At 31.9% G+C, this 72,089-nt stretch overlaps 2 protein-coding genes and 2 long non-coding RNA genes across 32 annotated transcripts in view; 1 reads left to right on the forward strand and 3 right to left on the reverse strand.

The window, feature by feature from the left end:
• Nucleotides 1-29,965: 29,965 nt before the first annotated feature.
• On the reverse strand, nucleotides 29,966-32,667 carry LOC108222545 (uncharacterized). Of its 8 annotated transcripts, XR_010291938.1 has the most exons (6): nucleotides 32,337-32,660; nucleotides 31,644-32,225; nucleotides 31,286-31,571; nucleotides 30,967-31,025; nucleotides 30,448-30,536; nucleotides 29,966-30,365 (listed from the first exon to the last, which is right to left on the reverse strand). It is a non-coding gene; the product is annotated as an uncharacterized LOC108222545 (long non-coding RNA). The 8 variants fall into 8 exon arrangements; XR_010291941.1 differs by having other exon boundaries at nucleotides 29,966-30,093; nucleotides 30,293-30,365; nucleotides 30,448-31,571; nucleotides 32,337-32,667; XR_010291940.1 differs by having other exon boundaries at nucleotides 30,448-31,571; nucleotides 31,644-31,721; nucleotides 31,849-32,225; nucleotides 32,337-32,666.
• A 410-nt stretch (nucleotides 32,668-33,077) lies between these two features.
• LOC108219718 (uncharacterized) lies at nucleotides 33,078-42,197 on the forward strand. 20 transcript variants are annotated; one of them, XM_064094289.1, is made up of 17 exons: nucleotides 33,079-33,406; nucleotides 33,544-33,748; nucleotides 33,978-34,050; nucleotides 34,138-34,217; nucleotides 34,458-34,509; nucleotides 34,608-34,697; nucleotides 34,808-34,858; nucleotides 34,925-35,007; nucleotides 35,783-35,899; nucleotides 36,447-36,563; nucleotides 36,669-37,407; nucleotides 37,484-37,680; nucleotides 38,133-38,219; nucleotides 39,266-39,417; nucleotides 39,711-40,779; nucleotides 41,680-41,753; nucleotides 41,872-42,197. In XM_064094289.1, exons 8-11 carry the CDS (start codon nucleotides 34,929-34,931, stop codon nucleotides 36,755-36,757), a joined length of 402 nt encoding a protein of 133 aa, XP_063950359.1. In that variant the 5' UTR covers nucleotides 33,079-33,406; nucleotides 33,544-33,748; nucleotides 33,978-34,050; nucleotides 34,138-34,217; nucleotides 34,458-34,509; nucleotides 34,608-34,697; nucleotides 34,808-34,858; nucleotides 34,925-34,928; the 3' UTR covers nucleotides 36,758-37,407; nucleotides 37,484-37,680; nucleotides 38,133-38,219; nucleotides 39,266-39,417; nucleotides 39,711-40,779; nucleotides 41,680-41,753; nucleotides 41,872-42,197. The 20 variants fall into 20 exon arrangements, with proteins under 20 accessions (XP_063950356.1, XP_063950361.1, XP_063950359.1 ...); XM_064094292.1 differs by lacking the exon at nucleotides 38,133-38,219 and adding an exon at nucleotides 41,257-41,351 and having other exon boundaries at nucleotides 41,677-41,753; XM_064094294.1 differs by lacking the exon at nucleotides 38,133-38,219 and having other exon boundaries at nucleotides 39,711-39,805; nucleotides 40,489-40,779.
• A 17,892-nt stretch (nucleotides 42,198-60,089) lies between these two features.
• Nucleotides 60,090-61,600, reverse strand: LOC108222009 (uncharacterized). Of its 3 annotated transcripts, none has more exons than XR_010291829.1 (4): nucleotides 61,164-61,600; nucleotides 60,626-60,688; nucleotides 60,471-60,509; nucleotides 60,090-60,371 (listed from the first exon to the last, which is right to left on the reverse strand). It is a non-coding gene; the product is annotated as an uncharacterized LOC108222009 (long non-coding RNA). The 3 variants fall into 3 exon arrangements; XR_001806903.2 differs by lacking the exon at nucleotides 60,471-60,509 and having other exon boundaries at nucleotides 61,164-61,265; nucleotides 61,343-61,591; XR_010291828.1 differs by lacking the exon at nucleotides 60,471-60,509 and having other exon boundaries at nucleotides 61,164-61,590.
• Nucleotides 61,601-69,217: 7,617 nt separating this feature from the next.
• The window catches only part of LOC108219975 (uncharacterized), a 4,515-nt gene continuing 1,643 nt past the window's right edge, over nucleotides 69,218-72,089 (reverse strand). The window contains exons 4-9 of the mRNA XM_017393585.2: nucleotides 70,903-71,011; nucleotides 70,725-70,793; nucleotides 70,076-70,133; nucleotides 69,673-69,908; nucleotides 69,529-69,580; nucleotides 69,218-69,421 (exon numbers count right to left, since the gene is read on the reverse strand). Coding sequence (XP_017249074.1) covers nucleotides 69,354-69,421; nucleotides 69,529-69,580; nucleotides 69,673-69,908; nucleotides 70,076-70,133; nucleotides 70,725-70,793; nucleotides 70,903-71,011 — 592 coding nt within the window. The 3' untranslated portion in view covers nucleotides 69,218-69,353. The remainder of the gene's footprint in view (nucleotides 69,422-69,528; nucleotides 69,581-69,672; nucleotides 69,909-70,075; nucleotides 70,134-70,724; nucleotides 70,794-70,902; nucleotides 71,012-72,089) is intronic.

The raw sequence follows: 72,089 nt of genomic DNA on the forward strand, positions 1-72,089 counted from the left end.
TCTATACTCGTCCGTGCTTCGCACGGGTTAAAGGCTAGTATCTATTATACGAGAACAGGTTGTTCTGGAGCAAATTAATTCTTTGGCTCGATGAATCCGAGCATACTTCCCAAACCTGCTAATTAACCCTCACACGTATTTTACCCATATACAAAGCCGCAACACCTCTGCAACTTCACATACAGACACTCTAGCTTCTCCCCGATCCCCGTTCAGTGTCTATGTTCTCATCCACTCCTCCATCACTCTCATTCGATCAACCCCACCAAACAGTTACTATACCACGCAGATCCCGCACTCTTTTCTCATTTTCTTCATCTAGGACTTCTGTCGAACACATTGACTACGATGCTCAAATTGATGAAATATGGGATTTTCCCCTTTCTGGTGACAAAGATATGTTCAGTTTTAATTCGAGATTTGTTTTGGCTGAGATGAACAAGCCGGGTTCGGGTTCGGGGTCTTTTTCGGTTGAAGTTAAGGAATTGGAGGAACTTCCTGAATAGTGGAGGAGATCGAAGCTGGCTTGGTTGTGTAAAAGGCTTCCCGCGCATAAGCAATGTGTGCTTGTTCGGGGGTGGGCTAGGCAAGAAGATGCTTCTTATCTTGCTGTTTATTGTTTACGAATACGGGAGAATGAGACTGCCTTTAGGTAATCTTTATGTCTCGTCAATTTAGTATTAACTGTGCTTTTAATGTTTATTTACTGAAATGAATAAATTTTTTAAAGCCCTAAAATCAGTGGTACCATAATCCTATTACATGCTTACATGAAAGAAATTTGGTTGTTCAATTTACGTGGTAAGATTATAAAATTTGATTGAGTTGTAACACACAATAGAGTTATTCTGGAATAGAAGGTTGCGAGGTGTGCTAGCCTCGTGAAATTATTGATTTTTTAATTTTAATTATATCCTAATCACACCTACAACTAAGTGCATATCGAAGTACTCTAGTAGAAGATTAATTTTTCTTTATTTTAATATTATACATGTGATCAATTTGCCTAATTGCCACTAACTTTGAATAAAAACATTGATGTGTTGAGCTAAATTAATGTCATAATTGGGCTTTTGAGACTACAATGTTGAAATGCATTAGAGTAAAATTTGCAATGCCCCATTATTTACTCGAGGCCACACTAGATTTGAGATCCAGATCATTAGTACTTATCAAAATATGGTCTTTGATTATTGTGTTTAATCTTACTTTCATAGCTGGGAGTTCCCCTTATCCTATAAAGTGGAACGAAAGGTTTTATTTTGCTTGGTACTCAGTTTGCAGGAGGAGTTTTCCTGGGAATTACTTTGCTGCAGTTTCTTTGTGATTTGAATGAGTTTTTTGACAAGTTGAGGTCATATGATTACCCTTTTACGTTCATGCTGGCTGTTTCTGGGTATTTGTTGGCAATGTTGGCAGATTTTGTGTGTGTTTATGTGTATAGAAAGCGAAAACATAGAGATACGGGTAACGCATCGATGCTCTTCATTTTGATTTAGGTTTGCGAAATATAGGTGTGCAGTTGTTTTATGTGCTCTTGTGGTGTTTTAAAATGCATTGTGTTTGCTCAATTAGGTCATATTGTTTGAAATTGGAGTAGCTTCATTGAAAGTTTTTCGAGTTAGTACCTTCATTGCAATGTTGGCAAAATCCTCGTGTCCTCAGTGCTCTTAGTACAATCTCATGTTTGGGCTGGACTCTTTAATCCCTAATGAAACGTGGTCGAAATAGGTATAATTTGGTCCTCTTTTACGCGTAAGATTATTGATATTACGGCCTGATTATCATTAAAAGGAATAATATAGCAGTTGCTTGGGGTTAACAGTGGGTTTGCCAGTCCTAAGATTATGCACATTAGGACCTGATGCTTACCAGGCAACCGATTTCTTGTATTGTTCCTTATTTGTAGTTGCACAACAAAGAAAATTTAGAACGAACACGCATTCATTATGTTAACTAAAATTAGTTCTCTTTCTCCGATTATTCTTTTCGTTTTTTAAATGTAGTCTCACCATTATACTAACATGATTTCCTGCACATACATGACAGGTATATAAATGGATGAGGCAACAGTACTGTTTCAATTTCATTTTGCTCTTGCCACTAAGCTAGCAGATTACATGGGCAAATACCGCAAACACTTGAAATGTCAGGATATATTTGATGACATTATTCAACAAGGACCGGTGCCTGTTGAATCTACATATTACATTCTGAAAGGTGCTTATCTTAGCTCATCTTCTCAAGGTTGCCTGGAGCGAGCATGCACCACCTGCAATGGCATGATTCAGCTGGGATGATTCAAGCCCCGACTTAGTTTGCACAATTCTCTATTCAGAGCTCTTGTTAGCAATCCAGGAGACTCTGCGAAACATAACTTAAATTGAATTTGCTTATCACTATTTCTTGACATTTGGGCCTGAGATACACGAGGATATATATTGTGGTTTAGTTTGGATACTAAGCCATCAGGATGTAGTAGAAAAAGAAAGAATTGCATCACTCAGAGCGGAGATGAAAGGAGCAAGTTTCGGAGAAAGCAAAGGTGCATATTATTTTTTGTCCATGCAATCATAGTTTACTTTGATTATTTGTGGCTTTCGTTATGTGTATATTGTTAGTTAGCGAGGATGAATTATGGACATATCTTTGGTAATATACTTTGATGCATAACTAATGTATCCCCTTTCATTAAGACTTTCGCAGATACATTTTTTTCCCATGTCCGACAAGTTAGCTATCAATTTAGATTTGAAACTATCTGCATTTGACTCTAAAATTTTGGTCTTCTTTTGTTTTGACGGTGATCATATAATTGTCTAGGGTGTGTTACTGGATTTTATTTTAGCTAGAGTTAGACTTCATTAGTTTTGCTGGAAAAGTTTTTTCATCCTTATATGATTTCAGAGCTTGAATTTGTTGTTTAATTTGATTTATTCTCTTTTTTTGGAGTTATTGTGTTCATTTTGGTAGACTTTTTAAGGCTTTGTGGATGAAGTTTTATGTTTGTGGATATAATATGTCATAGTTTTTTAGTTTTTGTATTCATATTTATTGTTTTATGTGTTTTAAGACAATTAGAATAAAAAACAGAGTGAAACACCTCACCTTCATTGAAAAACTCAATAAGGAATCAGGGATGAATCCGTCTATAATAGAGATTTAACATCATCGTAAAAGTACAATCTTCCCCATCATTTAAAAAGGTTAAATTACTTCTTAATCCCTCTATAAGCTGAGTTCTTAACATTTATTATATATTATATATATAATGCTGCAACACGGAGTTTGGTGAGCTAAAAAAAATCAGTGTGAAAGTACAATCTTGCCCATCATTTAAAAAGTTAAATTACATATCGTTATATCTCAACTCCATCTCGACCATCTCACTTGACTGCATTTGTTGTTAATCCTCTCTGCAATTTGGGCTAAATCATTGTTAGGCCATCAAGCTTTTGGTTGTTCTATTCTTTTTTATTCACACACACACACACACACATTCATCTAGGTTTTTGTATCTTAGTAATATACAGTCAAGTCTAGATTATATACCGAATATAATATTTTGTCTAACCGTTTAAAATCTCTTCTCAATTTTTGCGTAATTTCGGGGGTATGGATTCATAAGGTTGTTACTCGTGTTGATGCAGTTCAATCTGTGATTTGCCACACTAAGCTTTCAATTGTATTTGCGGGTTGGGAGAAAAAGATTCCAGACGCTTGCATTTTTAACCCAGGTTTTTGTCAAATTTAGTTGGACCTTGTCTTGTGGTGATAGTTTGGGATACTACCAGTTATCGTGTTATTAATAGATGTGTAATTATTACTGTTATCATGCACAGATTACTTGGAACCAATCATGACGAGCACTTTGGTTCAATCACCTACTTTGCATGTTCGGTTGCCATTCAAAAAAATATTTTAAATCTAAAATCTGAAAAAACCAGAAGATGATGTCTACTTTAACAACTGTTCCACTAAGAGTGACAAATTTTTTCAGGATCTCGAGATGCCCTTCCATTGCCGCTTCAACTTGTATATGACAAACTAAAGCCTGTCGAATTGTCCCAAAAGCTATTTTTGAGAGGTTTACAAAGAAGGCAGTTAAAGCCATTCTGCTTTCACAAGAAGATGCAAGGCGCCTTGGCCATAAATTTTTTTGGAACAGAACAAATATTGTTGGGTCTTATTGATGAAGACACTGGTATTATTGCTAAAGTACTCAAGTTGATGGGATAAATTTAAAAGATGCACGTGCAGAGGTAGAGAAGATCATTTCTAGGAGTAGTGTCAGCCAGGTATACTATTCACTTCTGGAAACTTCTCCTTTATGTTTTCCACTGTATGTTATATTGGTGAAGGCAAATGCGGAAAGAATATAGACATGAGTTCATTATTTTCATGAGCAAATATAATATATGCACTTGCACGCACATGAATAAATTAGTAGTGACATTGATGTTGTTTCAGATCATAATTATATAAGATCTAAGCATTTGTTGTTGGGTTTGCTACCTTCAAGAGTTAATTTTTTTTTCTTTCTGTGGAGTCTGTATATTCATAACAACTTTTACCTCCAAATAAAGCCAACATAATTTCTTGTTTGAGAATATATTGTATTCTTTTTATTCATGTCCTACACACTCTCAACGACTTTGTTCTGGCTTATTATTATATATGCAGTTCATTTTTCTGCAGGAAGTTAAATGTATAAATTTCAGTAGATAAGTTTGAAGATGAAGAACTATCATTTGTTTTTCATGTACCTTCTAATTGTGGCAAGGTCTTCATACTTGATGTTTAGCTTTGAGTTAGTTGAGGTGCTTATTTGAAAATATTTTCAGACAAAGGAAGATAAGAATATGCAGTATAATATGGAGCAAGCGAGGAAGATAAGAGAAGGGAGAGAAATTATGACAATGGATATAAACAGACTACTGCTTGCTTTCAGAGGAAAACCCCTTTGCTTTTGTAAATGGCGGAGCAGCCGATGCTAAAGAGTATGTTGAGAAAAATCGAGATGATTGTGATGGTGAAAAGAAAGCCATCTTTCATGTCATGAATGATGGTGACATCCACCGTGTAGAGGCGTATTTAGTAGAAGACCCCTTCAAGCTAGGTTCTAATTATCTTATTGAAGAACTTAGCTGTCTTATCTTCAAGCGTAGTGTTGTTGCACAAATACTCTCATGGTATATTATTTCCTACTTTAAATAAGGGATATTGGTTTATTTGAACTCTGAAATATTTTTTACTTCTCATGTCATGGAATTTATATTATATATATATAGTGCAGTTCAGTCACTCCCAAGCTGCAGCTTTCAAGGCATTAGATTTTTTAGAAAATGAGGAGTGAGACTAGGAGCATGACATTGGGATGCCTATTGATGGATCCTTAATTATTATGCATATTTGATTCCTCGTAATAAAGAAAATGTTAATTTTAGAGTTTTAGGAAAGTTTATAGAAAGGCATGTTTCTATTGATCATATTTGTGTATGACGAAAATAACATGAGTTTCATTCTAGGCCGTGCTTTGCACGGGCACTAGTTATCTATTATACGAGAACAAGCAGTTTTCCTGATAACAGATAGAGAAACCAGACATCTCTTCATCTTCATCTTCACAGACAGACACTTGCAGCTTCTCCCCGGTCCCCGTTCATGTCAACGAATTAGCATAATATAGAAATGATTATATCACCACGAAAACCCTCACCTTTAGCGGTCTCTTAGCATATTAGTGATATATGCATAACAGCCCTGTATGCACCTATCATTCTACTACTTACCCCATGTGTCCTGCCGTTTCTGTTTTCCGACCCACCACCACTAGGGCTGTAATTCGAGTCGGGCGGCTCGCGAGCTCGCCCGGCTCGAACTCGTTTAAGTGGGCTCGGCTCGGCTCGCCTCGTTGAACGAGCCGAGTTCGAGTAAAGGTTTCGGCTCGTTTAATTAAACGAGCCGACTCGACTCGACTCGTGAAATTAAACGAGCCGAGTTCGGGTAGAGGTTTGGGCTCGATTAAGTGTAAAATTATACGAGCTGGCTCGCTCGGCTCGTTAAAACCGGCTCGTTTAGCTAAACGAGCCGGCTCGACTCGACTCGTGAAATTAACCGAGTCGAGTTCGGGCAAAGATTTAGGCTCGATTAGTTAATCGAGCCGGCTCGGCTCGGCTCGATTAAAGTTGGTTCGAATTAGGCTCGGCTCGAAACTCGCCCGGCTCGGCTCGAATTACAGCCCTAACCACCACCATCTCGTCCTCTCCTCCATCACTCTCCTTCAATCAGCCCCACCAAACATTTTCTCAAGATCCCTTACCGAACCACGCAGATTCTGCACTTTTTCCTCATTTTCTTCATCCAGGACTTCTGTCGAACACATAGACTGTAATGCTGAAGTTGAAGGAATGGGATTTTCCCAACTCTGGTGCCGCCACAGCTAATGTGAACGCCTGGTCTGGAGCTGCTATGTTCACGCTGTTGCTCGGAGCGTTTATCGCTGATTCGTATTTAGCATTATCGATGATCATCGTTGCTTCGTTTCTTTATGTTCTGGTATGATATGCATTCGCTATTTTGTTTACTTAGTATTATTACCACGAATCATGATTTTGTTGTAATTGAATATGAAGTAGCGGAAAATTTGTATAATGATATAGAATGAAGTGATTTATTGGTAACACAAGTGATCATGCTATGGTAATAGGTAATAAGTAATGTAAGTTCCTAACTTTGTATACATTTTAAGCATTCTGCTGGTGTTCAATTAAACGGTTTACAGTTTGGAAGGTTCAGAATTGCATTAGATATGTATATGTTCATGAATATAGGCATTCATTTGGGTCTTAGATTGTTCTAAAGAATGTAAGATAGCAAAGGGTTTAGATCTGAGCCGCTTGATCATTGCTAAATTGGGTGTTTAAGTAAGTCAATTTAACTAACCGTTCACTTTAACCAACTCTACATAAATACAACTGTTCTTCCAGCCAACTGCAATTAGAGCCTGATCATGCTCTAAATTAGCTATCTAGCTGTAGCTGCATATGGCTGTTGTACATTTGGCACAATATTTCAAAATAATGGCCCATGACTACAAATCCGATGGTAATTAAATATTGTGTCACAAGAAATGTACACTGCCAACTTAATCCTAGCCAAATGCATGCTTTCTATATACTTTTTTCACCCAACAAAAATTTGAGTTTGCCATCTACTACCAAGATCATAGCATGGCACATGCCATATATCGGTGTGATTACAAGTGTAAAATGTTAGAAACAAATACTATCAAGTATCTAAAAGTCAAGAAATGTGTTGAGGTGTGTCATTCACTTACTTGAGCTTTTTATATTTTTCAAAAAAAATATTCAAATACAAGTAATTTGGATTCTAAAGAATTCGTCCATCGTATATGTTTTGGAATCAGTTGCATAATTCTTGGATTTTTATCATGTATGTACTCTACTGGCAACACAGTACTCAATATAATGTATTTATATATTGGCCGAAGGATTTGTTGTCACTTTTTGTATCCTTAAATGATTTAGTTTTTGCTTCTCGTGTAGTTTCATCTAAATCACCTCAAAGTTGGGGCAGATACATCATTCAAAGGGCACCTTATCAGGTAAATAATAATTACATGAGTAAGAAATCTCAATGTGTGGAACTCAACTTAAGCTTACTTGCTCGAAGCAAGCATCCAAGGTCTTTATGCTGACTATTCAGAATCAGAAATTAATCCCATATATGCTTAAAAGGAGGATGAAGTTGCGCGTGCGACAAGGGATATCAGTTCTGAAGATGTTTGAAATTTGGTTCTGAAGAGGTGGAGGTTTAGAAGAATCTCAAATGTTCAATATATTGTTCTTGCGCCATCAATGGAGAGTTACGAGGCTTATTTGGCTGATGGTTCTGATGGCAGGTACTCCTTTAGTACTTAGTATGTTTTCAGGTCCTTAGATTTTACGAGAAATCATTGTGTCAGAGATGCCAAGTGAAAAAGAAATTATGCATGAGACAGATTTTTATTGGTCCCATATATATGATGTGTTCTATTTATCAAATTTTAATTTATCTTAGGGTCTTTTTTTAAACTTCTGAAGGTAACTGCTCGTAATGCGGACTAACTATCAAAGAAAGTACTATATATAAAATATATATGCAATTCTGCATAGTACATAATGCCATCTTTGTCTGCTGTTATATTATCTGAAAAACTTTCTATAAATGGGTAAATATTCAAGCAGAAGTTGGTGCGTTTTCCCCAATATACAAACCTGAGTGTCACCACCCCAGATACTCATATTTTGTGATTGAAATATATGTAATAGTGTTATTAATTCTTTTTGTTTACAAGCCTTAGCTAGCTGCATGTCGTTCCTTTGTTTTTGCCTTGTCGTGACTGAGTAAGTAATTTTTTGTGCCAAGTCTTTTTATGTTAAATACTCCTGTTGGAGAGCACGATTGGATAGCCAAGTGGTGGGTTTATCCTCTATTGTTCTGCGAAACCTGGGTTCGGGTTTGACTCTGGCTCATTCCAAGAAGTATTGGAACAGATACTTATTTGTAAGGCATATTAGCCTATATTGTCAAAAAAAATTAAAAAAAATACTCCTGTTTGAACATATATCAAATCTTAGCATAGGAGATACTCTAATCTTGAATTATAAGCAAGGGACGTAGAAAAGCAATGTCAAAACAATCCTTCCTTCTTTCCCCTTGTTACAAAATATTTTCTTCAGCACAAGAAGTACGAAAAAACATTAAACAACAATCAAAAATATATTTTAAACACTGATTACAACTGAAGACCCTTGATTCATTTACAGACCTTTCTGTGGTACAAGGGTTCTGGGAAACACTTTAATGGGGACTTTTCAATGGCTGTAGTTCAAGCCAATAATTTACTGGAGGATCAGAGTCAGCTTGAATCAGGCTGTCTGAGCTTGAATGAGTCAGGCCCGTATTGTACTTCTGTAGGAGTTTATGATGGACATGTGGCCGTGAGACATTGCGTTTATCAGTGTACAACTCTTTCAGCTTCTAAAGAGTAGGTATCTTTTCTTCTAATAGAGTTTTAGGTCATTGTATTGGATTTGTTAGTTTCTTACAAGAAATAAGATATACTAAATGGACACAAACCGTGGGTTTTGTTGAATACTGGTATTTATTAATCGTTTGAACCGTCATGATGACACAGTTGTAGCTGACTTGTTCCGTACATGTTTTTGTTTTAGGCGAAACCCTATTAAATTTGACGTGTTCCTTAAAAGAATCGAGGATGGTTCCATTCATGTATGGGGAACCAAATAAAATGAACTTGTAAACAATTGAGGAATCATTGATGTGTATGCTTTTAGTCTCTCTTACTTTTCCGAGGGTTTGAGGTTAAGTATCTGTTTGTGTTTGGCAGAATTTGCATCTGAGCATCAATCCATGTTAGAGGGCGTAAGAAAAGCATTCTATGCAACAGAAGATAGTTTTACATCTATTGTTCGCGAGCAATGGCCAATACAACCACAACTTGCCGCAGTCGGGTCTTGTTGCTTGGTTGGAGTGATATGCAATGGAAATCTCTATATTGCAAATCTTGGTGATTCATGTGCTGTGTTAGGCAGACTTGTCAAGGCAACAGGGGAAGTTCTTGCTATTCAGCTTTCAGCAGAACATAATACGTGCATCGAGTCTGTAAGACAAGAGTTACATTCTGTTCACCCAGATGATTAGCAGATAGTTGTAATCATATGTAATTTCTGTCTACGGGTCCCGGATCTATCTTTCCAAAGTCGACAACTCAAAAAATGTAAGACTCTGAACTTGTAAATTTATACCTTTCACTAGCCATTTGGTCTGCCACAATGAGGTCTAACACCTTGAAGACCTTAGTTGTGTTGACCAGAACTAGCTCCATGGCTATCCGTCTCAGCCACTATCAGCCTTCTAGAACTATTTTTGCCTTTACAAATGAGTGAGTTGTACAATTACATTCTTAATTTGAGTATGATGCTTACCTTCCTTGATTGCAGGTGCTGATTGAAGGTACATGGAGGTTCCAGTTAGTATTTAAAGTTGAAAGAAACAGCCACCTACCCTGTAAATTTATCTTGGACACATTTAACCATTTTCTTTCTTTTTGACTGGTTCCAGAAGTTATGGACAAACTGGTGAAGGAGTGAATAGATTTTTAATATGCAAACATGCCATGTGGTGTAACCAAGAAATTTAAAAATTATTTAAGATCCTGAATGTGTAAATATTTTCTGTAGCATAATTGAAGCAATTGGAATGAGGTGATTTTGTTTGCCTGCTCTAGGAGATTCATGTTAATTATATTTTTCGACTTGCGAGAGGTCCATTTAATATACATTCAAGACATTATTAATTGTATTACATTCATGCTGTAAGGATGATTGTTTTACTTCACTCTTCCAACTTTAGGACACTCTTTTTACTTTTGCGAAAATGTTCCTTCTAAGTTTTCATCATCCTTTAGGCAAATCGTTTGAAATTTACCATTTGTAGTCAGTGTGAAATATATTTTTTTGATTTCACGTTTAGCATGAAATTGGTGAACGAAAGAAAAGTGCGTGAAAATTCCTTTCTCCCATGCTGATTTTAACTACTAATGTTTACAGATTTTCCAGTTGAGGCTGCAAACTTGTTGGTTGTGGTTCTGCAGTACCAAGCTTAAAGGTGTCCAGCGATGACCTTGCAAAACTTGTAGAAACTAATGATAAATGGATCTCTACTCGCACTGGTATACGAAATCGACAGGTTATTTCAGGTTAGAATTTTTTTCAGTTCCATGATTGCTTTAATAGATCTGGAGATGAACAATTCAAAGTCCATTATGTGTATTGTGATTTAAGAGTGATCTCCACTGCCTTTCCCCAAAAATGTTTAGGAATCATGTAGCAGTAAAGTGCTAATCAGTAATCAGTATCCAGTACTTGACTCTTTTGTGAAACAAATTTAGTGGTTGCTGCACATTAGCATAGTAGACTATGTTTTGAACAATGTTGCATATCTTGGTGCGCTTCAGAACTAGAATTGATCTACAACAACGTTATCTATTAGCAACCGGGGGCATGGGTCTGGCCTGTTTATATATGATAGGCAGATGGCTAAGGTACTTAATGTTTCTTTAGGTTCTTAGTTCTCTTTCTACGGTCTGGGATTTAGTTTTTCTGGCACAAATTATCTTTGACGACTCTTTTGTACCGACTTAACTTTTCATTTTTTTGGTGACAGGTTAAGGATGCTATCATTCAGTACACTAAGTGCCAGAGAGACTCGCCTATTGCATATATCACTTGAATCAGCTTTCTTCCTTTATTTGTTGAACCTGGTGATTCGTAACTTGATATGTACTGTAATAGATATGATTATTGTGCTTATTATGTTAACAGTTCAGACTTCTGATAACACTCCCCAAATTTTATTTGGTCACATGTTACCAAATTTCCAGCATGAAGAGGCAAGTCACCTGCTTCCAGGTGGTGCCATTTTTCCGACATGCAGTGTCAAATTTACTTTGCGGTGAAGCCCTTGCAATATCAAATCATGTTTAAAGATAGTATATGTATTTTCTTTTTATAATTTATCGATACTAAAAAATTAAATATTCATACACATGATGCTACGAATACAAAACTTATGCCGTATTATGGAGAGCAGACCCGGTATCTTCTAAGCCAATAAGTTGTAGTTTAGTCCCCGACTTCAGCGTTGGTACAAGTTTGGGAACAGGACATCAATTTCATTCGGTTTTTGCCATGGTCGATGCTTTCTTGAGTTTGTATCGAGAAATTATATGTTCCATTATCCATCAGGTAAAAAGCATTATGGCCAAGTGTTGAAAGTCGTTGCTATTAAAAGCTCACTAAACATAAAATTTCACATTGATATTTTATATGATAAAAGTTAAAATCATCACCATTCAAATTATTATTATTATTATTATTATTATTATTTAATTGAAATCATAACACACAATTTTCTAAATACATGAGAATTTCAAATTTTAAATTTTCGGTTATTACTTTAAACAACAACATTGAATCATAATTCATTATTCATTATGATCCAAATGGGCTTATAGCCTCATAGCACATGTTGTCACATTTGTACGGAAATCCAATGCATGCATCATCAATAAGTACATATCAGAAATAACATAATTTATACTAATTTTTTAATTTTCCTTTATTTTTATATTGAAATATAATCATTTAAATCTATCATAAATATATTGCAGTATATTATTTTAAATTTATAGAGAAAAAGTGCTTGTATTACCTTTATTATAATTTCTCACATAATTTTAAATTTTAGAAATTTTCTTAGTTATAATTATATATTTTTACATAATTAAATAAATTAATTTCCTTTCATACTTTAACTATATGGATTTATATCTAATCGACTTTGGAGTAGCTATATATGTCGGGTTGTTCCATACCTTTTGAGGTGCCAAAGATGAAAAGTGAAAATGGGTCCCAACTTTGTCTACTTGGGTAAATTTCATAATATATTACTTGTAGTAATGCAAACTCAAATTTTATTCGACTTGGATAAGAAAATTATTTAAAAAAACACCCAAGTTTTAACAATAATTCAATTAATAAAAAAGTAAAAAATTACGAAAAACAACTTCGTCGATTTAGTGTGTATATTGGAAGTACGAAACAAAAGATTAAATAGATGCTTGATGATATTTACCTGTGAGTGTATGTGCAGCAGTCGTGAGATAATTGATAGTATTATTAGTTTAGATAGAAAGGGTAGGATAGACACAACACATACGGAGGTTAAAACAATTAGAAAATTAATAAAAAGTTTAAGTTATTTCATTGATGTATACTAATACGAGTAATAATACCTAAATTATATAATTTTTGGGCTCTCGAATTTTTTGTGCTTTGGGCGGTCGACGTGGATGCCCTCCATCTGGGCGGGGATAGCCTATACAAATCAAACCCACGTGCAAAACCGTTACTTTCAAATATAATACTCCCCCGTCCTTTCTTAGTTGTCCAATTTTTATTTTAAACAATCAAATTGACCAAAATTGACTGATTTATATATATTATATAACTGAAAAAATATTTAAAATTTATATCATATAAAACATATACAATTTATTTTAAAAAATATTTGTCAGCTTTTTAAAATAATGAAAAAATTGTCTGTAATCTGTGATTAAAAAATGATTAATTTGATTATTGAACGTGAACCGTGGACAAGTGAAAAAGGAAGGTGGGAGTATATTCTTTTGCTTCAATTTGATTAATTTGCCAGGTTTTTTTTTCTGTTTTTTGTGTATTATAAAAATAATATGAGTTTCATACGAGGTCCGTGCCTTGCACGGGCCACTAATACTAGTTAATAAATTAAAAATAGAACACAAAATAAAAGTATCAAATGAGGAAGTACATATAATGAGTTTGTTCATGGTATCCATGCAGTTTAAAAACACTTACCAAAACTTAAGACAATTATGAAGAACATATAAGCTTGGTACACCGATATATTCAACTCGCAAACCAAGAAAGCACGTGTACCATGATCTAACGATGAATACTAAGCATAGCCTTAGCCTCACTCTGCTCCTGCAACAAATTTTCATTAGCTTTTATTTTGTTCGACTTTGTAAAAGTTGTGTTTTTAGTATGTTTTCTTTTGTTTCATCTTTTCTTTTGTCTCATTTTTTACAGTAAAGTAAATCTTTATACTATCTTTATAAGATCATATCTTTCTTTAAGAATCTGATCTTAAATATAGGTCTTAATCTGTGATTTTGTTCGAATTGTATTAATTATATTAGTTTGGTTCACTATAATTTAAATATTATTATATATTAAATTATTATCAATTAAATATATAATTTTAATATGATAACAAATTATATAGATTGGTTAAATATGATTAGATGTTTATAGTCAATCTACGCAACTTTAAGATGTTGGCTAAAATTATATACAACACCATTATTTTCACTAGTGTTCAATCTTTTTTACCTAATCTTCATAATTATTATTTATAAGAGCATCTCCAACGGCGTTGCCTATAATCGTTGGCTAAATTGGACCTGTAAGACATTATGTAAAATTTGCTGAACCTGTAAGACATTTTGCTTCAATGGTACTGGCTATATTGGTTGGCTATAATTTAAAAATAGTATGTTATTAATATTTTAAATTGTTAAAATAGAATATATCAGTTCAATATAGTAATAAATGATGTACAATCTTCCTACAGATTTTCTTACAGACCTGTAGAGGTTCGACAAATTTAGCCATCCATAGGAGGTTGGCTAAATTTATAGACAACAGGTGAGCATGGTTGGAGTTGAGTTTTTGGAGCTGTTGGTTAAATTTTTTTATTTTAAGTAAGTCAACTCACCTTTTAGCCAAGGGCTTTAGGTGGTTGGAGATGCTCTAACATGTATAAATTATCTTTAACTAAGAACTTTTACAAAGTTCTAATTTTTACCTAAGAAAAAAAGATCAATACTACTGAGATCTTTTATTTTGTCTCATTTCTTACATTAATGTAAATTTTAATACTATTATTATAAGATCTTAATACATGTCATATCTTTCTTAAAGAAAGTGGTCTTAAATATAAGTCTTAATCTGTGATTTTAGTTTTAGAAGGGTACATTTGTTAAATGTTATACGGAAAAATAATGCATACTAGCTTGAAGTAGGTTGAAACAATGAGAGTATAGGTTGAAATAATGCCGTTGTGCTAGAAATTGAAATACTGTTGGTTTGTAATGGTGTGAATGCATTCATGAGTTTATTTATGTACCTTGCAGGAATGTTGTACCTTGTAGGAATGTATGTACTTAATTAGCAAATTGACATGTAGTTGTGTAGGATAGTAAAAGCATCATTTTTAGGATAGTAAAAGCATCATTTTGCTAGCTAGCTGTCTGTTTCTAATTAGATGAAAAGAAATATGAATGTTTAGCTTCTTAGCTTTTGTCAAAGAATATGAATGTTGCACCACCAAGTTGTATGTTGCCTTATTTAGACAAGGTAAACTTTCCATACCTAACAGTTTTTTACATATGAGTCAATTAAGTATTTGGTAATTTAAATTTATATATTACAAAAATCAAATTATTAAAATAAAAGAAACTTTACTAATAAATAAAGTTTATTACATATTAAAATTTTAAAACTTCATAAAAAAATGCAAATTACTAAAAATTCCAAGAAAATTAGTAATTCTGGCTTTCGATTTTTGATTTAAAAATAATTCAAAATGAACATGTATTTTGAGATGGAGGTAATATTATAAGGAGCTGCTTTCTTTTATGAAATGTCCGAGAACAAAAAAAAAAATCTTACAGCCACGTTCTCATTTGTATATTTAGTTTAAATTTATTTTAAAATTTATTAGAATTCGATTGAAATTAGATTATCATAATATTTTGATGATAATTCATAAAATTTTAAATTATTCTCAAAGTTTGTCACGTGCAATAAAGATTCCGAGCAGTTTGACGGTACATTTTATATATTTTTAAAACATCTCCAGTTAAGAAACTGTGTTTAAAATTAATTCTTGAAAACCCTAACTCAATGCTTTTAAATCTTATCTTAATTATATGATATTAGAATTAATTAGAATTTATTAAAATATATGTTAAAATTTAAATTAATATCTTATCAAAAACAGTTTTAAATTAATACCCTTAGTCATGTATGCATGTTTGTCCTCTATCACGTACACCACTTGTTTAGATAAAGTCAAACATGATTTTATTATAAATTGTGTAACATTAACAAACTCACCTGTTCATATGTGATACAAAGCGTAACTTGAGATTGATCACAATTACTTGTAATATTGATTACAATAAAGTTGGGGAGCTCCACTTTGTGAATTTGCAAGGCTTTCTGTAGTTTCCCATATAAAATTGTCATATATTTGATATCAATAAATTATTAATTTTAATAAAATAATAAAATTTAGTAATTCCCATATCATAGTATTACTAATATATCAAGATATAAATGCAAGTATATTCTCCCAAGGCCAATGATATATAATTGTTAATTACGTTGAATTGCTAGTACAAATTATACAACATTTTACATGATTATGATTATGAATTCGCAATGATAGAAAGAGCAGTAGAAATTGTACAACACCTTTTTCTTTTTTTGACATATGTACAAATTGTACAACATCTAGCTACTAAGTTAGGTGACTTTGTTTGGACAAGCACATGAAAAGAGGAAGATGACTTGAGTATTTAAAAGGCGTAAATCTTTGCGTATGGCATAAAATATTTGGTCTGGTCGATAATAATTTGTGAATAGAGGAATGGGGGAGAGATGAGATAAGGGCCGATGGAGCAAACCCAAAGTACAGTAGAAACTCTTTAAATTAATACTCGGTAAATTAATAAACTCTCTAAAATAATAAATTTGTCCGGTCCCGACTTGGGCCAATGTAAAAAATTGAAAAATTCGATAATATAATAAGATAATAATTTTTTGGGAGATCCCTTTATAATTTTCGGTCCCATGAAAATCATAAATTAATAATTCATAGAAGTTAAAAAAAATATATTACACTCTATTGAAATGTGATTTAATAATTGCCTGTTTTTTTTTTGGATTTCGCTCCACCTCTTAGATGAGAAGCCATCTTGTGAGATATGGTTTGAATATTCCAACATATTTATGTAATTTATATATGCCAAACTTTCTTAAGAATACATTGAACACATCTATTCCTCTTATTTACATTTCATGTACAGGACTTCAAAAGTCATTATTGATTTTTAATTCCCAAGATTCACTCCAGTGTAATTCTAAGAGGTATAAACTAATTTATCTTTTTGTTTGGTATATTAATTTATATACAGTAGGTCTTTTTGTTTGGTATGTGTATATAGTATAATCGATTAAAAACTCTTTAAATTAATAATTATTAATTTATCGATAAATTAATAACTCTCTAAATTAATAAATTTCTCCGGTCCCGACATTATTAATTTATAGAGTTTTTACTGTACAGTGGTGGGTCAAGCCGCCAGAGCACTATCTGTGGTTGACGATTACTTAGAGCAAGTCCAATAGAAGCCTTATATCATGTCCTAAGTTAAAATTTAGGGCATTTGATAAAAAAAGGTTGCTCCAACAATGTTCTAGTGATGCCTTATATCATCAGGACAACCCCTTCAAGCCCTATTTTTTAGGCTCTTTCTCCTTGCCCTATCTCATATTGTATAATAAATTTCTACCAACACTCTCTTTCTCTTTTGACTTTATATATGTTTATTGTTGGAGTTGAAGTCGGTAGAATATGTTCTAAAGGACATAATTTTTTTATATTATATTTAGGACTTCACCAAGACACTGTTGGACTTGCTCTTACTCTATTGTCTTCTACAACTAACTTCGAATCTAAGATTTTGATGTTGATATTACATTCACGTCTTCATCCATGATTATATTCACTGACGCAACAGTATTATACTTCAGTTTGAAATAAAATTAAATTTCGAAATATTTAAACAATAATAGTATTATACTTCAGGTTGAAATAAAATTAAATTTCGAAATATTTAAATAATAATAACATTATACTTCGAGTTGAAATAAAATAAAATTTTGAATTATTTAAATAATCATAATTATTGTTATTATAATAATAATGATCATCATCATCATCATCATCATCATCATCATCATCATCATCATCATCATCATCATCATCATCATCATCATCATCATCATCATCATCATCATCATCATCATCATCATCATCATCATCATCATCATCATCATCATCATCATCATCATCATCATCATCATCATCATCATCATCATCATCATCATCATCATCATCATCATCATCATCATCATCATCATCATCATCATCATCATCATCATCATCATCATCATCATCATCATCATCATCATCATCATCATCATCATCATCATCAGCATCATCATCATCATCATCCTCCTCTCATCATCATCATCATCATCATCTCATCATCATCATCATCATCATCATCATCATCATCATCATCATCATCATCATCATCATCATCCATCATCTCATCATCCATCTCATCATCATCACATCATCATCATCAATCATCATCATCATCATCATCATCATCATCATCATATCATCTCCCTCATCATCCATCCTCATCAGCATCATCATCATCATCATCATCATCATCATCATCATCATCATCATCATCATCATCATCATCATCATCATCATCATCATCATCATCATCATCATCATCATCATCATCATCATCATCATCATCATCATCATCATCATCATCATCATCATGATGATGATGAGGGAGGAGGAGGAGGAGGAGGAGGATAAATAGCGTTAAATTTATTGCAAGAAAAAGGATAATATCAACCGAGTAAAACCCATTATTCTCTTGTCATAGTTCCAATCACACCTGATGGTGACTAAACATACTGTGTGATGAATGCATGTACGTGTGGATATTGTATCACTCGCCAGTTGCCACTTTGTCATTGTGAATTTGTGTGCAGGGGAGAATTTTAGGTTAATTTTTTAAGATATTAGAGATAACTTTAGCTTTAATAAAAGAAACGAAATTAAGCATACTATAAAATTAAAAGTTTATATTGTTTTAAATATATATAATTTATTTTAAATTGTATTTTGAGACTTATAATTTAATAAAACAATCTGCTAAATTCAGTCGGATCAATTTGTAAAAAAGAATTTGAAAACTGAACATGTAATTTTGAATTAAGGGAGCATATGTTGTTGATTTTACATCTCGGACTAATTATAACAAAATAGACGAGTATCTGTTCAGACTTTGAGAGTTTTGATTAATTGTCACATAACAATGCGAGTAAAACGTAAACACTCTCATGATGTATGTATATATTTAGTGCGTGTTATTTTTAGATTAGAGAATTGATGAGTGATTAACGAAGCATATTACTCACCTACTGAAAGTTTGCACCAAAGGACCATGCTATGAATTTATTGAGATACAAACAGATCAAACAACGCTAAGATCCATACATAACACAATAACGACTTGTTGCCACAATTTTAAGACAGTCAATTATCGCAACCTGCAGGATTCGAAAATACACGAAGGGCAATAAATGATAAAATAAATTTATTTATTTATTTTGATTCATCGAGATTTTATATGAATATAGGAAAGATATCATTTCTAGAATATCATTATATTTTTGGATGTTGGTCCTTGACAATCAACTATCAAAAACAGTTCAAGGAGCATATGATTTTTGGGCCGTTTGATGGATTATAACAAAATTCTAATATATTGATTAAAAAGTGATAAGACAAGTTAAAAAATTATTATAAATCTAAGAGTCGGATATTCATCAAACAACTCAGTCTTCTTTTACGTTTGGGCTTTTATCCCCGGAAAGTATGTTATCATGTTATAACAATGGTCCGTGATCCAGTGAGCGTATACGTATATATGTCGCATTGGACAATGGTCACTCTGGTAGGTATTGGGAGACTGGTGGTGATCTTAATGAAAATGGTGATAAGGGTAAAATGTGGACTAGCTATCTAGTTGATCAGATAGCACAGGCTGCGCCAAATATAGAGAGGAATGGGCGTTGATAAAAAGGTGAAAGTGATCATGTGAGAGGAACAACAAGGGACGTTCGTTGAATGATGTGCACTGAGCATCCTTCTCTAAAAGGTCGGGACATTCTCTGCCATGAACACGATGTCTCAGCATGCATCTACACCATATATATGCGGCCTAGTCTTCTACAACCTTTCTACATTATTCTAAAACTACTTTCAATTTTATTTCTTTTTCTTTTTTTAAATAATCTTTTGCTTTTTAAATTAGATTTTAACATTATTATGTGCCTCCTTGGCAATCTCTTGTGATTTACAAGTCAAAATCTAACTTATTCGTATGTAAATAAGTCATGAGCCAACTTATTTATAAATTTAAATATGAAAATTTGAAAAATCCTAGATTCTTTTGACGATTATTTTATAAAAATGTATCGAACCACTTCAATATATGTTATATCTCGTTATTTATCTTTTTTTTATATTTATTTGTATTTTAAATCATAATATGTTGATGTCTGTATATACACATATCCTCACTTTTATGATATTTATTAAAAATATAAATACAAAAAATATATTAAAATTCGGTTAAATCGATGACTAATTGGTCGAAAATTGGATTAATAGGGTCGAATAATATTATTCGACCCTATAATATATATATATATATATATATATATATATATTATTTTTACATATATAATATTAAATTAATTCTGAATAATGATCCTATTAATCATTCTGATTAATCGTTGATTTTCTGATTCCCGCTTTTTACAACACTAAATATTTATTTATTTATTATTAAATCATAATTATATATGATATATCCAAAAAATTATAAAATATACATTTTTATAAAAACAAATAAACATTAAGGCTTAACTTTCGTAGCCAAACATAGCCCCATAGATACTTAATTCCTACATTATACATCAAGCCAGTCCATTGACTGCAATATCAAAATACATATTTTTATATATAGAGAGGTCATTATTGACTTTTAAAACTAACGTATTTTATTAGACATTAATGTCCAATCATTAATATACATTAATAATAACATGATTTTGGAATTAATTTAATATTATACATATAAATAATATATATCTAATCATTTTTAAAATTTTTTATTTTCCCAATCTTTTCTTTTTTTTATAGACGTACGTTCAAATTTTGTGAATGAAAAATATCTTCTTTTTTTTTTGAAACAAAGGTGTTAATCTAAGCCATACGACATCTACACCAATGATCGAGTCGAACAAACTGAATGTATTTTGAGTAAAGGATAGTTTAGTCATTTTGGATTAAATTGATCAAGATTCGATTTTACTGCTACAAGTATGTGTCAGATACTTAGATATATAGAATAAAAAAAATAGTTACTGGCTAATCACTGTTTCAGGCTTCTGGTCATTAGCCCCTGTACCGGGATGCTTGGCCAAACTGCTTCTTTTATCATCAATTACGGTATATATTACATGATGTTTAAACCCAATTGGAAATATAAAATCTCATTATGTCAGCAGCCAAACTGCTTCTTTTATCATCAACTACAGTATATATTACATGATGTTTAAACACAATTGGAAATATAACATCTCGCATTATGTAGCAGCCAAACTGCTTCTTTTATCATCAACTACAGTATATATTACATGATGTTTAAACACAATCGGAAATATAACATCTCATTATGTCAGCAGCCGCGCAGCAATCGTCAGCTTAGAGTTTTGACTATGACAAAAGAGTATACCTTCATCTACGATCGAACATTAAACTGCTCAGAAAGAATACCATCATTTTGACTGTTTTACATGATTTAAGGGTCTATTTTATGTAACTTTTCGCAAGGATTTCAAATATACAATTTGTTTTAAGTTTGTAATCAATAGAGAGTAAATAAAAAGTACACGAGTGTACCATAGAGAGTAAATTAAAAGTACGAACGTACCATCGGTAGAAGTCAAAAATGCGATCGTACCATTGAAAAAAACCACTTCTACGAGGGTACCATCAAGAATTTCCCTATATATAATTTAAATTTATATTTACTTGTATTTTAATTCTTATTATCTTGATGTCTAAATGTACATATATCCTTACTATGATGATATTTATTAAAATGTAAATATAAAAAATATACACTATTTAAAATTTTATTTTATAATTAAATTATCATTCACCTAAAATTATTGAAAATTCGATAAAAACAAATAAGATTCTTGTCGAATCAGAGTCTTTGTCGTATAGTTAAAAAATCATATATATGATTTATTAAATCATATATATAATTTTATTAAATCACAATAATTAAATATTCTAAAAATCGGCCGATTAACCGAATAATCGATAACAGACGAATTTTTAATACGATTTGGTAAAACTCGATTAAATCGATGATTAATTGGTCAAAATTGGATTAATCAGTCAAAAATCAGGTAGAATATTAAAATTTACAAAATTTGTGGAGAAAATTTAAAATTTTAAAAATGATTAGATATATATTATTTATATGTATAATATTAAAATAATTTCAAATAATGATCATGTTATAATTAATGTGTATAATAAATACATTGCTTAGACATTAATGTATAATAAATGCGTTAGTATAAAAAGTCAATAATAACTTTTATATATATTAAAATATGTGTATTAAGAGAAGGGTATATTAGTCATATCGAATTAATTTACAATTATTAGACATTAATGTCTAATAAATACATTAGTGTTAAAAGTCAATGATAACCTTTATATATATAAATATTGTATAATGAGCAAAGGGTAAATTGGTCGTTTTGAATTAAATTAATGTATCTCATATTTTTTTTGTTCATCTTTTTTAAGTTGAGATTATTTGTAAATTTAATTTCAATTTAATATTTATTTGTATTTTAAGTCATATTATGTGTATATCTGTCCTTGCACTTCAATTTTTTTTCAAACACTTTAATCACTTATAAGTATTGACTCACTTCTCACAAATAGTCCACTTTTTTTATTTTAAGAAGGAAGTCACTTTTCATAAGATTTACCCAAATACACTCTATATTGATGTATATATGTACATATATCCTCACTATTATGATATTTATTAAAATGTAAATACAAAAAATATAGTACACTATATAAAATTATATAATTAAATTACCACTCACCTAAAATTATTGAAAATTTAATACGAAAAATGAGATTCTTGCCGAATTAGAGTTTTGTCATATAGTTATATATATTATTTATAGTTATTCTAATACATATGTATATAATTTTATTTAATTAATAACAATTAAACATTCTAAAAATTGGCCGAGTTAACCTATTAATCAATAGTCGGACGGATTTTGATCCGATTTGGTAAAATCCGTTTAATCGATGTCTAATTGGTCAGAAATTTGAATAATGGGTCGAAAATCATACAAAATATAAAAATTTACAAAATTTGTGAAGAGAAATTAAAATTTTAAAAATGATTATATATATTAATTTTTACATATATAATATTAAATTAATCAAATAATGACCATGTTAACCATTTCGATTAATCGTCGATATTTTTATTCTCGCTTTTTATAATACTGGATATTTATTTATTTATTAAATCATAACTATAAATGTTATATACTTATATGTATTAGAGTTTTAATTATAAAGTAATTAATGCATATTAATGAAGAGACATTAATGTCTAATAAATAGGTTGGTATTAAAAGTAAATATTAATAGTGAGTAAGGGTAGTCTGGTCTTTTTAAATTAAATTATGCATAATGAGCAAGGGTAGTTTAGTCATTTTGATTTAAATTACTCATAGTTGGTCTATTAGATATATAATAGATTTCTATCAACATTCTTTTTCTCTTTCTATTTTATATATGTTTTAATGATGAAAGTGGACTTTTAATAATAAAATATTAAACATGTGAAAATAAGGCACATTGTTGAAGTTGAAGTTAGTAGAATATATGGGACATAATTTTTTATATTATATTTAGGGTTTCACCTAAGACACTGTTGGACTTGCTCTTGCTCTATTTTCTTCTACAACTAACTTCGAATCTAAGATTTTGATGTTGATATTACATTCACGTCTTCATCCATGATTATATTCACTGACGCAACAGTATTATACTTCAGTTTGAAATAAAATTAAATTTCGAAATATTCAAAAAATAATAATAGTATTATACTTTAGGTTGAAATAAAATTAAATTTCGAAATATTTAAACAATAATAGTATTATACTTCAGGTTGAAATAAAATTAAATTTCGAAATATTTAAATAATAATAGTATTATACTTCAAGTTGAAATAAAATAAAATTTTGAAATATTTAAATAATAATAATTATTGTTATAATAATAATAATAATAATAATAATAATAATAATAATAATAATAATAATAATAATAATAATAATAATAATAATAATAAGAAGAAGGAGGAGGAGGATAAATAGTTTTAAATTTATTGCAAGAAAAAGGATAATACCAACCGAGAACAAGTAAAACCCGTTATTCTTTTGTCATAGTTCCAATCACACCTGATGGTGACTAAACATATACGTGTGGATATTGTATCACTCGTCAGTTGCCACTTTGCCATTGTGAACTTGTGTGCAGGGGAGTTTTAGGTTAATTTTTTAAGATATTAGAGATAGCTTTAGCTTTAATAAAAGAAACGAAATTAAGCATACTATAAAATTAAAAGTTTATATTGTTTTAGATATATATAATTTATTTTAAATTGTATTTTGAGACTTATAATTTAATAAGACAATCTGTTAAATTCAGTCGGATCAATTTGTAAAAAAGAATGTGAAAACTGAACATGTAATTTTGAATTAAGGGAGCATATGTTGTTGATTTTACATCTCAGACTAATTATAACAAAATAGACGAGTATCTGTTCAGACTTTGAGAGTTTTGATTAATTGTCACATAATAATGCGAGTAAAACGTAAACACTATCATGATGTATGTATATATTTAGTGCGTGTTATTTTTAGATTAGAGAATTGATGAGTGATTAACGAAGCATATTACTCACCTACTGAAAGTTTGCACCACAGGGACCATGCTATGAATTTATTGAGATACAAACAGATCAAATAACGCTAAGATCCGTACATAACACAATAACGACTTGTTGCCACAATTTTAAGACAGTCAATTATCGCAACCAGGATTCGAAAATACACTAGGGGCAATAAATAATAAAATAAATTTATTTATTTATTTTAATTCGTCGAGATTTTTATATGAATATAGGAAAGATATCATTTCTAGAATATCATTATATTTTTGGATGTTGGTCCTTGACAATCAACTATCAAAAACAGTTCAAGGAGCATATGATTTTTGGGCCGTTTGATGGATTATAACAAAATTCTAATATATTGATTAAAAAGTGATAAGACAAGTTAAAAAATTATTATAAATCTAAGAGTCGGATATTCATCCAACAACTCAGTCTTCTTTTACGTTTGGGCTTTTATCCCCGGAAAGTATGTTATCATGTTATAACAATGGTCCGTGATCCAGTGAGCGTAAACGTATATATGTCGCATTGGACAATGGTCACTCTGGTAGGTATTGGGAGACTGGTGGTGATCTTAATGAAAATGGTGATAAGGGTAAAATGTGGACTAGCTATCTAGTTGATCAGATAGCACAGGCTGCGCCAAATACAGAGAGGAATGGGCGTTGATAAAAAGGTGAAAGTGATCATGTGAGAGGAACAACAAGGGACGTTCGTTGAATGATGTGCACTGAGCATCCTTCTCTAAAAGGTTGGGACATTCTCTGCCATGAACACGATGTCTCAGCATGCATCTACACCATATATATGCGGCCTAGTCTTCTACAACCTTTCTACATTATTCTAAAACTGCTTTCAATTTTATTTCTTTTTCTTTTTTCAAATAATCTTTTGCTTTTTAAATTAGATTTTAACATTATTATGTGCCTCCTTGGCAATCTCTTGTGATTTACAAGTCAAAATCTAACTTATTCGTATGTAAATAAGTCATGAGCCAACTTATTTATAAATTTAAATATGAAAATTTGAAAAATCCTAGATTCTTTTGACGATTATTTTATAAAAATGTACCGAACCACTTCAAACAAAAATATAATATTTTATTATATATTTATATATCTATTAAGTTCTAATCCATATACATAAATTAAAAATTATTTATCACACATAAGAAATAAACACTTACTTAAATTGAAGTCAAACCATCTTGTCTCTCAATTTTTTTCTAAAAAAGATTCTGATTTAATTCAAAAATGAAAAATAAAAACCTACTTTAAAGTGAATAGAAATTTACAACTATTTAACGAGTTTCTATTTACGAAGTAGACGTATCTACTGAATTTTTACTTGATTTGACATGATGATATTTGATATATATATATATGTAATTTTCTTTTATGATCAAATTTTTTTACTGATTTTATTTGATTTGAATTGACATACCAGAATATCCAATGTATGTAGTTTGTTTTTCTCATCAAATTTACTTCCGCGTTATGAATAAAGGACGACCCTTGGTTTGACACACATTCCATGTATCTAATTTATTTTCCCGATCAAACTTACCTTTCACACTATGAATGATGTCTGGCCACGAACAGGGCAAGGGTTAGGTTTTGTCAAAATCTGTGACATGCAGACACATTATTAACTACTACTGGAAGCTAGAATTATTTAATTAATTGACCATGAACAATTCGAATTGTTGCAGAATATGTAAACATGCATTATGTCCCTTCCTATGAGCAGTGCTTTAAGTAATGACCTATCAATACTTATTTCACATCTTTGCTTCATTTTTTTCCCGTCTAACTTATGATGCAAGTGACTAAAGGTTCCAAATAACCCAGTTAGGTTTGAAGCTCTCTAGAGGATTAGAGGAATGGCATGGCAATGTTTGGAAGCAAATTCAATGAAAAAACTTATCCAAATTTTGGCAGGATAATATATGCAATATATACATCACGTGATATCTTTATATATAATTATATAAAGGGGGTTATGTTGTCAAAATATTCAAGAAACGAGCTGAGATTATATGACACATAGACTGGCCAAGCAAAGATCAGCGAGACAAAACAAAATTGTAAGGTGTAGAAAAGGAATTGGATGCTCTTAATTTCACCGCCCTTAATACATTCGGAAATAGCTATTTTCGATAGAATATTGTAGATATTAGCTAATTTTAACAAGAGATCTTCCTTTGCCACCAAATTCAGCTAAAAATGCAAGTGGTGGCAATCCATGGAATCAGTTTCAATTACTAATGTTAGGCAGCATGTCTCGTTGTATCATTTTTTGTTTTCTGAAGACTCTAGCATGTGTAGATTTACTTTTATTTTGTTCGACTTTGTAAAAGTTCTGTTTTTAGTATGTTTTCTTTTGTTCCATCTTTTCTTTTGTCTCATTTTTTACAGTAATGTAAATCTTAATACTATCTTTATAAGATCTTAATACATGTCATATCTTTCTTTAAGAACGTGGGCTTAAATATAAGTCTTAATCTGTGATTTTAGTTTTAGAAGGGTACATTTATTAAATGTTATACGGAAAAATAATGCATACTAGCTTGAAGCAGGTTGAAACAAGGAGAGTATAGGTTGAAATAATGCAATTGTGCTAGAAATTGAAATGCTGTTGGTTTGTAACGGTGTGAATGCATTCACGAGTTTATTTATGCACCTGCAGGAATGCTGTACCTTGTAGGAATATATGTACTTAATTAGCAGTAGTTTGGAATCAATTTACAGGAGGCCCCACCAGGTTGGGTTAGAGTTAGGTCTGAGATGCATTATTTATCAATATTCTCTATAAAGTGAGTTGTGTAGGATGGTAAAAGCATCATTTTGCTAGCTAGCTAGCTGTTTCTATTTAGATGAAAAGAAATCTGAATGTTTAGCTTCTTAGGTTGCTATATATGTTATGTGAATGGCCTCTTATGGGATAATGGTTATAAATATAATTTTGTAAAAGATAAATCATTATTTCCAGCTGGTCTTCCACTTCCTCCTACTGTATGGCAGTCGTAAGATTCTACTTATACAGTGTATCAACTTTTAAGTCAAGGCAGTAGAGCAACACATATACATAGTAGTAGAATATCAATCACTACAAGAAAAGCGGCTATTTTCGACCGCTATTTTCGACCAAAAATTAATTTCGACCGTATATGGTCGAAAATAAAACCACAAAACAAAAACGGTCGAAAATACCTATTTTCGACCAGAATTTGGCGGTCGAAAATAGCCGCCTTTCTTGTAGTGAATGTTCTCTATAAATTGAGTTCTGGACACACTCATTTTTACCACCTCTTGTCATTCTATCGGTTTTAACTTGTCCTTCTTCTCTACGCCGAGTAACTCTAACTTCTTCTTCTACTCCACAATCATCTTCTCAATCTCGCTCGACACTACTAGATTTTTCGCATATTGCAACGGAAATTAGCAACGGAAATATATCCGTCGTTAATTACCGACGGAATATCAACGGTTCGAGGGAGGAATCTGGACAACGGCACTTACTACGTTTTACTAACGATTTACCGACGCTAATTTACCAACGGAATCAAGCCGTCGCAAAAATTTACCAACGGAATCAAGCCGTCGCGACACCGGTAACTCCCTGACTGTTTTGTTTTTGTTACACACTACACAGAGCTTTAGCTCTTGTTTTCTTTCTCTACTCTCACTTGCGTGTTTTCTTGTCTCATGTCTGCATATATATTTTAACGCATAGAGAAGCTATATTTATAGGCCTGAAATACAACACTTGACGTCATGCCTTACACCACTATATGTATGAACTTCCTGATTTCCTGGCCAGCTTTGCATCTGTAGAATTCAAAGGATAGCCTACCTTAATTAATCCAGGGTTTCATCAATGCATATACACATGACCAGTTGCATATCCTGTTTATGATTTAACTTTCCCATGCATGCACGCACAGCTAGCTGTTGTTTTCCATACCTGCTGTCTTATTGATCTTCAAATATGTAGCAGCTTCTTCATTTACTTCTGTAGACATGCACACGCACCTTTGACTATTACGTGTGAAGGGTTTGAATTCTAACATGAAGTCAGTTGCGTTTGTTTTGAGTCACTGAGTTCGTTTCTGGTTTGGCCGAGTCCAGGGTCTGATTTACTGTATTCGTGGCCGAGTCGAGGTGCTGATTTTGTGTTTCTGCTAGAGTTTCTCTTTTTTTTGGTTTATGAGTTTTGGTCCTGCTTTAGATTAGTCGTTTTCATTGAGTTTGTATTTCTACAAAGTTATGTTTGCTGAGTTTTGTCGAGTTATCTGCTGAGTTTGTATGATTCGAGGGTTAGTTTTGTTTTGTGGTTCATGTACAGAGTTATTTGCCATGTTTAGATACTGTGTTTATTTTTTGCACATCATTTAGACTTATTTTATTTAGTTACTGACTTTCGAACAAAAATCATTTTGCAGAAAATGTTGGCGATAATATTGGGCTCTGTCTTCCTCGTAATAATCTTATTCAAATTTTATCGTCACGTTCTTCCTTGAACTATGTTTTGATCGCTATGGTCATTTTATTAGATTATTTTATAATATTAAATAATCGTAGGTTATTTGGAAAATTTTTGATTGTTTTATCCATTTTACTTTCAATACTTACGATTATTTATATTATAAATAGTCAATCATACCATCATTCCACTTCACCCCAATTTCAAGTGGAAAGTGTCACACCTAATAAATTTGAAATGCACTCATCGAGACTTTCCTATAATATCACCATCTTCCTCACTATCTCGAACCCCGACAACAGAAAAGACTTAAACACAGACATTGATGCAAGTCTTTCTGCTTTTAATATGACGATGGGGTCTCGTAACATCTATCATCTTCATCTAAGTCCCGGTGAGTCGCTTTCGGTGAAATTATCTGTATCTAAAGATAATTTGTATTTAGGAACAAATTATCCATATTACATCAACAACAATCGTCTGGTATTCTTTCTTCTACATATCCGGTCTAATGTTATTCGCCGATCATGGAAAGCTAAGAATTACCAGCTCGAGACTCAGTGTACTTTCATGGCCACTTTGCCTCCAAAAGGATTTCTAGTCTCATCTGATTGCAAGAATATGGATTGATCGCGACACAATAAGGATGTATAGTAGTATTGTGATTTAATAGTTTTTGTTAGAAGTAGTATTGTGATTTAATAATTTTTGTTAAAAGTTGTATTCTGATTTTATATCAATAAAACCATCCCTCGTTTTAGTCAAATATATATATATATATATATATATATATATATATATATATATATATATCATAAAAGCATTATCAATCTCACTTGATGTTTGTGTGGCACCAGAAATAAACCTGGGTGTTAAAACTTTTTCTCCCATGAAAACCATTAAATGCTGAGAATGCATTAACATTAAAATTGACAAAACTGGTCATATACCTATGAAACACAGACCAATATCTTCAGTGAATATAATATAACCTGAATCCTGTGATTCGCCAGAAAGAGGATCTAACTAAATAATGGGCACAATAGTAGAAGTAGGCGTTTTCTTAAAACATGTATTTAATTGTAAAAAAATTTTACATACAAAGACCTTATAGGAGGAATCTTAAGTTTAGAACAACATACAGATTACCATGAAGGTATGTTCAGTTGTTCACCATCACGCGTCGAAGGAGAATCATGTCCCAAAGATATGTGCTTACAGCCTGTTTGTATATAAAACAGAGATCAAAATCTCTCCGATATTCAAACAAAAACACACCAAAAGAAAACAGATATCATTCACACCTTTATCGTCCATGGAACGATGGAGCTATTAGATTTATGCGTTATGATTAGATCAGTGATGAAAAAACTGAAATCACTCCGAAGGACCTCTGCAAACAGAAAAAGAATGAAAGAGAAGTTTGTTACAATAATCATGGTACTTGTAACTACTGTCAAATTTTAAATTTTCAACCAGATATAACCCGATTAGTTTATTAGATATATAGTTGCACATGATCATCAGTGAAATCAGTGAAATGTTATTAGTGAGAACAACTCAAAATAAATCAAAACTGATCATAATCTCATTATGTCTGCATTGTACTCTTAAAAAAGCAGGTCTGGACAAAAGCTTAGGTCAATGAAGTGCATGCAAAATCAATTCCTGAACATTGGAGGATCAGCACCAAGACAAATGAAACAAATAATAATTTTCCTTCTGGCAGAAGTATTAAATGCGAAATAAAAGGTTATAAACTTAAATCATGTTCTAAGCTGCAGATGAAAGAATTAGAAACTGGTTACACTTGATCTTATAACCTGCAGATATGCAGTGAACCTGCAGATCCTGTTTTGCTATTCACAACAGCATATCATTTCTGCAAATAGATAGTTCTTAAATATTAAATGTCATAAGCAACAAACAAACAGGATGACTGAACAAACCGCAAAGCATTGATCATTGAACTGATTCGACACTAAAGTACAACTATTTGGGAAAAGGACCATATGTCTTAGTAGGGACGTCGAGTCCATCGATTCGACCAGTACCTCGAGTCTGAGTAGCTTATGTTATGTTGGAACATACTTCCAGTTAACATTTACATGAATAATTTGGAAAAACCACAAAATCACATACCTCTGATTAGGGGCGGATCTAGCACACTAAGCATAGGGGGGCACGAAGCAAATTTTCGGAAAACACCTATATATTTTTAAATTTTTTGGGGGCACTTTTAGAATTTTGCAAAATTTAGAATGGTGAAAAAATGTAAAAAAAAATAATAAAAAATTAGGGGGTACACGTGTCCCCCCGTGTCTCTTCCTAGATCCGCATTTGCCTCTGAAAGGTGTTTGATGACTACTCTGTGTCAACTGACTCGAAGAGTTTTGTGTCTGATCTGAACCGTGTGTCCTGCAATCTCCTGTAGAATTATTTTGATGCTTGAGAAAATCAAGGCACGTCATGCAAAATTCACTACGGATTATGGAGATACCATGTGTTTGAGGCAGTAATCTAAATACATGACTCTGATCAAAGGGTCTATTTGGTGTAGCACGTGTGTTTGCAGAACCTAACATCACAGTCATAACATCTGTCACATAATAGTTGGTAGAAATATCTGTCTCAATCTTGTGCAAAGAATCTACTGAGTGAGGATATGTAGTAATGTACTGAGCTAAGAGTATTTGTACCTGAACCATGTGTGGACAGCTGGGAGAGTTATTGGCAGGAGTGGGAGTTTCAAATCGTGAAACTGGCACAGTCTTGTTATATGCTTCAAGTAATAAATCTAATCGCTTCAGAACCATAGTCGCTGAAGAAATTATGTACGAATATCACGATCCATTCGGCTGGCTCCGTTAGGATCGACATTTTCACGCGACGCAGATGACTCATTAGCATATGTCCACACGTCATGCGACGGAGAAGGTCTATAATGCGAAGATCGCCTCCGCTGTGCTGAGAATACCCCAAAACACTCAGTCAGTGCACTGGACAGAAAACATATCAGGATTATGCCTACCAGTAGGAATGGACGAAGGAGAAACCACACCCAATGGGGTGCGCTTATGACCTGCTCGTAAAAATGTCACAAATACAGGTTAGAACTGATACAACAAATGCTTGTAAACAGACGTCCACAAATGCCACATACAGAAATAACCAAGAGAAGTCGAAAACTAACCAAAATCCATGGCCACCGTTGGTTTCAAATCTCGGAATGTGAAGAAAGCACAGCACAGAGGAGATATTCGTTGTCAGCAGTTAACGACGAAGTGAAGTCGATGGAGGAAACTTCCCCTGAAATTATGGCTCCACGAAACAAACTGACAAATTCAAAAAAGTGATGGGTCGCCCGCCGATGTTCGGATCTTTGAGAAATTCTTCAGTGAAACAACAGTATTTGATATCGGGTCGGAACCCGCTTTGTATTGGGTGGTCCAAGTTGATTGTCGAATTACCAGTAACACCCTGGGTAATACTACAGAAAAATAATGAAAAGGATAAAAAATGTAATTTTTCAATTTCTTTGTATTCAGGAATTAGGATTATATAGATGGATCTTCTTTTCCAACCCGACCCGGCAGTTACCTCCTACAACTATGCACCGTTTCTTATTCCTCCCACGTTTCAAAAGCTTAAACTAGACTACTCTCAACGGCTTAAACAATCACATTATGATTATCTTCCAGTGACACCCACGATATCGATATCGATATCGATATCAATATCAATATTCAATATTCAATATTCAATATAATCTAAATTCCTGCTAATACCCATTAGATATATGGATCTTCTTTTCCAACCCGACCCCATTAGATATATACCCATTAGATATATGGATCTTCTTTTCCAACCCGACCCCATTAGATATATGGATCATCTTTTCCAACCCGACCCGACAGTTACCTCCTACAACTATGCACCGTTTCTTATTCCTCCCACGTTTCAAAAGCTTAAACTAGACTACTCTCAACGTCTTAAACAATCCCATTATGATTATCTTCCAGTGACACCCACGATTTCAAGCACAGTTTGCTTCAAGCGTTTCAAACAACAGCATAGCAGAGTATTCACCCACGATTTCAGCCTAGAGTTTCTCGAACTATTTCAGTTTTCCTTGCTCCTCTAACGACGAAAGGAGGACGGTGAAGCCTTGCTTATTCATCAGAAACTTGCTTATTCATCTCTCTCGATCCAATCATTCCCGCTGTTGCTGATTCTATTCTAGGCTGCGGCGGATTCGTCGAGGTGAATTTCTGTTCCCGTGCGTTTGAGTTTGTATTACTTATCCCGCTTTGCTTAAAGATAATGGTATCGATCATCTCACAAGTCTGAAACTGCCTCCTCTGTCTCAAAATTTAAACAGTTATACTCCATGGTTACAGGAACTGCGCTGTCACTGCCTTCATCTATGTTCTTCCGTATCCTCCGATCTACACCAGAAAGATATGTTTGTTTAGTAATGATAGTGTTCTATTGTCAAACAGGTGGTAAGCATACACATTTGTGATAGGATGTTGCTGCAGGAGAACTGCGCTCGGTGACAAAGACTTAATTTTGTCAGGCCCACCAACAACCATGAAGCATCAGGTAATATACATTACTGTCTACAGAACCTGAGATTCAATATGTTGCCCTGCGAAATATAAATCTTATTGTACAAAGACGACCTTTAATTCTTGCTCATGAAATCACCTCTGAAATCAAGGTGATACAATGTGTTTTGATTTTTTCACTGCACATACAAAACATCTCCTTTGTTACTTGCCTTTTGCTTATCCTATATGTGGATGGCTTATTAAAATCTGTAACTGGCTAGGTGTTTTTCTGCAAATACAATGATCCAATTTATGTGAACATGGAGAAGTTGTTAATTATGATAAAACTACCAGGTGAGTAGTGTTTGGTACTTCATTCAATTATATTTATACAATCACATTATGATTATCTTCCAGTGACATTTCTATCTAACAATATAGGTTTTATTGGAGTTCAAAAATACGTTACAGAAGTAGATGTAGATTTTGGCAGCCTGATTTTGCTCGAGAAAATAGAACAAGTTAAGTCCTGGAAGGGAGTTTTATCAATTCATATTTTTTTTATGCCAATGATTTATTCTTCATTTTATATATTTGCTAATGGAAGGGTGATTCTTTTATAATTGCTTGACTGATAGTTTTATTTTGATTCTCTTTCATCGATTGTTTGAATACAAGTTAGCAATATATGTTTAAAACTATTTGTAATTGCAATTTGCATGCTGGTTGTCTTTGTAAGTTTTTATTTTAATGACAAACAGGTCGTAAGCGCGTTTCTTTGGGTCCTCTGTCCTCTATCTCATTCTTCAGCAGGTACCAGTGAGTTTGAAGACCTCTTATTACTTTGTGTTTTTTTTTTCTGTTTCGTGATAACCCAAAGAAGTGTGTCTTTCATTCATTTTAAACAACAGCAGAGCAGTGGCATTCACCTATCCATGTTTCAATGTCCGGCACGTTCATTGTTTTCATCTTTATTTGCATCTCTCAAGCGATGGATAGTGGTTAGTTCTCTAATTCTCTGTGCTTTTCTATAGTGTAACCAGACTGGTTTGCTATTTTTTAGATTTTGACACAACACTCTAACTGGTAGTTCTGTTATATTGACAAGTAGGTCGTAAGCGCATCCCTTTGGGTGCTTTTTCTCCTTCCCCCGCGAGAACAGGTGAGTATGAATGATTATTACTATTTATTTTGGTAGCAGCCCTTGGTTAATTTTTGGTCTTGGCAGGACAATGAAACGTTCTTCAGAAAATGATCATTCCTCTCCTGTTGATGGTGAAAATGTGGATCCGAATACAGCATCCAGAACAGGTGAAAATACACTTCTGTGGTTTCTAGATTTTATATTTGCTCCTGATAATATATTTTCTATTAGAACACCTGACATGGTACTGTGCTCTCTGATCTGGAAAATAGTGAGTGCTTAGCATTACTATTGTTGTTTGCATTTTTCTGTGTTAGTTTAGGAGCTAATGAGCTATAACTCTTATAATTCAAGATCTCCTTTGAGTTTAAGGATTACCTACTAGGCGCCTATGACTGTCTTTAGTCTAATAATACTGGACCTCACTAAATATACACACTATACAACATCATTGATGAGCCTTTTCCTCCTCTTCATCTTCATAGTAATGTTCCTTATCAGCGGTTGCATCTTGGTTCCATTCCATACCTTCACCAGTAATCCAGTATACCAATGCAAGAAAGCCTCCTCCTTTGTTTTCGGGACAGAGTAGAGTTGGGGTGGGTACTTTGGTTTATTGATCATTCGATCCACTGAATCAAAAAAATACCACCTTTAGATTAATTTGAAGGTTGGAGTTGCTTTTTTATAACGATACTCGGGTTTTTTATATAGAGGTTACACGTTTAAGGTCGGATGACCTGCCTAACTGAAAACCTGCAGAAATTTATGCTATATTCGTATAATAATATGATACTCTGAAGGAATATCAAGAGTAAAACATAGTTAAGGCCACAGAGGAAACAAACCTTGTGTAACTGACCACGTTAGGATGTCTGAGAAGCTTTAATGTGCCAATTCCCTCTTAACTGCATATTCCACACATAGTTAATGAATTAGCAGCTTTGTCCAGTTGTATGGGTTTTCTCCAGAAACTTCAAGTGTTCATCGGAGCAGGTGATAGCAGACATGTATGGAAAAGATCCGCGAGACCTTTCTCAACATGTGTTCTTATACCATGTAAGTCGAGCCTTCTCAGAAAGACATCAACCATTTTGTTACGAAAAATCATTAATTTTTTTCCTTTAGTACCAGCACTACGAATCTACCTTCACTATCCTTAAAATTCACCAAGAAAAGCTAAACTCCTCCAAAAAATCAAGCATGATCATAACAAAAACTAAAAAAAGGCTGAGATGGAAGAACCTGATCTGTGATCCTCTGCTCAACAACCCTGGCCTTCTCCAAGATATTGACGTATGTGGAAAATGTATTGGCACCATTATATAAACTTTTGCATGATCTTCTTCTAGGTATGACACATCTTTATTACTTTATATAAGGAATCCTACGCTAAGTAGACAATATCTAAACTGTCAATAGTGTTGAGATAGGATCAGTATAATGAATATAGTACCAGAAAAACTGCGAGCATGTATAGATTATCCTGTTGTAGTATTTCCATTTATTTGAGTCGATAACATACATGCCTTAAAGTCAGTTTTATTTACAGATTATCCAGTATTTCCATATATTTGAGTCGATAACATACATGTCTCAAATTCAGTTTTATTTACAGCTCCAACTCGCAGAAGACGTGATCCAAATGTCAATTCACGCTTCATGAGCAATATTCTACAAAAATTGGTAGAAGAAGACAAAGAAAATCAAAGTCCCATTCAAGGTCAAAGAAAATTACTTTGTTCGGTTTTCTATTCTTTTTTATATCGCAAGGTGTGTTCTGATTGACCTCCTACACAAATCAAATTTTTATCATAATTTGTGACAGTTATAAAGCGCAAAGATCATGGACCAAGTACTAAAAATCAACTTGAAAAACTTGCATCTGGCCATGATTCTGGAGTAAAAGTTTTATAGTTACATGTTGTTGCACCATCCTGATTACTGGATGCCAGATTTTTCTATTCCAGGTACGTCTTCTATTAATCATGTTTTATTAATCAGGATGGCAATACAGCTCGGTGCGCTGGTATAACAGTTAGGTGATACATATTATATCTTCCATAATTAATGAGTAGCTCTTTGCTCATGTTTTTTTGGCTCCTGAGTTGCTCTTTCTCAAGCCATATGTGAGTTGCTCTTTGCATACATTATATGCTATTGCACTGATAACCCTACTCACTAGGTTGACCTCTCTCATAAACTATTCATAGAGTTTCACAACAGTGAAGAATAGCTATTGAGTTTAGTATGCTTGGAAGGACAGTCTCCTTTATATATAATTCAATTTGGGGTATCAGGTATGAAAAATCTTCAGTTATTTCCAGGAAATGAGCAGCACAACGTAGCATAGCGAGGTTTTATAGATTTATATCAATGTTTACTCCATAACAAAATTTAGCAGCCAGCTCAAATGCCTCTGCTCTACCTGGAACTCCTGTGACATTCAATCTACAGATTTTTGCATCCTTCGCTTCCTGTAAAAGCCTTTTGATTCTTCCACTTCAAAAAATTAAAGGGAACTGCAAAAGATTCATGGTCATATTATGTTAAAGTCTCAACCAAAGGTTCTAACTTTTCCTTTATCTCTATCTATCAATTTCTTGCAATAAAGATAACATTTTATATTTTAATCACTTTTAGATACAAACTCTATTCACGCATAAAGGAAACAAGCAATCTTGAAGACGGGTTTACATGGAATATCTAAAACCAGCAGGCTGTACATCAAAACATGGAAAGATTTATCTTCTTACTTTGTGAAGAGCAAAACTTGATGTTACTACTCCAACTTTAAGGTCGCTGGAAACATCAGAGCTAGGCCTGCAGTAAGAACAACTGTAAGCTCGATGACCAAAATCAGTGTTAATTTAATACATTTACAATTGATTGTACTTGAGGAGCTTCTTCTTCCAAATTAGAACCAACTATACAGAAATACAGCATCCAGAACAGGTGAAAATACACTTCTGTGGTTTCTAGATTTTATATTTGCTCCTAATTTTTATCTATATTTTTATTTGTGCAATGATTACATCATGTAATATAAAGATGGAATGTAGTCCAATAGCTCTTTCTTATCCATTATATGCAAAAATTAGTCCTCTGGTAACAAATAATGTTCCAATGCACAAGTATTGGTCCCATTAGATTTGATTGAAGTTGTAAACCTTTGTTGGCAAGAAAAGTATTTTGTAGAGAATGATAACTTTCTCTATATTCCCCATAGTTAGATTTTTTAATTTATAAAATTTGGGTTTTGTTGTTTACATGGACAATGGATGGTGGTTAGAGGCTTAGAGCTTTGGCAGCTTCCTGGTTGATACCCAACACTTTACAGTGGAGATATATGACCATACTAAACATGTTGCCACACCAGGTTTTATTTAATCTGTCAGTTTCAGCATCTTAGGGACTGTTAGTGAAAATGAAATAAATATTATATCATTATAAGTTTTATAATACTACTGCATAAATCATTTGTAATCCTCTTAATTATATTAAAAATGTTGCAAAGCGGTATTACAAATACATATAACCAACAATTATATATCTATTTCGTTCTTTTGGATCAAATTTGAAGACTAATGCTCGGACTAAGTGTGCAGCATATGGTATTCAGTTTGTTCTAACAATTTATATTTGAGTGAGTTGAGGTCTGAATCACATAAACTGATATTAGATTGTGGATAGAGGATTATAATAAATGTACTTCGAGCGAAAAAATTAAAAGCACGTTACAATCAATTATTTAATATTAAAAATACAATCAATATTTAACATTAAAAATTCAAGCATAACCTGTGTGCGAAGCACGGGTCAGCTCAAATGAGCATGCCAAGGCCTCAGGATTAATTTACAAGGATGATAGTAGTCTCTGAGTTCTATTGACCAAGGTTTTAGTATCCGTGTGCGAAGCATGGGCATAAAGCTATAAATAATAAATTACGAACTATATAACCGACCGTGCTTCCCATGGGTTAAAGGCTAGTACCAGTAAACAGGGTACATATATTAAATGTTGTCTTGAATTTGTTACCTAAAGCAAGATGAACAACATTTTTAGGTAATCTGTTCATGTCATACTACTTGTGAGTCCGAAATTTTCGACTGATGCGATTATTGACTTTATCAAGCCGGAAAACACTCTTGCTTGAGATTTTAAATAGATCTGTTTATGATAAAATTGTATACCAGATTTCAAGTGTTTAATTGTTACGATTTCCAGTGTTATAGATCTGTTTATGATAAAATTGTATACCAGATTTTAAATAGATATGTTTATGGCAAACACTCTTACGATTTCATCTCCACTATTTACGTTTCATTGTGTGAGTGCCGTTGTCGTCTCTTTTTGTTTTTTTTTTTGAATGGGTTCTAACTGGTTTTTGTGACAAATTTGTCAATGGGTTTTTGTATTCCCAGTCCTAGGTGTTTTCGTGAGGATTTGGGGGACTTTCTGACTTCGTTTATGGTGTGAATGGAATTGTGGAGGATGGAGAAGACGAGGAAGAGGGAACGGAAGGCAAAAAGATGATGGTCAGTAGTGCGGCATCGGGGAATTCTGTTTGTTGCAGGTTTGATGAATTTGATGTTACTGCTTTCTTTGTTGTTTATTCGACGTTGTTCTGTTACTATCTATTATAATGTTTATTCTTTTCCTTGGTTTGTTATTGTTTGTCTGTGCATAAGCATATATTAGTCATAAAGAGGATGAGCAATTGGGAGTTACTTAAATAGTGATATACACAGTTTCGATTTGAAATCTTTGTATCAGTTTGATTCTTTATGAAAGATGTTACTGTTGAGATATGTTACATTTGCCATCTTATATGCGGTAATTTTCATTTCCTCCTGTCCCATTTTGCAGTATCAGAGGATTTGCCTAAGAGTGCTGAAATCATGGGGTTTCTATTTGGGTTTTGACTGTTTACAGAAATCTAAGCAGTATGATGAAGCATCATGGTAATACACACCAGCCTATTACTGAAATTTAAGAGAAACCACCAGTTAGAATTGATTAAACTAATGAAACAGTAGGTTTTCTATTTCAGAAGATATTTACTAATACATTTTTTTAGTTTTCAGTAAATGATCCAATGGGACAATGTTTTTAAATTAACTGTTGTATTAGCCATAATGCAATTATGCAAAAGGTATGAGATTTTCTAATAATCAGGCCCTTCTCCTATTTTTATTAACATAAACATATTAGAGTTGAGAAAATCTGTAATAAACAATTGTCAGATGGGACTCCGATGTGCTTGAGCTGTTTCAGATTCAAGGTTTGTGGTGGTGATTCTCTGCAACACCAGCAGAATACATTAAATTGATAATCAGAGATATATTTATATTTATTTATAATATGTTTTAGATGACATTGTGTTTGAATATCATTTTAAATTTGCTAAAGTTGGGTAAAGTCTCTTGCTTTCATAATACTGAAAGTAGTGTTTGAGAGTAAAAGCTATAACAAACTTACAGGACATCTCAGATTAATGGATCGGTTTGTAAGTAGATCAAGAAGATGGCAAAATGATAGTTGTAGCTGAGGAATTAATCCCCCTTGAATATATTTGTTTCTCCATGTTTAATGCTAAAAATCATCCATTTCTTGAAATTAAACTTCACTTGATCTGTGCAAATAGGAAATATGAGATATTTTAACCTCAGTGATGGTCGAAAACTTTGTTTAGACTGTCATTGCACAGCAGTATTGGACACCAAGACATTCATTCCCCTATTACGCGAAGTCTATAAATTTTACCAAGGATTCAACATGAAGATCATTGAGGATATTCCCATCTTCTTAGTCGATTATTTCTCTCACCCAAACTAGAACCTGTGAGTTCTTTGGTGTTTTGAAATTTTTTATGCAGGAGCCATTACAAGCAGTAATTCTACAAATGTTTCCATGAGCATTCCCGTTACAAACCAAGGTCAGTGATCAGTACTCCTTCTTTCTCGACCATAGTTCACTGCATGCTTTGTTCCTGTAGTGTATGCAATGTAGTGATTTTATTAAAAATATGACAATATTCTTCTGTCAAGTATAGTGTTTCGCGAGTAAAATACCTTGATTAATGAGGAAAATTAAATAACTGCTTCAACAACACAAACAAAGGAACAATCTGCTAATTACATGTGCTATAGGCGCCAACTTGAAAGCATACATGATGGCACATTTCAGTTTTAGAGTAATTATATGATTATATATAATATTATTATTTGTAATAATGAAGCGAGGATGTATTCTATGCTTCCAGACTTGTGGGGAGGTATTTAGTCCTTCAAAACTACTCAACTCAACTGGTTGACGACACCTTAACTTTGATTTAAAATTAAATTAATCTCAATAATTACCTATTTCACTTAAATGTGACACCATATATTTGCCTTCATGTTATTCATCAAAGGACATCACGAAAGGATTGAAATTCAACCAGTGTCAAGCTTCTGTGATATAATGCTCAATGTCAATGATGTTAGTCTGCTCAGTCGTACTATAAGTGTAAGTGTATCTTTCACATCTAATGAGTCTGAACACAAGAATAAGTCGGCCATCAAAAAAGAAGGAAATTTAAGTTTTCTGATATTTTAAAGGTGTGCAAGGAAAATAAATGGCTTAGGATGTTGTTGAGATATGTTAAGATATATTGTAAGTTTTATTTGTTATTGACAATGGTACATCAGGAATTTTATGCAGTAAAACGTGTATCTATAATTTGTTTGGATTTTATTTCATTTTTTGTGAATTAGTTTTGACATATTATAAGATTCCTGTCATTCCTTTTTGACACTATTTTAACTGTTCTCTGGCATTTGCTATTATTAAGTAGGGATACATTGGATAGTGGAAAATGTGTGCGAGTTTGATGGTGAAGCTTGGTGGTGAAGCAGAGCAGAAGTATAGGTTAAGTTGGTCACTCTAATTATATGTCGTTCTATTCTGTTTATAGAACACTTTAATTTTTCTTAAGTTTCTGGGAAATTATAAAAATATGATTGACAAATCTTTTTGTTTTGTTCAGCTTATAGAAAGTTACGGGGACACTTTTACTGCTAAGACTAAGGCTCCTTCGACTTTGGAAGACATCGAGGATGACAATCATGTTTCCTTTGATGCGGCTAATAGGTCAAATGATTCCTCTGTTTTATTTTTATTATTTTTATTAGTCATGTTCCAGAGAATTTGAAAAGTAGTTTCTATCTATATCTATTTTATGAATAATTAAAAAAAAATCATTTTTTAAATGAAACATGCCGCGATGATTGGCTTGATTCGATTGAATGCTTATCTTATGCTTATCATGTAAGGTGCACTGGTATCTGGTATAAATGATATAGGTTTTGCTAACACCATGTTGTATCCTTGGAGTTCTCAAGGCTGATGGAATGTTGTTATAAGTAGTTTCCTGGGTAAACCAATGACAATGTCATGCTCTCTTTAGTTCTTACAAAGATTATTCTTTGAATGCAATTTGACAGAGAGTATGTTGCTAAGTTCCATGAGAATTGAGAGAACACATGAACAACTTGATTTTGCACCAAAACACAATGTAACTGCTAAATTTGAGATTATCATGGAAGCCCTGAACTCATGAAATTATCAATGGAGAGACATGGATGTTTTGTTTATACATTTGAAAATTCTAACACAGTTAGATTGTTTTATTACATGAATATATACTCTTTGCAAGTTCTGTAAAATATGCAGTGACTAGCAGGGACTGGAACCATAGTTTCTACCTCGAATTTCGTTTTGGTTCTTTAAAATTTAAATAGAAGATTGCCTCTTTTTTATAAGTGATTACTGCTAATACCTATGCCTAGAAGCCTATTTACGCACTATTGCAGCATGGGGCTGAACTATTATAAATAGACCCGTCTGACAAAAAACATGGGATGGCTAAAGTTGTAAAATCAGAAAAATTCAGCTCTTTACCCTATTTTATGATGAAATTTCACTGTTTAAATAAATTAATGTATTTTGATATTTACATAGCATATAATTAACTACTTTATGATTGAAGAATGAAATATCACTTTATTTTGTCAAGTTAATATTATCTATAATTTGTATAAGTAGAGATTATTATCTAATTATCTAATACATAAAATATATGTTATCAATTATTTTCTTAGCATAATAATCTATGATTATCAATTAAAAATTAAATTAATATTCAAAATTTTATAGTTAAAATTGAAATATAAGAAGTACTGTGGTCAATGGAATATGATGTTTCAAAATTTGTTTTCTATATTTTAGGTTACCTCTTACCACAAGAGCAAATAAATTATAAGTTTATGATAATTTATGCAACTATCTTGAATTGATTTATTTTAATAAATAATTCTATATTAAATATTATTAATTATTACATAGCGATCTTATATTGTGAAACTTCTTCTAAAATTTGAATCATCATCATAAAATTTTAATATTAAAATAATATTTGTATTTAATAATTGTATTAGTCTATAAATTTGATCTTGAACGTGTTACAATGAAAAACACTCAATAATTACTTATTGATTGTCTAAAAACACGTAATAATTACTTATTGATTGTCTACCGAAACTAACAATATGTTACTAAAAAATTTAAAACTACAAATTTTACCCGTGTGCGCGAAGCACGTGTAAGATTGTTAGTATATACCAATAGCTCATTTATAAGGTGATATTAATTTATATAGTACATATTATTATCAAAACTACATTTTACTAACATCTGATTTTAGAATATAATTTTTCTACGTCAAATTTGTTCATGACTTGTTACAAAAATATACAATTTTTTATGTTAAATCCAGATAACTTGAACCATGACCTTTAATTCTAGCCAACCATGTTCTAACTCAACTTTATTAAGGAAGCTATGTTTACTTGGAAAAAGACTTGATTTCGAAGAAAAAAGAGTAATAGTAGATGTAGATGGCATGGGTCACCAATAATATGAAGAAAAATAAATTCGTGTCATGATTTCATCAGCAATAATTGTTGTGGATTCTTATAACTTGAATGTGCTACTTCACGAGATGGAACTCATCTATGGCGGTGCAATTTGATTTGCTCTAATTATCCAAACACATCACTTTTGCCCATTCATGCACAGTACTATTACTATCCTCTTTTGTTCAAAATATGCCACTTTGTAAATTTTCATTATCATCACTTGTTATTAATCGAGAGACCAAGTAAGGATTGTGTACATCACGAAATGTAATCTTTTTCCTTAGCATCCACTGTACGTGCTTGGATGGTTTAGCCAAGATGAGCAGAAATTCTTGGTCCGTCCACAATTTTGGTAAGAATATATACTCAGACAATATAGACATGTAAGGGTAAGGAGTATACGTCAAGCATTAAATTGGTCGATGTTTAGCTGCCATTTTTAGCATGTTTTTAACTAGATTTAGGGCTCCTAGTATGGGCTCTTGTTTTGCTATATATATCTGCTTTATGTGGTATTCATTGGATTCGGACGTATCGAATCATCTCAGTTTTGCACTAATGTTCATTGTAAAATACGCAGTGGGCAATATAATTGTTGTTGTAAACTATTCAATAATATTGAGAAAATCTGTCGAATCTATTATAACCCAACGCAAATTTCAGAAACTTTTAGAATGCAATGAATAAATATATGTAGGAGTTGACCGGTATATAAATAATAATTTCACAGGAAAATGGATTATAAATAGATCCAATTTTAAATTGTTTGAAACCAATATATTAGTATCGGGGAAAAATTGTACTCGGAACCAATATATTGGTGTCCTGTACTCGCCAAGTACTCCTTAACTATATATATATTGGAGAAGGGAGAAAAAGCGCGTGACACACACTTTAATATTTTTGTAAAATATAATTTTATAATTTGATAATTTATTTTGAACTTTATTTTTTCTGAATAAAAGTTTAATATTTAAATTTTTATAAAAAAAAAGGAAAAAATTTCAAACACAAGTTATGAAATTATATTTTTTAAGCGTTTTAAAATACTTGACGAGTGGTGAAAAAAAGACAAAGGAATGAGAGGAACAAAGAAATATGATTATACTTAAATCATATTTGAGCTCATGTTTAATAAGTATTATCCTCTTACATATACCAGGGACAAATAACATATAAATTTTGGGTATTCGGCTGAAATTGCATGATTGATGATTGAAACGGGACCGACATGAGAAGAAGAACACACCGGCTATATACAACAAACAATTATATATGCAAAATACGTACTATTATTAATATAATAAGATAATATAATATACATACAGTTGGACCTGCATGCGATCAAGTGGCTCACAGCAAAGATTTCGAAAAACCCCACTTCCACTTTCTAAAAATACCAGAAAACGTGAAATTGTGAACAGAAGGAACAGGTTTGATTTTTAACGTGATGCATGCATGAGTAATTCGATTAATGAACGACTATTTTAACTAATAATTAACAGTTTAAAGCGATTAAATTAACGTACAGGTGTTATGGTGAAAAAGTGGTGAGATTTTTAAACAAATAATTTCTTTTAGAAAGTTGATCGACTCATCTTCCTCTTTTTTGATGAATATATATACTGTAACTGTTAGTTACGTTGAATTGCTAGTGCATTGGACATTTTTACATGATTATGAATTCGCAATGATAGAAGGAAAATGCTTGGTGCACATAATTGTGTACAAAAACATGTACATGATCACATGTGGCGGATTTTAATTGGATGACCACTGCATTTACACCAACCACCCCCAATTAAAATCCACCACATCACTTGCCACGTCATTATGTGCAAATTTTCTGTACACAATTATGTGCACCTAGCAGTACTCATGATAGAAAGAGCAGTAGAAATTGGACAACACCTTTTTCTTTTTTGGACAACGGATACAAATTGTACAACACCTAGCTACTAAGGTAGGTGACTTGGTTTGGACAAGCACATGAAAAGAGGAAGATGCATGGAGCAAACCCAAAGTACAGTGGTGGGTCATCATCGGTCACTCATGTTTAACAAACCAACCATAAATGGCACAACAAATGTACCACAAGCCGAGTATAAAAGAATATATCACCACTAAATCAAACTTAAATCAAACCAAACCCTAGATGATATATACCGATACAAATCTCAAATCAAGCATTTTAGCACTCAAACGGTGAAGATTAAATTTAAAAGGCTGTACTATTTTATTTTTAAATAATAATAATAATGAGGAGAAGGAGGATAAATAGTTTTAAAATTTATTGCATGGAAAAGGATAATACTAACCGATCGAGAACAAGTAAAAGCCGTTATTGTCTTGCCATAGTTCCAAAATCACACATGATGGTGACTAAACATAGAGTGTGATGAGTGCATGTACGTGTGGATATTATATCACTTGCCAGTTGCCACTTTGTCATTGTGAACTTGTGTGCAGGGGAGAATTTTAGGTTAATTTTTTAATATATTAGAGATAACTTGAGCTTTAATAAAAGAAACAAAATTATGCATACTATAAAATTAAAAGTTTATATTGATATAAGTATATATAATTTATTTTAAATCGTATTTTGAGACTTATAATTTAATAAAATAATCTGCTAAATTCAGTCGGATTAATTTGTAAAAAAGAATTTGAAAACTGAACATATAATTTTGAATTAAGGGAGCATATGTTGTTCACTTTATATCTCGGAATAATTATAACAAAACAGACGAGTATCTGTTCAGACTTTGAGAGTTTTGATTAATTGTCACATAACAATGCGAGTAAAACGTAAACTATCATGATGTATGTATATATTTAGTGTGTGTTATTTTTAGATTAGAGAATTGATGAGTGATTAACGAAGCATATTACTCACCTACTGAAAGTTTGCACCACAGGACCATGCTATGAATTTATTGAGATACAAACAGATCAAATAAGCTAAGATCCGTACACAACACAATAACGACTTGTTGCCACAATTTTAAGACAGTCAATTATCGCAACCAGGATTCGAAAATACACTAGGGGCAATAAATAATAAAATAAATTTATTTATTTATTTTGATTCGTCGAGATTTTTATATGAATATAGGAAAGATATCATTTCTAGAATATCATTATATTTTTACATTGGATGTTAGTCCTTGACAATCAACTATCAAAAACAGTTCAAGGAACTTATGATTTTTGGGCCGTTTGATGGATTATAACAAAATTCTAATATATTGATTAAAAAGTGATAAGACAAGTTAAAAAATTATTATAAATCTAACAGTCGGATATTCATCCAACAACTCAGTCCTTGAACAGGGATTTGGGCTTTTATCCCCGGAAAGTATGTTATCATGTTATAACAATGGTATCGCGTAAACGTATATATGTCGCATTGGACAATGGTCACTCTGGTAGGTATTGGGAGACTGGTGGTGATCTTAATGAAAATGGTGATAAGGGTAAAATGTGGACTAGCTATCTAGTTGATCAGATAGCACAGGCTGCGCCAAATACAGAGAGGAATGGGCGTTGATAAAAAGGTGAAAGTGATGTGAGAGGAACAACAAGGGACGTTCGTTGAATGATGTGCACTGAGCATCCTTCTCTAAAAGGTCGGGACATTCTCTGCCATGAACACGATGTCTCAGCATGCATCTACACCATATATATGCGGCCTAGTCTTCTACAACCTTTCTACATTATTCTAAAACTGCTTTCAATTTTATTTCTTTTTCTTTTTTCAAATAATCTTTTGCTTTTTAAATTAGATTTTAACATTATTATGCAATCTCTTGTGATTTACAAGTCAAAATCTAACTTATTCGTATGTAAATATGATAATTTAAATTTATATATTAAAAACTTTAATTTATTAAAATAAAAGAAACTTTACTACTAAATAAAGTTTATTACATATTAAATATTAAAACTTCATAAAAAAATGCAAATCACTAAAAAGCCAAGAAAATTAGTAATTCTAGCTTTGAGTTTCTGATTTACAAAGAAATTCAAAAAATACATGTATCTTGAGATGGAGATAATATTATAAAGAGCTGATTTCTTTTATGAAATGTCCGAAAACAAAAAAATAAAAATAAAAAATTCTTACAACCACATTCTCACTTATGTATTTAGTTTAAATTTATATTAATATTTATTAGAATCCGATTGAAATTAGATTATCATAATATTTTGATGATAATTCATAAAATTTTAAATTAATCTCTAAAGTTTGTCATGTGCGATAAAGATTCGGAGCAGTTTGACGGTGCATTTTATATATTTTTAAAACATCTACGGTTAAGAAACTGTTTAAAATTAATTCTTGAAAACCCTAACTCAATGCTTTTAAATCTTATCTTAATTATATGATATTAGAATTAATTAGAATTTATTAAAATATATGTTAAAATTTAAATTAATATCTTATAAAAACAATTTTAAATTAATATCCTTCGTCATGTATGCATGTTTGTCCTCACGGACACCACTTGTTTAGATAAGGTCAAACATGATTTTATTATAAATTGTGTAACATTAACAAGCTCACATGTTCATATGTGATACAAAGCGTGACTTGAGATTAATCACAACTACTTATAATATTGATTACAATAAAGTTGGGGAGCTCCATTTTAATTTGCAAGGCTTTCTGTAATTTCCCATATGTGGCTTTGCATCCTGCCCCGGGCGGATTTAAGAATATTTTTTTAAAGGATATCGAGCAAATTTTCGAAAAACACCTAATTTTCAGGGGAGCACTTTTATAATTTTGTAAGATGTGAAAAAACATCAAAAAGAAATTTTAGAGGGACATGTGTCTCCCATGCCTTTTAGAGCATCTCTAACCATGAAGACCTCTTAGCTAAAAGGTGAGTTGTGCCAAAAATAAAAAATTTAGCTAACCACTTCAAAAGTTCACACTCCAACTGTTGTCTATAAATTTAGTATGAATGGCTAAATTTAACCTATCATATGTGCCTAATAATTCAGTAATAAATATCTTTCTCGAAAGTTTTTCATGTGTAAAATGCAAAGTACCGGTCAAACAAAAAAAAAAAAGTGGATCCTCGTAAAGAAATAAAATCTACAAAAATAATAAATGACTTTGGCCTCAATATAATAAAATTAAAATTGTCATATATTTAATATCAATAAATTATTAATTTTAATAAAATAATAAAATATATTAATTCTCATATCATATAGTACTAATATATCAAGATTTAAATGCACGTGTATAATATTCTCCTAAAGCTGGCTGATGAGTAAAGTGGTGGGACCTATTAATATTTAATGTATAAAGTGAGTGTGGTGGAAGAAAGTAGCGGGTGTAGTTGAATTTTAATATTATAAATTTTTATTGTTTTTGATATGTATACAATTGATGGGATTTTGCAAAAATAAATGGTATACAATCCATGGGATGAGGGAATAACTGTTACGTTGAGTTGCTAGTGCATTGGACATTTTTACATGATTATGAGTTCGCAATGATAGAAAGAGCAGTACAAATTGTACACCACCTTTTTCTTTTTTGGACTACGATACTGTATACAAATTGTACAACACCTAGCTACTAAGGTAGGTGACTTGGTTTGGACAAGCACATGAAAAGGGGAACATACACTATCTATGGTTGTCATCATCCTCGGTCACTCATATTTAACAAACCAACCATAAATGGCACAACAAATGTACCACAAGGGACAATTGCTGTCTTCTCTATTATCTATTTAGTTGTAAGTATTACATAAAGTGATCTATTGCTTCTGTAGTTGATATTCTGGAGGTTTTAATGGTGTATGCTGGTACTGTTGACTAGTATATTTTATAATGTTAATACAGAATACTGTATATGTGATTTTGTTCGGATTGTATTAATTATATTAGTTTGGTTCACAATAATTTAAATATTATTATATATTAAATTATTATCAATTAGATATATTATTTTAATATGATAACAAATTATATAGATTGGTTAAATATGATTAGATGTTTATAGTCAATCTACGCAACTTTAAGATGTTGGCTAAAATTATATACAACACCATTATTTTCACTAGAGTTCAATCTTTTTTACCTAATCTTCATAATTATTATTTATAACATGTATAAATTGTCTTTAACTAAGAATTTTACAAAGTTCTAATTTTTACCTAACAAAAAGAGATCAATACTACTGAGATCTTTTCTTTTGTCTCATTTCTTACAGTAATGTAAATTTTAATACTATTTTTATAAGATCTTAATACATGTCATATCTTTCTTTAAGAACGTGGTCTTAAATATAAGTTTTAATCTGTGATTTTAGTTTTAGAAAAGTACATTTGTTAAATGTTATACGGAAAAATAATGCATACTAGCTTGAAATAGGTTGAAACAAGGAGAGTATATGTTGAAATAATGCGGTTGTGCTAGAAATTGAAATGATGTTGGTTTGTAACGGTGTGAATGCATTCATCAGTTTATTTATGTACCTTGCAGGAATGTTGTACCTTGTAGGAATGTATGTACTTAATTAGCAAATTGACGTGTAGTTGTGTTGTGTAGGATGGTAAAAGCATCATTTTGCTAGCTAGCTAGCTGTCTGTTTCTAATTGTGTAGGAATGTTTAGCTTCTTAGCTTTTGTCAAAGAATATGAATGCCGCACCACCAAGTAATGTATGTTGCCTTATTTAGACAAGATAAACTTTCTGGCGGTTGCACTTCTTTCTGGTTGGTCTTCCACTTCCTCCTACTGTAAGATTCTACTTATACAGTGTATCAACTTTTAAGTCAAGGCAGTAGGTGCAAACTTTCAAGCTTAGAGCAACCATATACATAGTAGTAGAATATCAATGAACTCTATAAATTGAGTTCTGGACACACTCATTTTTACCACCTCTTCTCATTTTATCGATTATAACATCTCCTTCTTCTCTACACCAGTAACTCTAACTTGTTCTTCTCCACAATCATCTTCTCAATCTCCTCGACACCGGTAACTCCCTGACCTTTTTTGTTTCTGTCACACACTACACAGAGCTTCAGCTCTTGTTTTCTTTCTCTACTCTCACTTGGGTGTTTTCTTGTCTCACTTGTGCATATATAATTGAACACGTAGAGAAGCTATATTTATAGGCCTGAAATACAACACTTGACCTCATGCCTTACACCACTATATGTATTAGCTTCCTGATTTCCTGGCCAGCTTTGCATCTGTAGAATTCAATATTATATATCCTGTTTATGATTTAACTTTCCCATGCATGCATGCACAGCTAGCTGTTGTTTTCCATACCTGCTGTCTTATTGATCTTCAAATATGTAGCAGCTTCTTCGTTTACTTCTGTAGACATGCACACGCAGCTTTGATTATTACATGAAGTTAGTCTATCGTAGAATCAGAAATTCTATAACAAGGACATACCTTTACATAATCATAACATGAATAAATATGCACTGGACTTATTTGTCTGCTAGTTAAGTTCGCACCAAGTCAGCTGCGTTTGTTTTGAGTCACTGAGTTCGTTTCTGGTTTGGCCGAGTCCAGGGTCTGATTTGCTGTATTTGTGGCCGAGTCGAGGTGCTGATTTTGTGTTTCTGCTAGAGTTTATCTTTTTTTTTTTGGTTTATGAGTTTTGGTCCTGCTTTAGATTAGTCGTTTTCATCGAGTTTGTATTTCTACAAAGTTATGTTTGCTGAGTTTTGTCGAGTTATCTGCTGAGTTTGTATGATTCGAGGTTTAGTTTTGTTTTGTGGTTCATGTGCAGAGTTATTTGCCATGTTTAGATACTGTGTTTATTTTTTGCACATCATTTAAACTTATTTTATTTAGCTACTGACTTTCGAACAAAAATCATTTTGCAGAAAATGTTGGCGATAATATTGGGCTCTGTCTTCCTCGTAATGATCTTTTTCAGATTTTGTCGTTATGTTCTTCCTCGTCATGGTCCAACCATAGATTTTCCACAACCTCCTCAATCAGAGGGCATACACGAGTTGGCCATTACTGACAACAATACTCCAGCGTTCGATCCTCGGCGAGAGTCTATTGAGGAATCGACTATTACAGAAATAGTCGAAATTCCTCTCGAACAAGATCAACCGATCATTCCAGTGGTTGATTCACACACTATTCATGAACCGACTATTAACGAGGAAATAGTCGAGGTATTTTATATCGAAAGGCAAGATGATGATGTTCATCAAAATAATAATAATAATAATAATAATAATAATAATAATTTTCGAAACATTATCATCTTTTTTCTTGCACTATGTTTTGACCGCTATGGTCATTTTATTAGATTATTTTATACTATATATAATACTCGTAGGTTATTTGAAAAAATTTTGATTATTTTATCCATTTTACTTTCAATACTTACGATTGTTTATGTTATAAATATAAATAGTCAATCATATTATCATTCCACTTCACCCCAATTTCAAGTGGAAAGTGTCACACCTTATAAATTTGAAATGCACTCATCGAGACTTTCTTATAATATCACCATCTTCCTGACTATCTCGAACCCCGACAACAAAAATGACTTGAACACAGACATTGATGCAAGTCTTTCTGCTTTTAATATCACAATGGGGTCTCGTAACATCCATCGTCTTCATCTAAGTCCCGGTGAGTCGCTTTCGGTGAAATTATCTTTATCTAAAGATAATTTCTACTTAGGAACAAAGTATCCATATTACATCAACGACAATCATCTGGTATTCTTTCTTCTACATATCCGGTCTAACGTTATTCGCCGATCATGGAAAGCTAAGAATTACCAGCTTGAGACTCAGTGTACTTTCATGACTACTTTGCCTCCAAAAGGATTTCTAGTCTCATCTGATTGTAAGAATATGGATTCATCGTGACACAATAAAGATGTATATTAGTATTGCGATTTAATAGTTTTTGTTAAAAGTAGTATTGTGATTTAATATTTTTTTGTTACAAGTTGTATTCTGATTTTATATCAATAAAAATTGTAAATATAGCTCACCAGTGGTATATAGATTCCATAAAAAACTAAAAACTCGACACCCAAGCACTCGACTTAATAAAACATACAAGTCCAAAAAGAAAACAATATCGCAGACTCATCAAATCATCAAACAAAACTCAGAACTAGCAACTTGGTGCAAAGAAAACTCAGGATTCATGTTTTACTCATAAAAAACGCTGCAGATTCGGCAGCAAAACAGAATCAAAACGCGGAAATAACAGAAAACAACTCGGCGAAATAATCAATTCGACTCAGAAACCTGAACTCTACGGAGCAACAAACCAACTCAAGCAAACAACAAGCAACGATTCAGTGACGGAAATCGGCAAAAAGAAGGACAAACTCGGCAAGAAACGCAGCCTAAATTCAAGAACACAACCCACACTCATGGCGACTCAGCTATAACTCGGACTTGACTCGGCGAAAGACGAAACTAACAGCTGAGATAACAGACTCAAGTAACTCAGCAAAAACGCATCGCTGCACAGCAACTCGAAATACAAAACCAAGGCGACTCGATGTACTAACAGGACTCAAACTCAGATGAAACTCGGAAACAAACAAATACAAGCAAACGATTCAGCTTAACAGAGATGATGACTCAGACTCGAAGCGATTCAGAGCTAACTCGTACAAAACTCGGCAAGCAGAAACATAAAAACAGAGGAGATGAATTCGTTTTTGTAAAAAAAGGAGGTGAGACTTTAGTTAATACGAGAAAACAAAAAGGGTCTGGGTTTGAGTTAATTAAAAAACAGAGCAGGGGTTTAGAAAAGTGAAAACAGGGGAGATGTTTTTGAGTTTTAAAAGCACAAAAACGAAAGCATACCGATTATTAAAATAATCCACTGCGTAATCTTAAATTGTAATATTTGAAATCGATAAAATAAAACTAAACTCCCACACAAATTATCTTTTGGGCTAGAGTTTAAGCTTCTTCCAAAAAATTAAATTTAAATATAAAGAGATCTACACTAATTAGGAGGCTTCTCATTCTCAAAAACCCTTAGGCATATGGTGGTACTAAGAAAAATATGCCATTTGGTGAAGGTAAATTAAAAAGACAATAAAAGATCAAGCTAAGAAGAGATTTGTATTAAAAATAAAAGTGTTTACAAATATAGTATGAAAATGAGAGAACAAAAGAAGATCTAGCCCTATACTACCAACTAGGAAAATACTAGGTTACTCCCTCCGTTCTTGAATATCTGCCTTTTGACTTTTCAGCACACATTTTAAGGTGCTTTGACCGCATAGCTAGAGATATTATTTTCAAATATTTTTTTTTTGTGAATAAATATGTTGATATAATATTTTTATTCGGAAAAAGAAAATTTCAAAAATAATATTTTTAAATATATAGTCAAAACACTTTAAGATGCGTGCCAAAAAGTCAAAAGACAGATATTTAAGAACGGATGGAGTAAAAAGATTGTGATTACAAGTAAAGGGGTGGGGATATTTATAACTAGAATTGTAGGGTTTAGGGGTAGGGAGGCTAAATCTAATCCCTTCATTTGTGATGTGTTTTGGGTAGATCATAGCCCTCCATGTGTTCCCTTACTTGCCAACTGTCTTTGATTTTCTTCTCTTTTTTCCTTTTTCTTCCTTTTTCTTGTAATTTCTCTTCTTTCTTTATTTATCTACAATTTCTTGAAATAAAATAAATAAACGATTAATACTACGAAAATAAACAAAAAATAGACATTTAAATATGCGAAAATATGGACTAATCACTGAAACATGACCAGCCCCCTTAATCCCAAATCGTTGTTTGAAGAACATATATATATATTTATCATATATGAGAATTAATATAAATATGAAACAAATAATTTCAAAAATATAATTGGCACATGATTTAGTAAATATTATCATACACGACAACTTTATTAGAGCATCTCCAACCATGAAGACCTTTTAGCTAAAAGATGAGTTGTCATGCCAAAAATAAAAAATTTAGCCAACCACTTCAAAAATTCACATTCCAACCACAGTGACATGTTGTCTATAAATTTAGCCAACCTCCTATGGATGGCTAAATTTGTCGAATCTCTACAGGTCTGTAAAAAATCTGTAGGAAGATTGCACATCATTTATTACCATATTGAACTGATATATTCTATTTTAACAATCTAAAATATTAATAACATGCTATTTTTAAATTATAGCCAACGATTATAGCCAATACCATTGAAGAGAAATGTCTTACAGGTTCAACAAATTTTACATAACGTCTTAGAGCATCTCCAAGGGCAAAATGTATAATGGTTGGCTATATTGATTGGCTATATGGATTATGTAAATTTTTTGCTAAGAGGACATGTATATGCTCCAACGGGATTATCTATAATTTTGCTTGTGTAAAATTATACCTAAGGGCTCACTTGGTTCGACAAATATAGCCAACCAAATATGGTTGGCTATATTTTTTTGCTAAGGGGTGGAGGGTTGGAGTGATACAATTTTTACATAATCTCTATAAGTGCCATCTAGATGCCACCTAGATGCCACATATACAATTTTTGCCAAGGGTTTTTGGGGTTGGAGATGCTCTTACAGGTCCAATTTAACCAACAATTATAGCCAACACCGTTGGAGATGCTTTTATACACCATGCGTCATATAAAATATAAAAGAAGCTAAATTGACATATAAAATTTAATTATACACTCCAACTGTAAAACATAAAATTGAATCCAAGCGAAGAATGTACTACTACGACTATCTATCAATATATGTGTATATATATATATATATATACTAGCTTATAACCCGTGCAATGCACGGGCGGTTAACATATTTGTTATTTTATTATATATATTTTAAAGTTACCTAATTTTATTGTAAAAATAAAATTATGATAGAATAACATGGTTTAATAAATTTTTTACTTAACAGTTGGATAAATTCTTCATAGTTAAGTCCGTCAAATGGCTAATTGAAAATTAGGTCGAACATATATATTTTAATGAGAATGTTAAAATATTTTCTTTTACATGTTATAATTTAAGGTGGCCTATAAACTCAGATATAAACTAACCAATCAACATTTGATATTTAGTTAATAATAATTAATAATATGGTATAAAACATACGCATGAACCAAATACCTCCCCATCATACTAACCTAAATTTGATATTTTGGTTTAATTGATAATAAAAAATATACTATAACATGTTATAAATTTAAAAGCTCCGTGAGTCGAATACCAAACGATTCACCAAACTCAACTAACTGACCAACCAAGTGAATTTTTATTTTTGGCTTTAATAGTGTAATAATATATAGTATATGACAGATTTGTAATATTTCTTTTAATATGAGATCATTAGAGTATTTAAAAATAATGTTATTAATGTATTTTGGTTGAATAATATCACATGTTATTTATTAATAATTATATTTAATGATATTATATTTTTATATATATGGCGCCCGTGTTGATTGTAAAAACTCGGTTTTTTTAGTTAGAAAATCTAAAAAAGATAAAGCGTTTTGATTAAAAAGACAATTACTATGTTGCTCGATATTATTTTAGAAGATTGATTTTTTTTTATCTAAAAAGTATATAAAAGATAATTTATTTTAGTTAAAAAGAATAATTGGTTATATATATAGATAGGCCCGTACTTCGGCCCAAATACCGACCGCCCGACCAATATAATAATACTCACTCTATTTTTTATTATTTGACTTTTAGACTTTTGGCACACATCTTTACGTATAAATATGTCGCCCATGTCCGTATTAATTGTAAAAGATTAATTTTTTAGTTGGAAAATTTATAAAAAGATAATATATTTTAGTTAAAAAAGTAATTACCATGTTTCTCAATGTTATTTTAGAAGATTGAGTTTTTTAGTCAAAAATATAAAAAAGTAATATATTTCAATTAAAAGGATTATCTGGTTATATAGATAGGCCCGTACTATGGCCCAAATTAAAAAGAATAATTGGTTATATAGATAGACCCAGAATAATTGGTTATATAGATAGGCCCGTATTTTGACCCAAGTACTGACCTACCAAACTTTTAATGTTTCAGTTTTAAAAGGATTATTATTAATTAGTTATATAGATAGGCCCGTACTTTGACCCAAATTAAAAAGAATAATTATTTATATAAATAGGCCCAGAATAATTGGTTATATAGATAGGCCCGTATTTTGGCCCAAGTACCGACCGACCGACCAAACTTTTAATGTTTCGGCTTTAATAGTATAGTATAGATACTAGCTTATAACTCGTGCAATGCACGGGCGGTTAACATATTTGTTATTTTATTGTATATATTTAAATTTATCTAATTTTATTGTAAAAATAAAATTATAATAGAATAATGTGATTTAATAAATGTTTTATTTAACAGCGGGATAAATTTTTCATAGTTAAGTCCGTCAAATGGCTAACCAAAAATTGGGTCGAACATATATATTTTAATGAGAATGTTAAATCTTTTACATGTTATAATTTAAGAAGACTATAAACTCATATATAAACTAACCAATCAACCTTTTGATATTTCGTTATTAATAATTAATAATATGGTATAAAACATATTATAATTTAAAGAGACGCATGAAACCAACCTAAATTTAATGTTTTGCTTTAATAGATAATAAAAAATATACTATAACATGTTATAAATTCAAGAGCTCCGTAGGTCGAATACCAACCGATTCACCAAACTCAACTAACTGACCAACCAAGTGAACTTTTTATTTTCGACTTTAATAGTGTAATAATATATAGTATATGATAGATTTGTAATATTTTTTTTTTAATGTGAGATCATTAGAATATTTAAAAATAATGTTATTAATGTATTTTAGTTGAATAATATCACATGTTATATATTAATAATTATATTTAATGATATTATATTTTTTTATACATGGCGCCCGTGTTAATTGCAAAATCTCGATTTTTTTTAGTTAGAAAATCTAAAAAAGATAATGCGTTTTGATTAAAAAGGCAATTACTATGTTGCTCGATATTATTTTAGAAGATTGAGTTTTTTTAGCTAAAAAATATATAAAAGATAATTTATTTTAGTTAAAAAGAATAATTGGTTATATATATAGATATGCTCCTACTTCGGCCCAAGTACTGACCGCCCGACCAGTACAATAATACTCCTTCTATTTTTTATTATTTGACGTTTAGACTTTTGACATACATCTTTACGTATAAATATGTCGCCCATTTCCTCATTATTGTAAAAGATTAATTTTTAGTTTGAAAATTTAAAAAAAGATAATATATTTTAGTTAAAAAAGTAATTACCATGTTTCTCAATGTTATTTTAGAAGATTGAGTTTTTTAGTCAGAAATATAAAAAGGTAATATATTTCAATTAAAAGGATCAATTGGTTATATAGATAGACCCGTACTTTGGCCCAAATTAAAAAGAATAACTGGTTATATACATAGGCCCAGAATAATTGGTTACATAGATAGGTCCAGAATAATTGGTTATATAGTTAGGCCCGTATTTTGGCCCAAGTACTGACTTACCAAATTTTTAATGTTTCGGTTTTAAAAGGATTATTAATTGGTTATAAAGATAGGCCCATATTTTAGCCCAAATTAAAAAGAATAATTGGTTATATAAATAAGTCCAGAATAATTAGTTATATAGATAGGCCCATATTTTGGCCCAAGTACCGACCGACCAAACTTTTAATGTTTCGGCTTTAATAGTATAGTGTGTATGTATATATATATATATATATATATATATATATATATATATATATATTCAGATATTTATATTATATTATTAAAATTAAATTAACCAAAAAATAGCATAAACCTAATTTTTAAAAAAAAAAAAAATAATATAATACAAGACGACAAGACATGCAATTACTTAAACAACAAAAAAGAAAAGACTTATCTCTTCGTATAATGCTGCTTCAAGTTTTAATCCACATGTTGCTAGCATCCCTTTTGACCTGCTACGCCACTTTGAATTTTTTTTCATTTTTTTAAGGACACCTGAAACAAAATCAACTAGCCATACACGAACACAAGTAATAATTTTCAAGATTAATCACAATTATATAAATTACAATATGATTTATAAATTATATATATTATATTAGTAACACATATCTCCCAGTGTAATAAAAATATCAGCTTCATAACATAATTATCATAATCATGCAAAATAAAATAAAATAAATAAGAAAGACTTATCTTCTATTTTCTGAATTACGCTCTCCGATAGTTGCGGGTTGCAGGTTTAATTTTGCGGGTTAATTACACATGGGTGTTATTTTGAACCATTGATCTTTATTGTCCCCTTGCTAGAAGTAGCTGACCATACTTTCATCAATAAAAAGAAAATTAAAAAAAAAAAGAAAATTAAAAATGTTCGATCTCATCCAAAATTCCATAAAACAGAAGCACCTCTAACACTCCCTCCGTCCCAGTCATTTATATACAAATGGTTTGGACACGGAGACAAAAAAAAAAGAGTGTAAAAAGTGAGTAAAGTTAGAAGAAAAATGGATAAAGTGGTGGGACCTATTTATATTTAATGATAAATTTGAGATAATAGAGGAAAGTAGTGGGTGTAAGTGTTTATATTATTATAGAATGAAGATAGTGGAAAAAAGTAGTAGGTGTAATAATGTTTTATCACTACGCCATATATGGCCTACAACAACATCAAAAAAATGATGCCATAGCCCGAAAAAGGACTATTGCAACATAAAATTTAAGTTGCACTTTTGCATGCTGCCTTAGGCTTCTATTGCAACATTTAGGTAACCTACTGCAACACGGCCTTTTTTTTTTTTTTTTGACAATGCAGGCTTATACGCCTTACAAATTAGTATCTGTTCTAATAAATCTCGGGGTGAGCCAGAGTCGAACCCGGGTGTCCCGGGACAACAGAGGATAAGCCCACCACTTGGGCTATCCAATCGTGCTCGCAACACGGCCTTTTATGTTACAATAAACGTGTTATTGCAACATCAGACTACCCTATAGCAACTGAAATTTTATGTTGTTAGACCTTATGATTTGAAAAAAAAGTGGGACCCACGTGTAGTTGGGTCCCATTTTATGCTCCACCAGGGTGCCACGTGTCAGTCAAGTGGCTGCCACGTGTCTCTACCAGATGGAGACATGTGTCAGTCCCACATTTGGACACATGTTTTTACATCCCATGTCTTTGTTATGCAACTGCAACATATATATGAGCTACTCCAACATTATATAACAAATTTGCAACATTTCATTATATCAGCTACAACATTTACCAAAAGAAATTGGAAATATACATTTTAGATATTAAGCATCCCAATAAATTGTTCTTTCGTACAAATCAAAGTACCTAACAAATCTAACCAAATTAAAATAACTACCAAATCAAAGTAGCTAACAAATCCACCATACATCACCAGTGATAGCAAAAAGATGAAAAACTAGCAATTTCAAATGAGTTGAGCAAAAATCCTTCCAACTTTTTAGGGACTCTTTCCATTCCTCCTCTCTTTACCTATCAATTCCAATCCGCTTCTTCCATTTATCGAGAACCTAGCATAATAATAGATAATTATGATTCACTTTTAGCAAATAACTATGCAAATTTCATAATGAAGCTATTATTATTTATTAGAAGAAATGAGAACATACAAGATAGATAAATTCAAAGACAATGAATACAAAGTGATCCTGCACAAGAATTAAGGTTGTGGAATTGGTCACACATGGAAGCTAGAAATTTTTGTTAACGAGTGTGTTGAAACTCAAAAGATATGATCTTTCCAAAAGAATAGGCCTCCAGATACCTGATTATCATTGCCTCCAGATGCAAGTTCCCGATCATCATGAGACCATTTCAGACCACACACCTAAGGAATGAAACGTTACATGTTGTTGAAGAATTAACGCTTAAACTTTTTAATGTTTATTTATCAATTTCACCTGTTTACTCTTCAAGTTATAGCCTTGAAATAAGCATGTGGAACAAGTTATAGGCATTTGATAGTTTGGCTGTTTCCTACTATATAAAACTTAATACAATCAGAACTAAAATTTGTTCCTCGAGGCATAATAACAGTGAAGGTATTAAGTATGACAAGCTAAGTTAAAACATACTTTCCCCTTTTCCCCTGTAAAAGCTGCTAAGACCGCAAAAATGTATACAAGATAGTTGGATCAATATCATCAGAGGGTAGAAAACCATTTTCTCAAACACCCATTTATATACTAAACTAATGATAACATATAATACATACAAAATTTTAACATTATATATATGTATATAAATACATACAGACACACATATCCATTTTCATAATCACAAAACAAAGATAGAGGGAGTACCTTAAGTTGAAGAAACACAGATCGAAGATTCAAATCAGTTAATATCCAAGAAACCCAAAGCAAAGCCTTAAACAAAATTCAAATCCAATCTTTAAATCATTCCTAGAACAATGATAAAAAACAAATTAGATACGGAAAATGAAGGATTTAAACGAACCAAACTACATAAGCAAAAACACCTTTAAATCAAACGATTGAAAACCCTCGATTTGATTCAAGCACAAATCAATTTAATAAGCCCCTGTTTTGATTCAAATCTTGGCGATTTGTGAGAGTTTTGCTCCAATTCCACCAAAATCCACTAAAAAACCATCTTATTTTTATTTAAAGATGAGCAGACAGAGCCTCTAGATAATGAAGGTGCGTGTTTGACTCTGTGAGACTCTCTGGGTACCAGGTTATGTCCAAAAAAATTGCCGCTTCTATTTGGACCAAAATTTCCAAATGTTTCGAGCCCGCCTACTTGGTCAAAAATTTTCAAGCCCGCTGAATGTTTGTGTTAATTATTAAACAATTTTTATGTTAAAAATTAAAACTAACCATTTAATAATTATTACTTTTTAACAATTTATCTATTTCAATTTGTTTAAATATTTAAAAATATAATTATATTTTATATTTTATATTTAAAATTTTTATTTAACTTTAGTATTATTATTTTATTCATAATTAATTAATTTCAAATTTACAACTTTTGTTAAAATTAATTATTTTAAACAATGATATAGAAATTAATATTTTTTTCAAAAATTATTATTTTTATGTTTAATATATTATGTTTTAGAATAAATTATATTTTATTCGTTAATCATTTAAAATTATTTTAGATTTTCAAAAATTTAATTTTTTTTAAAAATTTTTTAAAATGTTTTTCCGTAATGTTTGTTTTAAAGTCAAATGTTTATGTAAATTTTATTATCATATCACAAATAATTATTTTACTAATACTCTGCGCAACACATATATTTCGCTATTGCAACATTAAGTGGACATGAATGATCACTGTTGCGATAGGTATAGATCATTGCCTCTAATGCAACATTCTTCTGCAACACTTGTGTTTAAACCATTGCGATAGGCTGTTTTGAGTTGTATTACCAAGAAGCCAATATTTATTATTTAAGGCCACTTGGCTGCATATTGCAGTTGACGAGGTCAAGAGGAGTAACAGCCATGTAACAGTACAGGCGGCGTAGAACTGCGGTGAGTGCATATCGACCTCGCCGAGCGGCTTGTTCAGAACCTGAACCATAGTCGGAAAAACAGCTTGCTCGACATTAGGACTTGAAAAAGCAGTAGCAGAAACTCTGGTTGTCGGAGAACTCCATTGGAAGAAATCAACGGCAGAGGTGAGACGAGATGTGTTTGTTTGTTTGTTGCCTGGTAAATCTAGTGTGATTTGTGTACGTATTGTATGATCTATGATGATCTATATATTCTTATATATGACATGAATATTGAAAATAAGCGAGGAAAACTTATCTGTTTGACGAGATAGTGATTTGCAAGTGGTCTGATAATTGTTATCCGCATGTTCCTTGTGCAGTATCTTTGCATGCTTCACCATCATCTCTGTTCGTTGCCATCATCTCTGTTCGTTGTGATCTCTCGGCTTAAGTGGTCGATGTGGACTCAGAACTTATTGTATCTTCAACCCATCGAAGTATAGAAAATATGTGTTTGAATCGTCATGCTGTGATGGAGTTCCAGTACCCCACGTCGATCTAAACACATATTCTCCGTAGGTTTTGATCGGGCGAATTATCTATGTCTAATCATCGGTACACATAGCCACCACGCTATTTGACTCCAAGATGTGAGTGATTCGTTTGTCCTCCACAAACGAAAGAGGCCTTCCTTTTAGCGCCAATTTGTTAACGGAGGAATTTGGTAGTTAACAAAATTCGAGGTTCATGGCCGGAATCAAAATTTGTGACGATGGCTGAGCGGTGGTGATGAAATTTCAGGGGTGGCTAAGATTAGGATTTTGAGTTGCCTCTTGATGCTCCCAACTCGTGTCCCCTAATTTGCCTACGTACCTCTATATTTATAGAGGATCAAGCCAGTACGTAGTTTTTTTCTCCTAAGAAACCTAAACGTAATAGGATTAGGCTTTCTCTTCTGCTATCTTCCTCCTGAAAGGGGCCCAGTACGATGAGGCCTAGTCTTGGGTCTTGTAGACTCTCGAGCACCCAAAACTTACCCAAAATGCAAGGTGGCTACTCTACTCCCCGACAGGGACAAACCGCCAGACTACAGAGATAGAGCCTTTTAGGGCGTATCTTCGAGAAGATTCCACAAGCTCCCCGACAAGGACAACTCGCCAGACTGTAGAGCAAGGCCTCCTCTAATTTTCATTCTCTATCTTCCAAGGAGGGCAACTCCTCAGACTACAAGGTAGAGTCTTCGACAAATTAATAGTAGGATCTATACACACCCAAGGGCGTCCCCCAAAATCTTCTTGAAGTGGTCACTTCTGACTGACATGGCTAGCTTGGGCTTGGTCCACTCTTGAGCCCATCATAGTCTTCTTTTATGGGCCGGGTATTCATGGTGATTTTTGCATATAACAATGATCACCGTCTAAGACCAACGGAGGAACACGACATGTGAAAATGAAACTAATTAGTTGAATGAAAGAGGACTTTGAACTGATTTAATTACTAGTGATGAATATCATAAACTCTATATTTTGAAGCATTTAAGCTGTTGCAAAAAATCAGATCATGTTGTTCTGTACTTGTACTCAGTTTAAAGTTTCAATAGAAAGATAATATCACACTAGAAGTTAAGTTCCAGGCTTTAAATGTCAAGAGATTCAGAATATATCAATCTTACTTCCTATCCTAAAACCGAGACACCGAGACATGAATTGAAGGAGCGAGAGGGTTTTAGGGGAGATGGTCAGGTCGGACGCAGGTTTGGAGGGGTGAATATGCCTTTTTATAATAAATAAATTTGTTCTAATAAAAATTGTGCAGGTTTGGAGGGGTGAACATGTCTTTTTATGCTGAATAAATTTGCTCGGTAAAACACGTGTTATCGTATAATAGATACAGTAGATAGTAGATATTTTATATTATATTTAAGGAATATGCTAGGATGCTGTTGGAGTTTCTCTTAGCCAGACATATCTCATACTTATGATAATCTTTGCAAAATTCGTTATAACTTTTACTAGTTTATTTAAATGAGAGAATGTTCTTTGATCAATTAAATCTTACTACTAAATTTTGTATGATTCAGAAGTTTTTTAGGATTTTAAATTAAAATGTGTATTATTCTCTACTCACTAAAACTGAAATTCTAGGTTCTGAACAAGACATTTTTCTCAAATTTGTAGTTCCAGACCAATTATTTGCTCCAAGATAAAAATTAAAGGAATCTACCTTCAGAAGGAACCTAACAAGGAATCTACCTTACCTTTCAGGCCTTTGTATTTGTATTCATCAGTCTATATAGCTCATTTAATGTCGGCTGTATATTTCCGAGTCTTAATGAGAATAACAAAGATGAAAAAACGACTTTAAGATTACATAATTGTATTTTGTAATTGTAATATGGATCTAAAACAGTTACTAGACTTGAGAGTTGTTGGTTCTCCGTTTATACTAGCTTGAAGTACAGATACACCTCCATTAGGATGAAGGCGAAAAGAATTTGGCCCAAAAACAAGATAATCTGGCAAGCAGATATGCCTACATTGCGGAGGTTTCACCATTTCCAAGAGACGATCCTTCTGTAACTTGCTGTACGAAGCAGAGATCACATGTACAAGACATACAACATTTTTCTTGCAGTTTGGAAAAGAATTGGTCACGCATAAACTTCGCAAACTCCTGCAAGCATATGCACATATTTATTTAGACAAGTCATGGTCCTTCCATCACAAATGAGCATGCATTCTATAGAAGATACAAGATAGATAGTGGAAAATTATATTTAAAAAAAAAAACCTTGCAGATCAGATACCATGAAAGATCTGTCATGACATTCTTTTTTGTAATATGAATTAATAAAAAAGAAATCTATACTACAACATGCTGACGATAGAAACTTTTAACAACAGCTAATACTTCTGCAATCAGGAAACTATAAATGGACAGTAAATTATTAAATCATGCTATGAATAAGGACGGACCTGCAGATGTCCCAAAGCATATTGAGCACGAGGCTCCGCCATAGAAGCTTCAAATTCGATATAAAAGAGGTAGTCAAAATACCTGAAAATAGAATAGAAGATCTTAACTTTTCTTGCAAGTAATTGAGAATGATTTCACAAATATGATATATCGTTATATGTTAAACAAATTATAAATTTTAACTAAAACCCTTGTACATACTATATTTTTTCCTTTTTTTTAGACATGTTTATACATGTATATTGCGAAAACCAGCTCAAGCAGAACCCTAATAAACATAGTTAAGGTTGTGCAGTTGTGTGTAACACAGGAAGAGCCTCAGTTTGCAGGAGAACATAAGCTAACTTAAAACCTATGTTATTTGCTATTCTGCTACACACATTTATATCAGTGAAAACTTCGATTTTCGGAATAAAGCAGACATGAGAGTGCACATAATTAAGCAGAAAAGGAATTTTTGGCAGATCAGGAACTTTGGATTAATGGTATGTGATATTTTCGTTCAATAAACGTGTGTAGCAATATACTTTATCGAATAATTTCATCACCTTCATCAATTCTGCTGGGACCCCGCAGGTGATTACCAACAAATTGCCGACTTATTCTAGAAGAGGCACTAAAAGCAAGAAAGGGAGTTCACAAGATGGGAAAGGGCAGAAAAGTAAATGAGCAGACTAGAGTATTAGATCTGAGAAGGGGAGAATAGAGCATCTATCGAATATTTTGTTGAGAGACTATTAGCGGGAGAGTCCAACCTCTCGAATGTTGGCCAGGCTTTTGGAGACTATTTATTTTTAATTTTACAATTATTTTATTTAATTTATATAAAATAAATACTAAATAAATTTTTTTAAAATCTGAATATATTATCATAAATATTAGAATTCATAACCTTTCATTTGATTATACTAACAGCCAATAAAAATGTGTGAAACTCAATGAAAAATAAAGTTTACTTCTTGAAAAGATATTAGAGGTATGAATTTGATATATTTTATGATTTTAGCGATTCAAATGAGTCCAAAAATCTTCGAGTGATCCACTTGATATTTTTTAGCGTAAAAATGACTTACTCCCTCCGTCCCACCCAATTGTTTACATTGGGTTTGGGCACGGAGGTTAAAAAATATGTATAAAATAGTGGAAAAGTGAAAGAAAAATGTAGGTGAAGTGATGGGACCCATTGATTTTTAATATATAAAATAGAGATAATGGAGTAAAAGTAGTGTGAAAAGGAAGGAAAAGTGAGAAAGTGGTGGGACTCTATTACTATTTTAGGAAAGTTTTGTAATGTAAAGAAATGGATGGGACGTCAATAAAAGGAAACTCTAAAGGAACCTGGCGGGACGGAGGGAATATTTGATAACCAAACCAAACATACTCGGTATATCCCGCTTAGAGCAGGGTCTGAGGAGGGTATGATGTACGCAGCTTTGCCCCTGTCCTTAAAGGAGAGATGTTGTTTTCGTGAAGACCCCCGACTTAGTGCACAATAAATAATATAGTGTGTGGTATCTATACTATACTATTAAAACCGAAACATTAAAAGTTTGGTTGGTCGGTACGCGGGCTTTTATATGGACTTTTATAATTAGCGGGCTTCAAACAAAATTAGTGGGCTTCAAACAAAATTTAAACAAATCAAAACATAAAACAAATATACGATCAAAACATAAAACAAATATAAAACCTATTTGAATATACCAAAACTAAAGTCAAACCTTAGAAAAATACTATACTATTAAAGTGAAACATTAAAAATTTGATCGGTCGGTACGCGGACTTTTATATGGACTTTTATAATTAGCGGGTTTCAAACAAAATTAGTGGGTTTCAAACAAAATATAAACAAATCAAAACATAAAAACAAATATAAGATCAAAATATAAAACAAATATAAGACTTATTCGACCATACCAAAAACTAAAGTCAAACCTTAAAAAATAAATACGAATCTATATTATACTGTACTATTAAAGCCGAAACATTGAAAGTTTGGTCAGTCAGTACCTGGGCTAAAATCGGGCCTATTTATATACCAATTATTTTTTTAAACTAAAATATATTATTTTTTTTAATATTTTCTAACTAAAAAAACTCCATTATTTAAAATAACATCGAAAACCATAATAATTACCTTTTTAACTAAAACATATTATAATTTTTATATATTCTAACTGAAAAAACGGATCTTCTACAATTAACACGGGCTAATATATTATAATTTTATTCTCACAATAATATACTTATTATTATACTATTAAAGCCGAAACATTAAAACTTTGGTCGGTCGGTACTTGGGCCAAATTATGGGTCTACTTATATAATCAATTATATTTCTAACTAAATCTATTATCTTTTTTTATATGTTCTAACTAAAAAAAACCCTCAATTTTCTAAAATTAATATTGGACAACATAACAGCTACTCTTTTTAACTAAAACACATTATCTTTTTCAGAATCCTAACTTAAAAATCAATTTTTCAAAAATAACACGTGCAACATTCATATAAAAAAGATATTATATATCTATATTATACTATTAAAACCAAAAATTGAAAATTTGGTCAGTCGGTACTTAGCCAAAATACGGGCCCTAGCTATCTATATACCAATTATTCTTTTTAATTAAAATATGTTATCTTTTTTAATATTTTTTAACTAAAAAAATTACATCATTTAAAATAACATCGAGAAACATAGTAATTATCTTTTTAACCAAAACACATTATCTTTTTTATATTTTCTAACTAAAAAACGGATCTTATACAATTAACATGAGCTACATATATAAAAATATAATATTATTATATATAATTATAATAAATAAACTATAATATTTTTCAACCAAAATACATTAACATTATTTTTAAATACACTAATTGACTCACTTTAAAAGTAATATTACAAATCTATAATATACTATTATACTGTTCAATCCGAAACATGAAAAGTTCATTTAGTCGGTAGGTTAGTCGAGTTCAGTGTTGGTATTCGACCCACGAACCTCCTTAATTTATAACATGTTATAATATATTTTTTATTATCTATTAAACCAAAACATTTAGGTTAGTATGATAGGTCAGTATTTGGTTTTACACGTCTTATTAACTTAATATGTTCCATACTATATTATTAATTTATCAATAACGAAATATTAAAAGATTTATTGATTGATTTATATCTGATTTTATAGATCTCCTTAAATTATAACATGAAAAAAAAATACGTATTTTAACATTCTTAGTAAAATATATATGTTCGACCTAATTTTTAATTAACCATTTGACGAAATTAATTATTAAGAATTTATCATCTGTTAAATAAAAAAATTATTTAATCATATTATTCTATCATAATTATATTCTCACAATAATATTAATTTAAGTTAAAATATATACGATAAAATAGCAAATATTATAACCGCCCGTGCATTGCACGGGTTATAAGCTAGTAATATTAATATACCATAACCCATTGCATTCTTCAAAAATGACTTATTTGATAATTAACCCTTAAATAATCTAGCTAGATTTTCAATTGAGAGAAGCATTAGCCTTCAGGCTTTTAGGGGTCCTTTTAAACCCCAAGGGGACCTTTTCGAAAATTAAGTATATTTTGATTTAATTATTAATTATTCGAGCCTTATTTTTAAGATACCTCTCTCCTTGTATTATCCTATATTTTATAATAAATTCTTAACACTCTCTTTCTCTCTACTTTATATTGTGTTTTAATAAAGAAATCTTCAATAATAAAATATTAAACATTTATCAAAGATAAGACACATTGTTGGAGTTGAAATTTGTTAAATATATTCTAAATCACTAAAAAATCAATTTTTATATTATATTTAAGGTTTGAACTCGACACTGGTAAACTTGCTCTAATATGAACACAACACAGCTGTATACACGCATTAACTAATATAAAATAACATCCCTTTTTCCAAAATAATAATCCTGTCGCCATTAACTTCTCTGCCATCACATGATTCAAAATAAAAAATAACAGGCATGATATGATGTCTTCTCTATTATCATCTACTTAAACTAGGAGGACTGCATTGATGCAACCATCATTCTCAGGGTTATTGGTCACTTGAGCATATTTCCCTGCGATTACCCCAAATATTAAAGTATTAGCTACAAATAGGCAGAGAAGTTATGTAAAACACTTTGTGTTGATCTGATGTTCTAATCAACAACAAAGCTATGCTTACCCCATACAACTTTTCCGGCAGGTGTGACAAGACCTAGTTCGCTAACATTCACCTGATGAAATATATACAATCAGGAATCAGGAATAATGGTTGGAAAAACTAAATCAAATATTGCATGATAATGTATAGCAACCAGTTGCTTACCTCTATGATAGTTCCTCTGGTTACAACGCCAAGAGATGTGTACATTGGGCCATTTGGATTCTTCTTCACACCAATCATCTCAAGATTGAACGTGCATTTCAGCTCAGGGTGCGTCACATGGGCTTTTGTAAATCGCAAACCAGAAGGACGGATGAAACGCTCATACTTTGGGGGCTTTCTTGTAAACCCTTGTCCCACAAATGTTACCTTAGTAATCATTCTTTTCCACTGTTTAGCTGCATAATAACATATGATCAACAATCATATAAATTGTAGAAGCAAAACATACATCTTGACAAAATAGTTCTCATGAAGCACAATGACTGAAACCACTGCCTATCTCACATTATATAAAAGCATAATAAGCAATCACCTCAGCCAAGGTGGCATGCAGAATACTTACTTTTACGTTTACCAGTCCTGATCACTTTAAACATCTCATCTTCAGCCACAGGCCTGACCTGAAAAGTCAAATCCCCTCCAATTACTAATTATGGAATTTAGACAAAAGGAACAAGACTTCAACAGATAAATGCATTAGCATCTTTTGACGAGCACACATAGTTGATAATGATATCGACGATCATGCAGAAATTTATATGAACTAGTAGTGCCTAACATCAATCCATGAACAGTAGGCATGCGTCAATTCATGCTGCACACTGTATAAGCGTAGGAGGAGAGATTCCACCATCCTCTAAGAACTCTGTTCCTATTGCAGAGTCAAGTTTTTATACACTACCTTAGTTGTAAACATTTTTTATTCTTGTGTCTTCGGTTTTTATTAAGTGCTATATGAACTTTAGATGAAATTATGAACCAGAAAAGCACAAGAAAAGTATGGAAGAGGTAGATATTTTGTCCAGAGTTTTGAATGCTTGCATAAAGTCGCAAAATTATTTACAAGTCACACTCAAATAAAAAAGAAATAGAATGTATCCAAAGACCAAAGTCAGAATTGACAAAACATTTCTTGTGCTGCAAAAACTTACATATATGATGCAAGGGACAGATGCAAAGAATAATAATTAAGAAAATAAACAGGAACCTACCTTTGGCAAAGGAACATCCCATTTACCAGCTTTCTCTTTCCTCTTTTGTTTTATCGTATTGCTAAGAATCTACATAGAAAAAAAAAACAGATATATATAATTAAACCATTCTAAAACAGAGATACATAGAGACTTCCTCAAAGTTATTCATCAGTAAATGAAAGCCCGAAAATATCACCTTCGCTCGCGTCGTATTTTCACGATCAAGAAGATAAGAAGGGATAGCCCCATCATGAACTTCATCATCAACCTTACGTCTGCTGGAGCTTTCTTCATGCATAGCCAACCTATAAACATTACAAATAAGTGCACATATACTTGAGCAAGATACAGACATAAAGCTCGAAGAGATAATCTTATAATTACAAAGAATACCAATTTTGGATTAGTAATTACTACTTTTACAATTGCGTAAACATAACACCTCCCCCCCCCCCCCCCCCCCCCCAAAAAAAAAAAAAAACGCCAATAGAAGTAAAAACTTAAATGAAAGTTAAAAACGAACACATCCTAGAAGCTAACATGTTCAATTGATGATAGATATTGTTAGTCACATACAAGTTTGTTACGCTGTAGTGTTGATGTGTGCATATAGTACCCTAGCAAGATCAACATGACAACATATGCACATGTACAAGGAAAGGAAAATATCAAGGCGGTGATGCTGCTCCTACTCAATCTCCAGTTCTATTTCCTCTAACTATACAGTTTCATCCTTTGATGCCAAGGAAATAAGAATAGAACTGAAAGGGTCATACACAGTAACAACTTTAAGTGTTATATTAACCAAAAGAAAAGTTTCTGCACGAAATTATATATTTAAAAAACTAATGAGAACTTTTGAATATAAATGTTATTCAAATTTTATCTCGTGTTTTAAGTACCACTTAACCATACTGCAATTATTAATAAAACAGCATAATCTAAAATTGAGAATTATTTGAACCATGCGAACTAGTTAGATGCAAGGGGCACAGGGTTCATAGTACCTGCACACTTACACTTGCATTAAGGAGAATGAAATTGGATGTATGACCACATCAAATCACTATTACATTATTAGATCTATAATATGAACATGTTTTGAAAGAGCAGAATATAGATATTTGAAGAAAGAATACCCTTAAGAACATTAAATTGAAGAATTTTAAAATTTACTTTTAAAAAGAGTACAGAATATAAAATACTATCAGAATGTATATCTAATATACTTTAACTTATACTTTTCAGTTCTTTCAAATTATAAAAGAACAATTTTTTTTATTTTTAGTCATTTAGTCAATTCGACTACATGACTATTATTGACGAAGCTGATATCAGAAATGCCATATCTAACAAATGCAAGCAAGAATTTAACTGCACACA

The sequence above is a fragment of the Daucus carota genome, chromosome 5 (genome assembly GCF_001625215.2).
Source record: "Daucus carota subsp. sativus chromosome 5, DH1 v3.0, whole genome shotgun sequence".
In the NCBI taxonomy this organism is placed as follows: Eukaryota; Viridiplantae; Streptophyta; class Magnoliopsida; order Apiales; family Apiaceae; genus Daucus; species Daucus carota.

Bases quoted from the DNA above. Each gene is read 5' to 3' on its own strand.
- LOC108219718 (XM_064094286.1), top strand. From the start codon at position 34,929: ATGAAACGTTCTTCAGAAAATGATCATTCCTCTCCTGTTGATGGTGAA. The intron at 35,008-35,782 runs GTGAAAATACAC...ATGAATTAGCAG, and splicing joins GAATACAGCATCCAGAACAG to CTTTGTCCAGTTGTATGGGT. The intron at 36,564-36,668 runs GTCAAAGAAAAT...AATTTGTGACAG, and splicing joins AAATCAAAGTCCCATTCAAG to TTATAAAGCGCAAAGATCAT.